At 43.2% G+C, this 69,571-nt stretch overlaps 7 protein-coding genes across 13 annotated transcripts in view; 2 read left to right on the forward strand and 5 right to left on the reverse strand.

Annotated features, from left to right (window-relative positions):
* Positions 1 to 2,226: 2,226 nt before the first annotated feature.
* On the reverse strand, positions 2,227 to 8,183 carry hic2 (hypermethylated in cancer 2). The gene is made up of 2 exons (XM_084694227.1): positions 7,946 to 8,183; positions 2,227 to 7,838 (listed from the first exon to the last, which is right to left on the reverse strand). Exons 1-2 carry the CDS (start codon positions 8,162 to 8,164, stop codon positions 6,330 to 6,332), a joined length of 1,728 nt encoding a protein of 575 aa, XP_084550353.1. The 5' UTR covers positions 8,165 to 8,183; the 3' UTR covers positions 2,227 to 6,329.
* A 5,236-nt stretch (positions 8,184 to 13,419) lies between these two features.
* Positions 13,420 to 19,499, forward strand: LOC146220876 (ubiquitin-conjugating enzyme E2 L3). The gene is made up of 4 exons (XM_084693979.1): positions 13,420 to 13,525; positions 14,952 to 15,047; positions 15,240 to 15,426; positions 17,593 to 19,499. The coding sequence occupies exons 1-4, from the start codon at positions 13,499 to 13,501 to the stop codon at positions 17,745 to 17,747; spliced, it is 465 nt and encodes a 154-aa protein (XP_084550105.1). The 5' UTR covers positions 13,420 to 13,498; the 3' UTR covers positions 17,748 to 19,499.
* Positions 19,500 to 21,000: 1,501 nt separating this feature from the next.
* On the reverse strand, positions 21,001 to 26,665 carry ckmt2a (creatine kinase, mitochondrial 2a (sarcomeric)). 4 transcript variants are annotated; one of them, XM_084693355.1, is made up of 11 exons: positions 26,582 to 26,665; positions 25,734 to 25,773; positions 24,665 to 24,851; positions 24,061 to 24,259; positions 23,716 to 23,811; positions 23,343 to 23,564; positions 22,397 to 22,482; positions 22,036 to 22,159; positions 21,790 to 21,924; positions 21,517 to 21,642; positions 21,001 to 21,417 (listed from the first exon to the last, which is right to left on the reverse strand). In XM_084693355.1, the coding sequence occupies exons 3-11, from the start codon at positions 24,811 to 24,813 to the stop codon at positions 21,301 to 21,303; spliced, it is 1,254 nt and encodes a 417-aa protein (XP_084549481.1). In that variant the 5' UTR covers positions 24,814 to 24,851; positions 25,734 to 25,773; positions 26,582 to 26,665; the 3' UTR covers positions 21,001 to 21,300. The 4 variants fall into 4 exon arrangements, with proteins under 4 accessions (XP_084549481.1, XP_084549483.1, XP_084549480.1 ...); XM_084693357.1 differs by lacking the exon at positions 25,734 to 25,773 and having other exon boundaries at positions 24,665 to 24,813; positions 26,582 to 26,662; XM_084693354.1 differs by lacking the exon at positions 25,734 to 25,773 and having other exon boundaries at positions 26,582 to 26,657.
* A 345-nt stretch (positions 26,666 to 27,010) lies between these two features.
* Positions 27,011 to 51,955, reverse strand: rasgrf2a (Ras protein-specific guanine nucleotide-releasing factor 2a). The gene is made up of 28 exons (XM_084693611.1): positions 51,677 to 51,955; positions 43,334 to 43,440; positions 42,399 to 42,546; positions 42,201 to 42,290; positions 41,732 to 41,985; positions 41,540 to 41,619; positions 41,186 to 41,379; positions 40,894 to 41,003; positions 40,659 to 40,777; positions 40,372 to 40,535; positions 40,143 to 40,209; positions 39,869 to 40,005; positions 39,642 to 39,724; positions 39,205 to 39,453; positions 38,733 to 38,825; positions 37,999 to 38,507; positions 36,925 to 37,050; positions 36,674 to 36,763; positions 36,171 to 36,277; positions 34,093 to 34,205; positions 33,875 to 33,935; positions 33,309 to 33,412; positions 32,957 to 33,041; positions 32,528 to 32,725; positions 29,308 to 29,387; positions 29,079 to 29,196; positions 28,823 to 28,891; positions 27,011 to 28,651 (listed from the first exon to the last, which is right to left on the reverse strand). The coding sequence occupies exons 1-28, from the start codon at positions 51,953 to 51,955 to the stop codon at positions 28,556 to 28,558; spliced, it is 3,930 nt and encodes a 1,309-aa protein (XP_084549737.1). The 3' UTR covers positions 27,011 to 28,555.
* A 7,380-nt stretch (positions 51,956 to 59,335) lies between these two features.
* LOC146220879 (ankyrin repeat domain-containing protein 34B-like) lies at positions 59,336 to 61,024 on the forward strand. Its single transcript, XM_084694035.1, has one exon. The coding sequence runs from the start codon at positions 59,336 to 59,338 to the stop codon at positions 61,022 to 61,024; it is 1,689 nt and encodes a 562-aa protein (XP_084550161.1).
* A 412-nt stretch (positions 61,025 to 61,436) lies between these two features.
* On the reverse strand, positions 61,437 to 67,955 carry oclna (occludin a). The gene is made up of 9 exons (XM_084693746.1): positions 67,802 to 67,955; positions 67,248 to 67,327; positions 66,243 to 66,897; positions 65,963 to 66,130; positions 64,819 to 64,943; positions 63,178 to 63,363; positions 62,820 to 62,991; positions 62,545 to 62,586; positions 61,437 to 62,262 (listed from the first exon to the last, which is right to left on the reverse strand). The coding sequence occupies exons 2-9, from the start codon at positions 67,298 to 67,300 to the stop codon at positions 62,164 to 62,166; spliced, it is 1,500 nt and encodes a 499-aa protein (XP_084549872.1). The 5' UTR covers positions 67,301 to 67,327; positions 67,802 to 67,955; the 3' UTR covers positions 61,437 to 62,163.
* A 175-nt stretch (positions 67,956 to 68,130) lies between these two features.
* Positions 68,131 to 69,571, reverse strand: part of marveld2a (MARVEL domain containing 2a) — a 6,962-nt gene continuing 5,521 nt past the window's right edge. For all 4 annotated transcript variants that reach the window (XM_084693745.1, XM_084693743.1, XM_084693744.1 and 1 more), the window contains one exon: positions 68,131 to 69,391. In XM_084693745.1, the coding sequence (XP_084549871.1) occupies positions 69,272 to 69,391 (120 nt within the window). In that variant the 3' untranslated portion in view covers positions 68,131 to 69,271. The remainder of the gene's footprint in view (positions 69,392 to 69,571) is intronic.

Here is a 69,571-nt window from a genome sequence, read left to right on the forward strand (position 1 = left end):
GACCCTGCCTTTCCTGACCACGTTTTTTGGATCATCCCTTTTAGTTCCTTCTACGGCTTGTTTTCCGTTTTGGTACCAGAGCTTTGCTCGTGAGTTTTCTGTTCTCCTCTAATAAACCTTCCGTTCCGCACTCCGTTTTTGGGTCCTCCCTGCAGCCAGCCCTGACAATAGGTATTGCTATGTAGTCAATGCATCCTTAATGTAGAAAGTTTCCAGACTTTTTAAAGACCAATTTCGAAGTTATTTATCCAGACCTTGTTCAAAAGAAAGACCAAATTACAAGTGTACAGTAACACCAATATTATGCATTGTAGAATGCTGAGTCTGGTGAATATGGAATCCTCACAACTAAGCTACAATAATGACATTATACTGTAGGCTTACCAAACACTCATGCTGTGAGTAGATTATACATAAAAAAAGTGTTATGTTTCTAAAAATAAAACAAATCCAAGTTTCTTTTCCTCCCTAAAATGGTACCTCAGGCTCCTACAGTTGCTAGGTAATTTATTAAACCCAAGGGGAAATTGCAGAAATTACTGTTAGTGGTATCATGGTCCAGGGACATTTTGTTTTATGGGTACCACATGCATGCCAATACAATATAGCAACAAACTCTGTGTCAGCACCAGCATAGCAACAGACACATTGTATCTTTCAAAGGCAATTATTATATAACCTAGATGCTATGTTGCACCCAGACACTATCTGGCACTAGCTACATCCCCATCCTGAGAAGGAATATTGAAAAAGTAATTTCTTGGGGGGGTCTTCATAATTCAACCTCATCCGGTCAATGAAGCATGTTTGTGTGTGACATAGAAGCCATTTGTATATTAGCATGATATATGTTTTAGAACAGCAGATGTCCAGGGTTCTCATCTGGTCCCTCTCTTTCCTTCCTATTGTTGCCCAGTAAGTCCCTCCACCACTCTACCCACCCTACATGCCCGACCCCCTTTGTCCTTTTGTAGTGGGCCCCGACCGGGGCACTGGGTAGAGAGGAGGGGGGTGTTCAGAGGAGCAGCAAAAACCTACTTTACGTAGGCCAGCTGTAGGGTTCAGGGGTACAATCACCCTCCCCTTTGTGCCCACTGTTTTCTTTTGCAACAGACCCAAATGAGTATTATCAGCACAAACAAATTCAAAAGTTTAGCAACAACATAATCTTTCTAATGATGGAAAGAGGCTTCCCCACCAAACAAAACAATCCAATATAATGTAGGTAGCCTTCTCCAGAACAATAATCCTAACCATTATGCTCCTGGGGCAAGCTCAAGCAAGCCCTCAACTGCTCACTTAGGGAGTTTAGCAGGTTTTGCCACCTCCTTCTGTATGCAAATCCACTCCTGAGGAACAGTTACAATGAAATGCATCTCATTACGGTTTCCTTTGCCATATATGGGCATGATTGCCCTCCGCAGATGTGTTCTCAGACAGGCATCTGTGGGCTGCGGCTTGCAGACGGCTGACTGAAAAGAAGGCTGGGAGGGAGGGTACAAATCAAAATGCAGCCCATTGTGCTGAACTCTAACCTTTTCAAGGGTCAAGTGGCATGTGACACCGCAGGATGAGGGCCTATATGGGCCGCACATTATCAATAGCCTAGGAGCCCAGAGTGGCAACCGGCTGGATGTGTGTCCCTTGTATGCGTGATTGAGTTACCCTCTTACCCAACAGCACACAAATACACTAGATAGTATTGAGTTTATCTAGCCTATTTGATTGGGCATAACATCTGAATAGTGAATACACCACAGATGAAACAATTGTCTTCTTGCTTTCTGTTCTACCTGAAGGACTGTGAGATAAAGACTACAAAAGAAATAGCGAAACTACTGAGTGAATCTCTCTTCAAACTTGGGCACAATAGATACTCCCACAGATGGCAGACGTTGCCCCTCACCCCCTTCATCTACTCACCCAAACCCACCCCACCCTGCTGTGAGTTGGAGCCCTAGGCTGAACACTTCCCTTCCCCCAATGCCTCTATCAGCCCCTGGGAGGGATATCCACAGATCACACAGATTACTCTCACACCTTTTATCATAGCATTGTGTAGTGACGTGTTTAGGTTCAGATGAGCTGGGCTTTAAGACACTGCTCAATTTAGGCAGTACAATTACATAAAATAGCTGCAACCACATTTGTATGCTTGATATTCATTCATTATAATGCACTATAAATATAATCCCAAACAAAACAGCACACACGTTTGACAAAGAATTAAATCATATTTCTGAGATTTTTAATGAAAAGATCTGAGGACAAACAAGTTTTCTGCTATTTTTGTACATTAAGACAGTGTCTATAGATGAAATCACATGGCACAAGTCACAGGCAAGCCTTGTGTTTACCAATGCTGGACAGACCCTCTAACCCATTGAGTTGTGAGAAAGCATTGTTCCAAGGTTATCAGGGGGAAAAAATATTATCGTCAAGAAGACAGACTTAAATGGAACAAGTAGATGTGGTCTTGAGAATAATACAATCATACTATAGAGTATATGTTGTTTACTATTAAAATGGGGTCAGAAATCCTAAAAAACATTTGGCTTGAGTTTTGTGGCTTTTATATCGGAAAACTCATGTTTAGGTGACAAAAAGAGGATTGCCAATCATATGAAAAGTCTTCCTTCATACATTGTACCAACCTCCTTGTCTGGAAATGGTCACCTTCTCTAAAACAATCAACTATCTACTCTAGTTTGTAATATTGCACAAAAGGAATTGATGGCATCACAAATGCTGTTCTGAAACATTAACTGAGAATGGTAATGTTTTTTCCCCCAAGATGTAGGCCTATACAATGCAACATCTTCCTAAATGGCATTAATAGCCAGAACAGCTTTACATTTTTTTCCTTTTAAAATGACATGCTTGAACCAGGTTGCTTTGGCAACACCACCTCTTTCAGTGGATGAAACACAAAATTCTTCAGTGGTTCTGCATAGTGGATCTGGACATGTGACAACGAGCACAGGTTTACTCAGAAACAAGACATACAAGAACCACAAAACAAATCAACTTTTTTCATCATATTTGTATTCCTCATGCTTTGGGCTAAGTTATTCGTCATAGAAAAAGATGTCACTGTGACCTGGATTATGGCTACATTTTTAAAAGGATAGTACACGCCAAATTCTTAAGTTGGTCCCTATCTATTCTGTAAAATGTTCATATGTCCACTGGCAAGAGCAGCCATCCATCAAATAACTTTTCAACATAATTAGACTTGAGGGCTGCTGATATGATCTAGTTTATTAATGTGTTGGATAGTAAGGGAGTAAAAAAAAAACTATACTAAATGAAAACATCTTTGGTGCATAGAAATACATTTTCAGACCACCTTTGATTTTGAAGTGTACTATGCCTTTAATGCTTTGTGTCATCTTTCTGTAAGATAAACAAGTAATTACACCCTATCCTGATATTGACCATATATGGTTCTCATCAAGAGGTAAAAACTGAGGGAAACTAATAAATACATTCTTCAAAAGACAGATATAAAAGTGACCACTGCCAATATTTGTAAAACTGTGTTTAAGGAGAGGTCAGTCTAAGCTTATTCTAAAAACCCAGACAAATATATATAAATTAGACAACAATAAGACAGAATAGTAACAAAATCCCTGACTTTTCATTTGAACAAATTGATCTTTTATCTGTAGGGGTTGTTTATTTCTAGTATACTTCTACACAACAAATCTTCATTGTCCTTTCTCTGTAAAACATTTGGTTGGTCACAATCAAAGAATGAATATTAAAGTATTTTTCTAAATACATCAGCAGAAAATGCCATAGAAAAACATGCAGTTACTTTCATTGTTAAAGGTGTAACAACACAGAAATGGATTCTACAAATTAAGTACCCGCTTCAACTGACCTCTCCTTGCCTGAGGTATGACATAAGAGTTTATGTAAACAATGGAAACAAACATTTCATATACACTATTTGTTTTATCATCACATCTATTCATCATTCAATATGTGCTTTGGTTTAGAAACTAAACTGGAAATTTGGAACAAGCTTTTAACTTTCATACTAAGCATGCGGTTTCTCATACATATTCAAAAAGCTAATCTTTAAAATCATTAACATTAAAATACCTCTACCTTTAAACAAGAAGTATCTGAAACTGAATTTCCCCCCTTTCACCACTACAAAAATCTTGGGTAGGAAACTGGTGTTTTGCATTTAGCATAGAGAAATCCACAATAGTACCAACAGGTTATAAACTATCCCTGAAGTTTTATGGTGGGTGAATTACTGTCACAGTTGAAAGATGAAAAAGAAAGAAAAAAAAACACTGCAACCTTTTAATTTACATTCTAAATGCTTATATCAAGTCACCAGAGTCAGCTCTGAAATCAAACTGAGAAGAAGCTTCTACTGAAATGCAAGTATGCAATATGACTGCCACTTTAACATTGGAATCCCTCTTGATGAAAATGTTCCTGAATTGAGAGGGGGTCTATACATTTGGACTTGGAACAAGGATTTACAGCAGGTGATCACTAGTCTGAGGGTAATTACTGATCACATTCCTTATTCCACTTTACCTCAATCCTGGTTAGACCTATGCAATCGTTGTTCTGTGATGCATGTACTAGGCTGCAGAGAGCTAGCTGGAATGTTTTTGATTAGCCTCTTCCCCAACTAAACCACATATGGCCCCTGACACTCATAAAGCAGTACAGGAACTCATGTGACAGAGTTTAAGGTAAAACAATGGACTTGGAAAACAAAAGTCTAATGAGCAAAGGATTTTGTGGTTAAATTGCCTGTACTCGATATTTACAAACTCAAAAGACAAAACAACCACATAAATGCTCAAACTGTAAAACACTTAAAATTAAAACGAGTCAGATTTGCCATAAAGAATGATTGACAAGCTGAACTTGGTGTATATTTAGCCTTTGTTTTGGTCAGACAAAAAAATATATAAATGAATTGGAGTAAGTACAGTACAAGACTATGTAGGGACCATGGTTAACACCACACTACTAAATTGTTCAAAAAGTTTGAAGTGGAAGAAGTATTCCAGCAAATTAGGTAACTCCTAATGAAAAAACTTTGGTTATTATCTGGGGGTTTGTTAGTTTGTCATCTTGTTGTCATTTCTCTCTTTGGATTTAACTTTCACCAGTTACTACACTTCTCTGTAGCACTATAATACTTAAGCAGAAAGCTTTCAGTTCTTAATAATAAGCTGTTGTAATATCAAGATTTCCAAAGGAATTACATGCAAATATTATGAACATGATTAACAGGACTCAACTGAAAGAGGAATTATAAGGTAACTGTGCATGTGTATGTACTTTTTTTACTGCGCATAAAAAATGATAATTGTAAAGAAAACACGGAGAGTATCACAGACCTACATATGAGAACTTAAACACACATTAATACCACAAAAACCACAAACTAAAGAATCCCCTAACAATCTAATTTAGGTCAAATGATCCCATTTCACATTCACATTACAAAATACCATCTTCAAACCCAGAACCCCAAATTTGGCTTTTACATAAGACTTGAGGATAGACTAAAAACATTGAGAGGAAAAGACTTGCATTACAAACATCCCTGATAATGATGACGCCATGCATCCAGTGTCTTATGTCTGCATCTAAATGTAGGTCATCTCATCCAGCTGTAGAGTGGTACTACTTATATTGTCCAAATGACAAGCTTGTCTCATATCCAACCTACGTCTGAGGTACGAGGTAAAATATGCCCCAAAAGGTAGATACCCTGTTGCCTAGCCACAGCCATAAATATGCCATGGTGTCTGACCCTGGGGGCGGTTTGGTTGGATTCACAAAGCTATGATCATTTAAAAAGGTCCGGTTAATCTTTTGCTTCATTTAAAAAAGCAGTAAATGTGAAATCAATAAATTCTATCCCAAGGAGAAAATCTTCAGATGGGAGGAGTCTTTGGTTTACCTGAGGAGTGTTGTCCAGCCAGGGTGAGTCATATAGAGCAGTAATGTACCGTTTGGCTTAACATGTAGATGAGGTATATATATATATATGCAGAGGTCGATTGTGAGGTTGGTTTGGCAGTGGTGGTATACTGCCCTGGTCAAGTATAGAAAATATGCATAAACAGTTTGCCTGTGTGAGAGGTTGATATGAGATTGTTCTGCATGCATTGAGGTGGGCTTCTGAAAAAGTGAGGTAATGGCGAAACACTATGTCATGTAGGCCCATGTGATGCATGGCCAGACGGGCTTTAGAAAGATGGGTACATTCTTAGTGAGGTCACTCCAGAGTGAGGTTTCGAACAATGAGGTAATCGGTTGCTAATGGCCCAGCATGGTCTTTAACTGGGTGAGGAGTGCATCTTCAGGTGGCTGAGAAGGTTGCGTTGCTGGGTGAACTTCCCACCGCACAGCTTACATTCATAGGGCTTCTCTCCCGAGTGGACACGCATGTGCTCCGTCAGACGGTACTGGCGAGTGAAGCGCATGCCACACTCCTCGCAGGCAAAGGGCTTAAGGCCCAGGTGACTGCGCATGTGCCGCGTCATAGTGCCCCGCTGGGTGAACAGCTTGCCACAGATGTTACATGGGAAGGGCCGGCTCAGCCAATGGCTCTTCTCGTGTTGGCGTAGCGATGCTGGGTCCTTGTAGCTTTTGCTGCAAATGGTACAGTTGTGTGGTGATCCATCCATGTCTGGTTCTGTCTCCATTATTTGAGACCTCAGATCTTCAGGGTCGTCTTGGTCCTCTTCCTTTGGTGACACACCTTCATCTTCCTCCTCGTCCTCGTCCTCCTCTTTTTTGATATACAGCTCGTCCTCTGTATGCGTGTCCACATGGGCATTAAGCTGCTCGGAGCTGGGGAAGCCCTTGCCACAAGGGATACATACGTACAGGTTGTCCCCTAAGGGTGGCTCAAAGCCCTGCTGGGGCTGTCGGTATATGTAATTGGCGTTTCTTTTTTGGTTTCGTCTTCCCCCCTCACTCTCACTCTGGCCACTCTCCTCACTCTGTTCCAGACCATTCTCCTCGCCATCTCCCTCCCCCAGCTCTGGTGACATACTGTCGCCCCTGTGGCTCAGCTCTGCTCCATCTATGCCTCGGCTCTTTTCCAGACCATTTGGCAATGGTGTCTTAGGTTCCCCTACCATCGAGCCCACGCTCCTGGGTCTGGGTCTTTTGTGAGCAGCCCTTTGCAGGAGGTCTGTGGTGGTCTTTTGAGGGAGCCTTTTATCCTCTCCTGCTTCTTGACTTGGTTTGATACTGGTAGATGTGGGGTTTGTGGGTGTATACTCGAAGGAGGCACTGTTGGTTGTAGAAGGGGAGCCAGACGGCGGCGAGCCTTGGGGAAGGCTGCTCGGGCTCACCTCCTCTGTTGCTGTACTTCCTGAAGGACTCTTTTTGGATAGGTCCAGGCCCAGACCAAGCCCCATGTCTACACCATTGTTGACCCCATCACCAGCAGAAGGGCTGAGAGACATGCAACGCGAGCCTGAGATAAACACCTCCTCCTCTGACAGATCTTCCTTTAAACGCCCATCTTGTTTCTGGTTGTGGCTCTTTTCGACTTCCCTGGATCCTGAATGTTGGTATTGGTTGTTGTGGGGGACCCTGAGGGGGGTGGAGGACAGACGCTGCGGGTGAGAGAAACGTCCGTTGGAGATTGGGGAAGTCGTGGAAGTGGGAATCTTGTTGGAGCTTGTCCTGCCGTTACGTTTCAGTCTTCTGCGACACATAGCTGCCAGGTCCGTCAGCTGGAGATATGACGCCGCTGTTAGGAGGGCGGACGTACTATGGTCACTGACGGGGTCAGAGTTTGCCAAATTCCCTGTGTAGATAAAGTCCAACACCTGGAGGAAGAGATAGTATAGAGTCAGCTTAAGTTAACAATTTAGGAGAAAAAAATCTCAGTTTACTGAAATAGTGTTTATAGAGTGAGGTTATAAACTGGCTGGACCTGTCGGAACACGGCGGGGTTGACCATCTCTGTGTCGAGATTGATGAGGTTATCGTGTAGAACCAAGGACTTGAAGTAGCTGCTGCTGGCCGCCAGGACGTTCTTGTGGGCGCGGAACAGAGCATTCTCCACCACAATGATGACATCACATAGGTAACCTTTGGATCGCTGCTGGTTCATTTGCAGCAACAGCTGCTTGGCATAATTTGGATGTTCCATCACACACACTTTGGTTTAAACACCTGGATGGGCAGTGGAGAGAACAGGAAAGAGGGACAAAGTGTCATTCTGACAGCTCAACAAAGTGTAGAGAGCTGCGTAGAAGAAAGAGTGAGAGAACACCCTGGCCTAATGAGATAGAACTGGCTATGGTAGAACACAGAGTAACAAACTTACAATCATGTGCAGACATAATTCTGTCTGGCAGACCTGGCCCTTGCAGGTCCAGACATGTTGCTGAAATTCCAGCAATGCCCCGAGTGCACTTGCCTGAGAAAAGGCTATTTAAGGAAACTATTTTGAATCAATTCTTGAGTAGGATATAATTTCCAGAAACGCCAACAAATCCTTAAAAAAGGTCTACAGACAGACCATAGATACATGGTAAAAATAGAAAGTGGTGCCCCACCCTGCACACTAGTTCCTCTATCTCCTCTGCCACTGTTCAATTTTAGGGGAGCAGCACTACCCTGATAGCTATCCGTATAAGATTATCACTGCCGCAGCCACCTCTGCACAGTCCAAAGACAGTTCTACTGTATTATCTACACTGCCAGTAATGACTGTTGGAGTCTGGTCCACTATAAATAGAACTTAATAGAACAACTGAGATGGTGCAGAATGTCTCAGATTTCCATAAAAATAAAACAATCTTTTTTTAATATATTATATGTTGCCGTTATAGTACAAGGACTTTGGAAGCATTTGTATGCCTTTGACAACTGGTCAAATATATTATGCAGAAGCACACTGCTCAATGGTATTAATGTTTAGCTTTCGTGGTTTTTTTTTTCTTCTCTTTCTTTACAAGCACAAGCATTGGGTCCGTCTGCAGGATAGGGTGGACCTAAGATACACATGTTGTACATCCAAAGGCAGTAAACTACAACCGATTACAGCCTATTGTGTCATTAAATAACAGGCAAATTCTCTAGAGGCAGGGCCCCATAAAATCTTATATTAATGTTACCAAAACAAACATCTTCTTTAGACTAAACTGCAGTTGTTAACAGTATTCACTCACTTTCAAGATCATTTAAGGCTTAATGAATGAAACAACTCTATACCTTCATATCTACTTCATGCTCCCAAATATAGTGCATATGAGCAGCAAATGACACCACGCCTGTGTATTTTTAGCATTAGAATGGGATATTTTCCCTGATAAGAATGAGTAACATCTGTTTTGGCATAGATTGATAAAGGAACACGAAACCCACTTTCCTTCTAAAAATACATAAACGTTTGAGCACTGTGATGAAGGTTCTTACAGTGAGGTTGATAAGGTGATAGGCAGCCACCGGTCTATCCTCCTTTTTAATACAAACAAGGCAGAAAATGTATCTTACAAAGCAAATATGAAGGGATAACCAGATAAGGTTACATAATCATTCAGTTTACATTAATTTGTAATTGTACAATGATCATTTGAGTATCCATTCATAATGGCAAAGGAAACTGGTTACTGATTCAATTCCTCGTCAAAACAAGGCAAACCCATTGAAGATACTTTTTGCAAAGTTGGGGATAAGTCAAGTATGAGTAAACGGCTCAAAGTAAACAAGCTTAGGCCATACCATAGGAGTCATTTCACCCAACAGCAGTACTGACTGCTTTATGGTAAGCTGGAACACAAAGCCAAAGCACACAGAGCTGTGGAACTATGAGGAAATATTAATCTGGTAAACCAGCTGCATTAAAAGTGAACACTGTGTGGAATTCTGTGTTTTAAGGCAAAAGGCAGACAAGACAGTGTGTCCACTAACCCTGCTCTGGATAAGAGCGTCTGATAAATGACTAAATGTCCACAACTATGAATGAGTCATAATGCATCAATGTATGGCACCTCTTCAGATAATTCTTTAAATCGTATGACCAATGTCAAAATACTCAAGCAAGGTCCAATTTATAGCTTGAACCAAATGTTAATTTTCCTTAATTTCTTGCCTCCCATATACAGGCCTGTGGTTGCCTGTAAAGTCAGAATATCAAGCTTCTCCATGAATGTCCCATGCCCAGGGCATTAGCAAGATTCAATCATATGACTGTCGTTTGCAGACTGCTGTGTAAAAGCCTTCCAACATTACCTGATTTCACCAAATTGCATAAAGCATAGACAATAATAGTCATTTGAGTCAGTCCACTACCTCAAACAGATGTAGTAGTAGGACAAAAAGCCTCAAATCCAACTGATCTTTGCCTTGGTGTCAAAAAACCCTCTTTTGATCATGCTGGAGGTTTACCAGAGAAAGGCTACCTCATGTAAGGAAAGGGAAATGGTTGCCTTTAAAGAGTATTCATACAGGACCTGATCAACCACATGACTCTTCTTCACTCAGTCCCTCTCATTACAAAAACAATGCTTTCTTTCATACAGCACCACTAGACTTTTCTTTACACACATTGCAAGCAAGACATTTTCAATATTCTCTTCTCATCTATAATTACTTGTATTACTCTTCAAAATATATATGTTTCCAGTTGGAACTGTATCTGTTATGAACATAAACATATGTCCACAGATGGGGCCAAACACAGCCTGAAATAACTTTCAACTACCATGAGTTTGACTACATTTAGGCTAATCTCTAGCTTCCCTGTCTTAGAGATATAGATTATGTATTAAAAGGAACAAGAGACCTTACGCTGCTTCACATGTACACAGCGAAAACAACTGCATAAAAGGTTTAACTAAAAATAAGTATACTTAAATTCACATTTCCTTCGGTACGATTCTAAACAGAATGCTACCTTCAGGGAGGCTATTTGTTATGTTTGCGGCATGTTTGTGCAAAATAAATTATTTTGGGATCTGCCTGAGTATATTAAAGATCCATAGAAGCAGAGGGTGAGGAATAAAAACATTTAGTAATTGGTGTAAAACCATTCAATTAAGGTAATTCGATTTTTACTTTAGCCTATGAGTTGCAAGGCTACAGTGTCTCAAATTTAGTGACGTGTAGTATTATTAGGCACTGTTGATACCACAAACGCAGTCAACAACACACATAATAAACTAAATCTAGACTATCACATTGTATATAATAATTCATCTGTATAGTTGGCATACGCATGTTTGGCCGTCAAACTGAATATGATCCTCCATACAGCTATGATACCGTCTTTGAATTAAAGAGACAGATTTTTCCTTGTACTGCGGTAAGTCACTGCATGGCCGCATAGCCAAAAGCTTTCGCAGGCTGTTTTGAATGACAAACACATTGGGTTTACGCTTCCACATAAAACCCCTGTGCATTAACGCAAAATTATAACGTCGGCTTTATCTGTTTTAAAGTACGGTGAGATCACAGTGTACGTAAGTGGACAAAAAAAATACACCTTGAACAGCTCCTAAATGATGCGACAAGAAAAAAAAAAACAAGGCAAGAGATCCATCGCCGAAAATGTTTAGACTGTCTTCCATCAAAAGCTTTTTTAGTAGGCTACACAAAAAGCAGTGATTATATATAATATGTAGGCCTATTGATAATACTTGTAACATAGAAGCATACAATTCACACTGAAGAGCAACGTAGAACAATTTGCTATTGGTAGCCTACAGATACGGGCAATGGTAACTCGAGTTGCGAACAACCTGAAATGAAATTCTCCAGGCTCACGGAGCACGGTAGGCTGTTCGCAGTCCGACACTTATAAAAAAAAAAAAAATAACACCAAAAAGAACATCCATGGAACACGAACAAGGATTAGCAAGATTTACATATACCAAACAAGTTGAAGGAGAGAAAACGGATATTACCTTAATTCATCAATGAAAGCGTTATAATATAGGTTACCATCCAGTCTTTCCACCTCATCGCCCCTCATACCCCTTCGCACGCCATCTTGCAGAATGCAGATGCAGGGGCTTGATACGCTGGAAGGCCTATCCTAACCCTTGACCTAATTTAAATAAAAGTCCTCCGAAAAGGCAGGGAGGCAACAGAGAATACAAAGCTTCACACACGCCAGACTACAAATATGTGCCAAAGGGATATTCAACTGTCATTCCATCCCTGACAGCAGAATAAATATAGCCAGCTCTGGGTCTTATTAAGGTTTATCGTCGTCGACTTTAGGATTATGATTGATTTGTTATTGGCATCATTAGGTTAAGATAGGCCGCTGGAAACTGTCAAGAGCCTAAAAACATTTCGTAGCCGACCTGTAGGCTACCTGCACTTGTCATAAATGGCACTGAACCTTAAATTTAGGCTAAGTGATTAAAAAAACCTTACTCACATTTATGCCTAAGCCTATAGGCCTACTACAAGAATAGGGCCTATCCTGCATGTTTTTTCTAATGTTGAGATAAAGCACACGTCTAACAGGTCCAATTAATTTGGAAGTTATAGGCTATGTTTAGGCCTACTTTCACCAATCACATACATTTATGTATAGCCTATAAGAAGTGTGAAACTCTATCTTTTTATTGTAATCTCAAACTAGATAATAGCCTATATTGTTACAAGTAGGCCTACAACAATTCTGTTCATTCACTGAAAGTTTTTCGTATTTGTGTGGATGGAAGTATAAAAGTTTTAGGACAAAATAGAGTAGTCAAGAGTGTACCAAAGTAGTATGGTAAAATGTGTAAAATGTCCCATTACAGAGTAAGAAAATGCCAGTAAACAAACCATTTCACAGGGATTATCTCAAATAAGAATACCATTTGTGAATCTCCTACCGCTTCAAATGCATCCTCCTCTCTTTACCAACCTGTCATTGATAGGTAAGGCAGTGAATAGGCCTACCTCCTCCTTCTTAGTTCAAATGATGGATGATGACTGGGCCGCAAACTGTATGTGAATGGGAACCATGCACAGCCTACTTCATGCCCTTAGACACTGATGCCTCCCATGGGGCTAATTCAATAGACGATATGAGGATAACAAATATTAGGATAACGATTAATAAGAAATGTAGGCCTACATTAAAACTATTAGATCATCTTTGTTGTAATTAGATGAAACTTCATTTACGCAATGGGGCACATATCCTACACAAAAAAACTGCCACAGGGATGTTAAAGTCGGGGTCATCATCAACATTAGATGTAGCCGTTTATCAAACACTCAGTTTCATGAAAACTCTAGTTGACTTGGTAAGTCACTAACACTATTATTTAATAGGCTACAATTGCCATATTTTATTTAATACAATTGGTATTGAAGTTTATCATCCACTTGCTATTATTTGTTTTGCATGGCCATGGCTTGTAATATAACCAATGATGTCAAAGGGCCTTAAAAAAAACTCAACTGGAATGCAAGATTCCGTTCCAGAGATGCCGCCTCTTCGCTGTGTATTCTGGGTAGAGACGGTAATTCCACGATGGCGGCGAGCAGGAGGCTACATAAGGTACATTTGCTTGGAAATCAAATAATATTTTTTAGTCAAATTACTTTAAATCAGTATTGTATTTAAGGCATGAATCCACGACTATATAAATAAGTGCCGTTTACTGTGAGTATGTCGTCGTGCGATGTAGGCCTAGTCACAAAGTGAAAGAAGAACTGCAGACAGAATCAGGGCTAGCCAGACACAGTACTAGCTAGCTACTTTAATGGTGCTAGCTAGCTAGCTAGCTCTATCGGGAACGAGTGACGAAGCACCGGCTCATGACATTATTTCCAAATAGCCAATGCTTACTACACTACCTAACGTTTTGGTCATAACCAAAACCGTCTGTCAAAATGTTATTGCCATTTATAAAAGTTTTTTTTTTATACATTTACTAGGTTTCGATTTAGCTTGCTAACGCCTAGTTAGCCAGTCACAAGAGTGTTTGCTACAATGGGGAAGTTGCTAGTTAGCTACTAGCCAGTGGCTAGCTTTTTTGCGTACTCAGTCAATGTAGCTACACAAGCTAACTGCCTATAGTACAGTGAAGGCACAACAACCAATTGGTATACTAAGTGTCGTAGTTAACAGCGTTGAAAGCGAGCAGCTTAGCTACTAGTTAGCGACATGTAATAACTCGGCAGACTTTATTGACTTGCAACTATTCGATCTATCACATCAACGAATCTAATAACGTTAGCTAGGTCAAATCAAATGTATTTGTATACGCCCAATTTACACGCAAGCATGTCACAGAGGGCTTCACATACGCCCATAGAACTGCCCCTCAGCTAGGTAGGTCCTAGTACCGTGTTACTAACACTGTTAGAGAAATGATGATGGTTGCGGAATTAAGAAGCGTTTTCTCAATACATTAACTAACTGCAACAAACGTTAACATTACCTAGCTAGCTTGAAATCCCTACATATAGGCAAGGAAATGCACAAAAAAGATGTATGAATTGAACACTTCAATGTAACTTTTATCACATAGCTAGTTAACGTGAAAGCAGGTAACAGATTAATCACTTGTCCGGATTGAGTTTGTCTGGCGATAGCTCAAGTGAAGTACATTATAGCTGTGAAATACAAATGTATTCATGGTGTATTGGGTATTTTATGTTAACTTAATGTTATTAGGGGCGTGGCAGCCCCAGCAAGAGAGATAACAAATAAAAATAGGCCTACCCAAGGCTGTCTGATCCATTGCAATGTTCAGGGTCCAGCTTTTGTGGATAGGTATTAAAGGATTCTAGTAATACACAATTTGGTTTTGTTGAGGTGGAGATATTTTACAGTGAAAAACTGTAAATAGACTAACTGAATTAGATGCTCTTTTCTTCCATTGGATGTCATTGGCCTACACATCATCTTCCTGGTCAAGTGTTCCGAGTAGGTTTACTTAGTCGGTGTACTTCTGATGGTTTTCTTTTGTACTTCACAGGAACTTGATGAAATCCGCAAATCTGGAATGAAAAACTTCCGCAACATTCAAGTGGATGACTCAAATATTTTGACTTGGCAAGGCCTTATTGTTCCAGTAAGTGTCACAGTAGTTAATCTCACTAGTTTTGTTGACCTATGACAATTAAGCTGTGTTAATTTGCAAGGATACTCATTTGCCCTTGAACTGTGGATCAACTTGCCGTGGTAGTCATTTCTTACAAACCATCACTCCTTCTTTCCCTCACCTCCTCCCCTTTCCTTTCCCTCTCCTTTTCTGCTCAAATAGGACAACCCCCCATATGACAAAGGTGCATTTCGGATTGAGATCATCTTTCCTGCTGAGTACCCCTTCAAACCCCCCAAGATCACGTTCAAGACAAAGATCTACCACCCCAACATCGATGAGAAGGGCCAGGTGTGCCTGCCTGTGATCAGTGCAGAGAACTGGAAGCCAGCCACAAAAACTGACCAGGGTACAGTAAATGCATGCTCACCAGTGTTATACACGGGTATACATACATGTGTACAGACCAACACAGTCACACAAAGGACCACACACACACACACTTGAAAGACTTATTCCCTCAGTAGTTTTGCTCTGGTAGTCTATCTCACTGCTACCCCATAAATTAGATCTGAAAGCTCAGAATGTAAGGAGAGAATCTTCGCCTCCATCTGATGTGTATTCACAATTGAGATGTTATTCCCTGTGAAGGTAGGCTAGATACACACACACAGACACAGAACGCCATGCCTCTGCCTCCGTATTTGTGTGCTGTGGGGCATGGGGATTTCCACTTTCCAAGCCACTCTAAGCGTGTTTCCCCTCTAAGACAAGAGAATGAAATAGAGGGAAAGACCTGATGGGGCAGGTAGGGATTGAATCCAGTTTTTTCGAAAGTGCACGCAGGTGGTTTAGACTGCTAGACCTGGGGGGTGTTCCATCAACATCGTTAACAAAAGCCGCGCTTACACGAAAAAGCCTAGCTTAGGTAAACATTGGTAAACATTAGGTAAACTGAGACTTAAGCCTCAAGCCATTCCACTAACAAAAAGGGCAATATTGCTGCACGGTGAGGGAGACAACTTGTCAAACCATTATGACTGTTTAAATGCGTAAATTGTGGGCCTACGAAATCTACTTGACAAAACGTATGCATTTAGGCCTACTGGTAATTAGCATAATTTGATGAGCTGTCACATCTTGAACAAAAATAATAAATTACTTCAAAATAATGTTGCCACACACATTTATTAACTGATAACCTAAATGCTGATCTTTGAAATAAAAGGGAAAGATGACCATGACTAAAATGGGGATTCACTCAAATAAGTATTATTGCACAGATCCAGCAGACTTCCAGATCAGAAGGTGACCCAAACTATAGATTTTAGCATTTAAAATGGCTTTGCATGACTAAGAATATATAATTATGATATTACACATGCACATTTAATCCAATTATTACTATTCTGGCTGACAGTGTATGGACAGCTCCCCCATAACTTAAATGTACACATGTACACTTAGGCTGCAGAAAGATTTCCAATTAAGTCTGCCTCCACAGGTGCATGGGCTTTGGACAGTGGCAGACTGTGGCTGTTTGAAGGGCAGGGGCAGAACAATTAAAAAGGCTGCTACTGCACAACAGCAAGATGGGACACCCCAAGTGTCGTCCCAGCCTCACTTTGGGAAAGCATGCCCTTGTGGGCACATTGTAGGGGAGACTGTTGTGCCCAGCATCTCATGTTGTTTTTTGGAAAGGGCACCATTTGGGACACTCATGTAGGTGCAACATACAGGGCACTTCATAACAGCACTCTTTTCCATTGGAAGTAAGGGCATGGAAACGGTCAAGATTAGACCATTGTAAGGGCACCGTATAGGGTACTGTATCACATTTTCTCTAATATAAAGACACTCATTAAGAAATGTTTTTTATATTTTATTATAGAGGGCACACTCAATTATTGCGTTAAGGGGCATCCTGGGCACTCAAGCATATTTCCCAATGTGAATGGCAGACAGAAGGGCGTCTCATTTTTGCCACTAGAGGGCATTTTAGAAATGCTTTTTCAACCCTGGGGGAAACAGTCAGCCTGTTTATTTAGATTAATACATTCTTTGGAGATGAAGTAAACATGTAACTTAATTCATGCTGGGTCATATTGTGAGAAAAAAAGTCTGCACTTACGGGACGCACAGACGGAACAAAAGTGCTTTGCGGGTTGGAATTCACTCGACGGAACTGTCTTTTGAGATTCTGTTTCCACCTGTTTGAAATTATTTGCGACACATCTTAAATTAGCTCGAGTTTCAGCCTGACACAAAGCAGGCAAGTTCATAGGTATAAGTTACCTTGGTTACTTAGCTAGAACTAGAATAAGCCACCTTAATGGAACAGAACTCTCCCTGAAGTAAGCGAGACTTGTCTGGTTTTTCCTTAATCTACGTTGATGGAACACCCCCCAGATTAAGTAAGATTGTTGAGTCTTGGTGCTAAGCCAGTCTCTAGCTCACCTGGAGATGGTAACATAATGAGTTAACTAATGATTAGCATGCCCACATGACACTCCATTACATTTATGATGATGATTATTGTTGTGTTGAACTTTTTTTGTTTTGTTTTCCCTTCCAGTGATCCAGTCCCTTATTGCTCTGGTAAACGACCCCCAGCCAGAACACCCATTGAGGGCGGACCTAGCCGAGGAATACTCTAAGGACCGTAAAAAATTCTTTAAGAATGCAGAGGAGTTTACAAAGAAACACGGTGAAAAGCGACCAGTGGACTGAGAGAGTGACGGTGTGATTCCTGGCCTACTCTCTTCTCCCCACCGTTCTTATTCCAAGCTCCCCCCCCCTCCCCCATGCCATCCATCACGGCTCCTGCCCCCCAAAACCTCAAAAATGCCCATTACGTGCATACTTGTTCCCCTTCAGCTGCCCCAGAGCCTGCCCATCTGCAGATGAAGTGGTGTATCTCAGTTTCTCTTTTCCCTGGGCTGGCAGCAGGACTTGTTAGTGATCCGGCTCTCACCCTCTGGTGGCCACTTAAGGCTGTTACTAACTTTCTACTGATTTTCTTAAATTATACACATTTTGAATTGGTCTAAGAAGGCAACTCGTCACAGAAATGAAAGAAAGATGAGGACAAAAATGCTGTTCTGCTAGATTTGTTCATTTGATTTGTTCATAATTTATTGAAAGCCAAGGCAGAACCCTGTATTATTGATTGTTTTGGAGACTAAATGCAAGGCTCGACTCTTGTGGTATGATGGCTAATTATTTTTTCCCTTTCACTTCCCTCCCCCATCACCAAAATGCGTAACAAAACACACCACCCCAATGGCAACAAAATGATAGATAACACTTAAAACATGAAAGTTCAGGAGTTGTGTGGTGGAATGTTTCTTTTTTATATGTTTTTTGTTGCTAATGTTGCACTTTACTTTGTGGAACTAGCTTTTAAGTTCACTATAAAACTGCAGTTTATCACCAATACAATGTTTCAGATTATATAAAAAGTAAAACTGTATGTGTCCCTTCAGTTCAAAATTTATATTTTTAAGGTTATTAGTTTGGAATTTAGTTAACCTGTGGCACTTCAAAAGGACAAATTGCACTCTTTATGCCTTTACCCATATATTGCTTCAGGAAGCAGTTGGCCATCTTCAACATCTGTACGGTGGTCATGTGAATAGCTTGTTTGACCCCTTGAGTAGCACTGGTTGTTGTGGAAGTTTGTTTGACAAATAGTTTCTGTCTTTCACTGGCTTTAACTCAGTCACCACTATATGAGACCAGAAACTGTTGTTAGATGTGTATATGATTGTCCACCACAAGATGGGTTGTATGACCTTGGAGTTCAGAAAAGAAGGTGTAACAACTTTGGTAAAGTTGCATATGGATCAGAAAATATAACATAACACACCTAGTTACGATCTCCATCATTACTGTTCTGGAGTGATTGATCAACATTATTCCAACAGCCTCTTTTGAAGTGGCTTTTTCATCTCACACAGACCCTCCCAATCTGTTATTACTTAGTTATAGAGCATAAAATCCCAAGGTCATGTCAAGGATGGACGAGTGCAGCAGCCTAAAATTGAACAGGACCAAGAACGCAGATGAGGCAACATGCTGTCGGCGGGTATAGGTCTGTTATTGTGTGCGTAAACAGATGTCTAACTATATAGACACCTTTGATCCCTACATATTCTTCTCCCTGATGTCCTGCTTATTGTTAAGCTCTTTTTTTGAAACCCATTCTCATAGGCTGGTGTCAGTTGTTGAGGGTCAGTTATATCCTTGATAACATTAACGGGTTGAGGGTACAGTAGCCTTTTAATGCCCTCTTCCACTGTCTTCATCCTGTCTCTGACCAAACTGTAGAAATCAGTGTGTCAACAGTGTTTAATTTAGCTAAAGCAGAAACAAAACAACAAGCAGGCCGTACCGTACAAGATGACAGTAGAGGATCAGATATGCTTTCGGGTTGTCTAAGTAAGGGCCTTATCATGTATCAATAAAACACAAATGATACTATCACTTTGTCAACTAGTGTATTTATTGATTAATTACTCAACATTGAGTCCAAAGTCAAATTCATTATAAGGAACATCGATAAGATATTTTACTGTGGAAGTGCTGTGTTGTTTGTCACTATTTTGTCACAAAAAAAGGTATTTACAATAGAATGAGACAGATTGTGGACTGAATATGCTGAGCACTGACAAAGTAGTGCACTATTTTATAACAAGTTAAAAAAATATATTGGTATGAGAAGCTTACCCACCTACAAATAATGTTCAGACTTTCAGATGGATGCCAGAATATTGTTTAAAATACTATTTACAGTAAGGCTGAAACGATTCGTTGCCGTTATCGACTATCAATTAAGTAAAATATTTGTGTCGACAAATATTTCTGTTGTCGACAAGTCGTTATTTGATCAGTGAGAGCTGTATCTCTAGACTACGCTCCCGTAGAAGACGAGACGAAAGGGAAAGTTTAAAACCAAAAATGTTATCGTGTGCAATAATTAGTAACTAGATTAGTCAGGTGACTGAGCGGTTATGGAATCGGGCTAGTAATCAGAAGGTTGCCAGTTATATTCCTGGCAGTGCCAAAAAATTACGTTGTATCCTTGGGCAAAGCACTTCACCCTACTTGGCTTGAGGGAATGTCTCTGTACTTACTGTAAGTCGATCTGGATAAGAACGTCTGCTAAATGTAAAATGTAGTCGATTTATTTCGAATTCCTTTGCTGCAGCCCTAATGTACATAGAGGCTTGATGAGTACATGATCATAGATCTGCGTATATTGTGTTTGGTGAGCTGTGTTCAATTTGCTCTACAAACACTGCCATATATAGGCCTGGGTTGCCGGTATTTGCATTTGTTTTTATATTTGTTTAGCTTCAGGACCTCACCCCACCTTATGATTCAGGGACGACCTCTGATTAGGTCAGTTTACAGGTAGCTTTCTACCCTGCGCTGGAATAAGCTAACCAATCAGTATCCCGTCTCGTCATTCAATGGTGTATGAGTGTGTGTAAAGGGGTAGGAGGATTGGGGTGGAACTATTGTACTTCTTAGATATTTGGAGATCGTATGTCCCACACATTGTCTAATACTTCCCACCCCCACTAACCCACTAAGATTATTGTAAGTAAGTATAGTGCAGACATAAGCTTCATTAGCTACACGTCACTAAGAACTTTTGAAGAAGGTCAATTGGTCCCTGACTGACTAAGCTGTCTAACTGTGTGAGTCTACAGACAGATGAACATGAGCTTCTTTCATTTCAAACAGGTGCTTCTAACCCAGGACCTGTACTTCATTCAATGTTATTTTACCCAGTTTGTCAACCCAGGTGAGATACGCATAAGAGTGAGTCCAAATCTGTTGTGCAAATCTTTCCTCTCTCAGTTTTAGTTAGATTAAATTATGGAATTAAAGTGACCTTTTGGTGAGGTAGACACAGTAGTAAAAGAGAGGGAAAATCACAATTTAACTCCTTAAAAATGTGCAATAGTCGAATCAGTATGTTCAAGCATAGATTTTTATTCAGGTTAGTAATATAGATTAGACCTTGCTTGAGGTAGGTACCCCTAACCAAATATCAGGAATCAGACTATCCTATCCACAATATTCTTTAGTAGCACTAAGAAACATCAAGAGCACAACATCCAGCTCAGATGATAGTCTAGTACTTCAACTATTTCCGGAAATGCTGTTTGGGGATGAGTGGAGGGATTAGGGCTAGCCTCTCCCACCTAGTTCCTCACTTCCTGCCATTAGTCAAACAGTGGAGTGGGTCACTTCCTGTTTCAGAGAAGGGATGTTACTTTCTGAACTGGGTAATAGGGGGAGGGATCTTGATGTCCTGACCCTTCTCCAACCTCTTCTCACAGTCAATCAGGTAGTTGACTCCGTCAATCAGCAGCTGGACCAGCTCCACCTACACCACACACAAACGCAATTTAAAATGCATACGACAACCTTATGAGAATTAGCAACATATGGTCACAAAAGGTTTGAAGGCTAGATGTTTTCTGACCTCTGATTTGCCCAGACGGTCGTTGTTGGAAATATCAAAGGTGTCTCCGGTGGCGGCGGTGTCCACTCCTCCTGTACCTCTCTTCTGCAGCCGCAAGTTGTCCAGGATCTTAGAGAAGCGGAGATCCTACAGGCCAGGGCAATATTTGATTAATCCTTGTATTACGGTACCGTTCCTGTTGTTTCTTTCTGTATTTTATTTAAATTAATTTTAAAATGCCATAAGTTATATTCCTGTCATGTTTGTGTGTGTGTGTGTGAGAGAAGAAGGTACCTTGCTGAGTTTGGGCAGTCTGACATGGACACCAGCCCTGAGCCCAGTGCCCAGATTGGAGGGGCAGGTGAGGACGTAACCTAGACGCTCGTTCCACATGAACTCCCAGCCTCTCTCCTGAATCAGCTTCTCCACCTAGTGGACGGGAGAGCACAGTGCTGCTGAGGTCACAGGATAAAACACTACATGTAAGGTAGACAGGTCTCGATGAGTTGTAGAGACGGAAAGGACAAGTAGGAGTTGCACCTGTTTGAGTCCTCTGCAGAACCTCTCAAACACTCTCTTCATGTTGCCTCCCTTCTCCATGGAGATGACCCTGGTATGGTCCTCCTCATTGATCCAAATCAGGAAGGTCTTCTCATTGTTGTGCCTAGGAGAAACAGTACCGAGACAACAAGGAAACATGGTTCACTTGCTTTATTAGCATTCCTGAAACTGGCTAGTATGAAACACTCATGAAACTGTCAGTTATACTTGGAGACACCTCAGTATATTACGTGCCAATCATCCCGTCAATTCATGCGGGGAATACCAAATAAGTATCTATTGAATCACAGCACACATGCAGGGTAGAGACTTCTGTTTAAGAGAAGCCTATAGACCCTACCAGATGCCCCTGCCGTCTGGCCAATCACGGGCCATCCCTGCACATGTCAACAACGGTGAGACAGGCTTGTCAAAAAGAAAGTGGTCCTGACAGGAAAGGGGGGGGGGGGGGCGGGGTCAACAAGAAAAAAGGGAGGGAAAAGGGAAGTTTGAGGGAAGACTGAGCTGTGTAGGAGTGCAATTCGGCTTTGATTTCTGCAAATGTGATAATTCATAGTTAGTTACTAGAAAAGGAAGAGATGGAAAGATGGGTCACAGGTGAAGGTTGGGGAATTATTATTTAGTAAGAAATGGTGCTTTGGACAGGCAGTAGTTTTCCAGTATAATCTGGATCTCTTTGATCAAAGTTGAACAGGAGGCGTAGGAAGCACATTTACAGTAACTTTAAATTCATCTCAGTAGAAACCCTTGAGAAGTCATTTGAACACTTGAAAAATACTTCTCTTCTAGGCACATACAGGGCTAGGTGTCTACAGCTACAAGGAAATTAGTCTGTTTTCTACTGCTTTGGCCCATAAACTTGCTCCATCTAAACTATGAAGAAGAGAATGGTCTCTTTACTGCTTTGGCCTTACCAGATCCCCCTGGCATCGGGCCAGTCACGGGCCATGAAGGCCGATGTGAGCAGAGGTGAGACGGGTTTGTCAAACAGGAAGTGCTCCTACGGAGGGGCAGTATAATTGGGTTGGACAGAAAGAATTAGGAGAGTGAAATGACATCCACTGTGACTGAGACAAGGCCCAGTTCAAATTATATTTCGGATGGTTTTGCCTAACTGTGAGCTTCCCAAGTCTTTGGATTCAGGGGATGAATGTAAAATATTTCTGTGCACAGAATAATACAGATCAGTGTTCAATCATGGTACATGATCAAGTTGAAAGTAAAGGAACACTAGAGATTGCATATGGTGGATGGCTGGGTGGTGTTCGTGGGGATCAGGGACTCACGTCGATGAGCTGCTGCTGTTCCTTGTCGGTCATCTCTCCCAGGCTGTAGTAGCGTCCGGCCAGGTCTCCCTTTAGGCCGGCTAGGGCCTGCACACACACGCGCTCAACCTCGCGGCGCTCGGCTCGAGAGCAGGCAGGGGGCAGGCTCAGGCCGCGGATGCTGCGGCCGGTACGGACGCGGGACGACAGCACATAGTTCTCATCGAACATTCCAGACGTGATCTACAGAGGAGGGTGAGGGTGGAGAACCCAAATAATACATGATGGACATTGGCCAGGTGTTTACTGAATGCAGTATTTGAAAAAAAAATGACGTATGAAACAAAAAACTATGGATGGATGGATGGACAGACGGATGGATGGAGAGCTTCACCTTGGATGAGTCCAGGTCAGTGGGATGCTTCATGGTTTTGGGATCGTAGCCATTGTGTCTATCCTTGATGACTGGATCAAACAATTCAGCAAACACCTGTGAGGAAGAGGAGGAGGGAGAGGTTTCTGTCAGGAAAGACTGCTGCCATTTGTTCTGAAAATCTGAAAGTAAGTAGACAGAAACACATCCGGCCAGCCAGTGAAACAAAGAAAAATAAAGTAAACTGGATAACCAGATATCTGTTTGACAGACTAAATGACCTACAGGTAGGGACATGAACACAATGACGAACACAATGACCAATGTGATCACTGGTCTGCCAGAAAAACAGAAGCCCATACCAACCTCATAGCTCTCCTCGTCCCCTGCCACCATGCCCACAGTCTTGATGAATGGATGCCCGGGGTTGTCCACACCAGTCTGAATGCACTGGTCCAGGGTCCAGTGGTTAGGGGTCAATTTGTCCCTCAGCTGGCCATAGATAGCTGGGGTCAAGGCAGCTGCCATACAGTTGTTGTGCTTCCTCAAGTCAGGGAAGTCCGAGCTGTAAAGAAAAGTATATTTAGTCAACTCAACTCACTCTGTTTTTGTACAAAACCCCCCAAAAACTGATAATATCTACTTGAATTATTCATTGTAAATTCTTTGTTACAATATTCTTTAAAAAAAGTAGCAGTTGTCTGTTGACCTTTTTGGCTCCTGCCAAATACATGTGGGCACGTGTGTATGTGTGTGCGTGAGTCTGTCTGTGTATGTAAGAGAAGTGAGTGAAAGGGCACTAAAGGTGACGGAAAGGTCTAGCAGGCTGTCTGTGAGCCTCTAATATTTCATCCCTACCTTTGACTTTATGCTCTGACAAACAAACACACACACACACACCTCGTGGCCTGTGTAAACGACGTTCTCATTTTGGAGATGGTTCATTGACCTAGTGATCAAGTCAACTGACCTGGGAGGATACAGCTTCTTTCTCTCCTCAGCAATCAGAGAGCCAGACTCACTCATCAAGTATCCTGCTGCCACAGAACTCGCGCCCAGGCTAGCCAACAGCACAGCTGTGTTGCGGCCAGATATCATGCGAGTGAAGGAGTTAGCCATCTTTGGAAGTAAGGTGTTTTTTGTCAGATTCAGGTGAACTGGAGAGAAGAAAGAGAGAAGGAGAGCTTTGTTCCTGAAAAGTGGCAGAAAAGTTCAAGAAGTCAAGAGCCTAGGCATTCAACTCTGATGACTGCATACGGATGGTCATTCTTTAGTTAATCATAGGCTGTGTTGCTCATAGCGGGAACTCCCATATACTGACCCTAGGATCCAACTACCACATACAATGGTACAGAGATGTTTCCGCATTGAATATGAACTACGGTTTTTCAATGAACCCAAACAATAGATGCAGACCGACGCATACACAAACACACGCTCACTCGCACACACACACACACGCAATACTCACTTACACAGACACACACCCACACACCGTTTACAGTCAATTAACAGGCTTAGAGTATGAGAGGTAGTGGCAGATGGCAGCATAAGCTGGGGTCATGTAGCCTCTTCGTATACACCTCTTAGCACTCAGACTGGCTGACACAAAATGGAAGCTTCCAACAAACAAGCAAACAAACAAGGTAGAGGAAAGTTGTCCTTCTTCAGCGGGTATAGATGAGGTTTGTAAATGTTAACTCTTAGTAATCAATAAAGAATATAATGCTACAGAGCCTATTAAAACTGTATTGTGAACCTCATGAATCATGTAAAACCCCTGTGTTATAACCCTTGTCCTAGTGAGGTTTTTCCAATCTTACCTCTTGAGGCAGTCGTCTGAAGGTCATATCCACTGTCATTTAAAACCCAAAGAACAGATATAGACAGGAGCTCTGACCAGGAGACTAATCATTAAGTGATTGAGGGGTCTTCCTGGGTCAGTGGCATTATTTATAGACCTCTGGAGAAATCTTGAGCTTGGGCTCCTGTGCCAAAGCCCTGTCTGGCATAGATCCTTGCCCAGACCTTTTGCTTACCAGGGACATTCTGATACAGCCACAGTTCCTGAGACTAGTCCTTCCAGCCAAGATGTAGAACAGAGGGCAGGGGGGCACAGGTTCAAAGACATGACCAAAAAAAGATAGAAACGCCATACGGTAGGTGAAAGTGCAGAGAGGGTTGACCTACGAATCGCGAGCTTTGAAATGACACCAGCAGGTTGCCCAGGTGGTGTAGGAGTACTCTGTACACTGGCCTCAAAAGGCCTCTATTGGTTAGTGTCACTGTGGATTATACAGCTTTGTGGTTGAGATTACACCATTACCAGCTCACAACAGCAGATCCAAGGTCAGTTTAGTTTCCTTAAATCCTTACCTTTACCATAGGGGGAAGTAACAGAAAACTGAGCCAGGCTAGTGGCTGGGAACAACTTCATCCCATAGGCCATAAGGCAAGAGAGCTGAACTCAGAGTTAAAGTTGCACAATGGCTCCATGATAAAGGACAGCTGACAATTACTTGACATTGTGTCCTTGCATTTCCTACTGATAAAAAACTTGTTTAGAAAAATATTAATTGTTACTGTTTGCTATTTGTGAACAGACAACTCAATAAATCATCGTATTTCAAAACTTCTTTAACACTTTACTAATCAACTAAGCTACCAACCAGTATAATAAGCCTGCATCCACTCGCTTGTAAAACAGTCACACAACAATTGCATAAAATACAAAACAGTATAAAAGTGTTTTCTATTTTCCCAATACATTTCCCACTTAATATTAATACATATTATGAATTAAGCTATTGTTTAATGAGTTTTTAATGCTTTGGGAATTCGCTGGCCCCTGCTTGACAGAAAAAGAGTGGAAGAAAAGGTACAGTACCTGTGGATGAATCGCTATCCTTCCCTGTTTAAGATCTTACTCAGAAGTCTGCCTCCCCACTGTCTTTAAATGCTCCTCCCCCAATGTGGGATTACAACCTGTTCTTCAGACCAATCAGACATTATCTCACCAGTGAGCCAATGGGTGGAACAAGACCACATGCCAACCAATCATGTTTCTCCAAAGTTCACCGCCATTAAGGAGCAGGAGCCATATCCACTGTGTCCTTGAGCTTCCCACTATGTGTTTCTTGGGGGAGGGAAAAGGTCACATACACTCACAGGAGATCAACGCAGATGTTATTTGGTTTCCACAACTCTGTTAGTTAATGCTTGGTTAGTTCTCAGTAAGGGGAAAAACGAAGATTCTGACATTAAAAACGTTTATTTATTTACAAGCCAGAAGTGTAAATATCTGTACATTCTCTATAGAAGTGCATGAAAAAATACAACAACTGGGATCATAACCAAGTACATTTGTAATGTATAAAAGCAGGGGTTATATATACTGTCAGTGCATTTAATTGTCAACAAATTCCTGATATTTCAGGACTGTACAAAAAGGAAGCAATCAAACTAGGTGTGCTACAGTTCTCAGCCAATGCAATCACATGAAATAAAATTATGAGAATACATTAAGAGGAAGAAAAAAACATGCCCTAGTTTAATTATCAAAAATTTTGGACAAGTTACACCCCCCCCCCAAAAAAAAACAATGCACAAATTCTTACTAATACTGTAAAACAAGAAGTCTTTCAAATAATATTAATAAATTCATACATCAAACAGGAATTAATAACAATGAGTTAGACAGAAGACAAAAAAAGAAGTCCAGTTTTAAACAAACAATAGATTGGCAATTGTGTTCTAATTTCTTTAACTTTTCAACAGCATTTTTTACAGTAAGGTGTGGCTTTTGAATAGGATGTTTTAGTATTCCAGCTGGAAATGTTTGTTTAAATGCCATAATCTGCTATTGACCCAACTGGAAGTTATTTTCTGAACTTGCTGGGGCTCCTTTGTAACCCGACAAATGAATTTATCCCAAAATCCTGTGAGTTGTGTTTTTGTGACTTTGTAATACTTAACCGATGCTAAACAGAAATAACAGCAACCAATGTACACTGTGAATAAATAAACATCTTCAACAAAATGCTTGACAAGTACAGTAAATGAATAGCTAAATAAACATGCAAAATTACAGACCAAAGTCCAGTCCTATCTAATCAATGAGCATCAAAAGGAATAAGGGGCTAATCAGAATATAACTGATACCATACCAGTAACTAACCAAAATACCCAACTCAGCATCTGAATAAATATAGGTATATGTTACAAAGACAGAAATATGTGAGTCATCCCATAAGAGAGGCTGGCCCGTTACCATCCACAATGAGAAGACTGTAACTCCCCTAGTAACCTGATGACTCATCCTGAATTGGATGTCACAACCATAACGCATTCTCTAAAACCACACAAAACTATGATAGTGAGTTGGCAGGTTCAAAGATGCTAAGGTTTGGCCTGTTGAAGGACGGGTTGCCAGGCTTAGAAACAGCTAATAACTTCGGCCAGTGTCATCTTATGACTGTGGGGCCAACGGTGATGTACTGAATATTATCATTAGGAAATTAAATAAAAAATCTGAAAGAATACAGTTCATTAGATCTGGTTTTCATTGTACATTAAATATTAACAACAAAGGCACATCTTCACCTGAGATCTTTGAGCATGATAATTGGCAATGCTCTGTAATAAGCCCTACATCCCAAATATGGATTATTTCACTCAAAAGCAGGTGATTCTCAAGCTCCGTCATTCGACTGGTTTGAGCCTTACAAATGATACATAAGCATGGAACATGTAAAAACATTGATTATGTTTGTGTGTATTTGTGTGTGCATGCGTGCACATGCTAATATGTGTGCACATGCTTGTGTACGTGCATAGGTATTTCATGTGTGTGTGTTTGTGTTTAGCAAGGAGGTACGCGGGGTTCTATTTTCAGTGAGAGCTCATATAGAGTATCCTCATCCATCACCAGCGTCTTGTCCAGTAGAAACTGAGTCACCTGAAAAAGGGTGATGAGAGAAAACAGGAGAGGGAAGGAGATAGAGTCAGAGAGGGAGAGTGTGATGAAAGGTAATTAACGGATGAGCGCTACATGACTGGGTATCTGTCATGGTACTTTAAAAAGTGTAACCATGCTGTTTCTCTCAGGTGTCTAGGGCAGAGATCTCACCTTGGGTTGGTGCTCTATCCTGTAGGGAGCCTGCTGGAACTGACGGATCTCTCTAATGATGTGAGAAATCTGAAAAAGAGTGAGAGATGAAAGATATGTGAGAAAGAGAAAGACTATTATTGTTTTACCATTGCCACTTTGGGCACATTCATACCTCTAAATGGGTATCAACTTAACATGGATAAATGACTTTAAGAACTGATGTGCAGTGCGATAGGAACTTCAAAAGCCATTAAACCTCCTTTATTTTTATTACCATCCTCATCTTGGAGAAGTTGACCAGTCCTTCCTCAGTGAAGTTGGGTGTTCCCTCCTCTATGAAGGCCAGGTCTGTCAGATACATCCCCAGGTAGGGCACACATGGAGGATTACAACTGCACGCACAACCCATAAGCACTTGTTACCAATCAATGTTACAAGACAGATTTACAGATACAAAATGCCTGATTATCTTCATTTAAGTTTGTAAGGGGTCATATTCTCACTTCTTCAAAGTTTCTCTTAGGTTCTTGAATCTTCCTTCAGATGACACAGTTTTTTGCAGCCTATCCATCAGTGCCTTGGTCTAAAAATGACACACACAAATTGTGATGAAGAAAAGCGAATAAATACAAACCATAACATAAGTAAAATAAGTTTAAAGTGGTCATTGACAGTTTTTTTTTGTGTATTTCACAGAATAGAGTATGTAACATTGGTTGGGCAGAAAATGGCCCCAGTGCTGTTCTATGCCCCTGATGCATCCTGTAAAATAGCCCTAGCATGACAGGCTAGGTTTCCTCATTCTAAAACTGGTTGTTCCCATCCTTGATTGTGATTGGCTATATCGCATTCCATGCCGTTGTAAAATCCAGCATAACCTCACAGGTTGTCCTCATAACATTCTTAAACATTCCATATTACTGCGCATCGAATATTTCAAATTGAAAAAGACGGCAAAGATGTCCATCTGGCTGTTGCATGGCAACGATTTATGTAGGAACTATACTTTGTAGTAGCGGAAGAATGACGGTTTATTATTAAACTATTTCGTTTCTAATTGTTTTTATTGATGAAACCATATCAAATATTTATAGTGTAAGGTATTTTCTTGTGGGCTTTTATTGTGACAGGGGGGGTTGTGGTTTCTGACGGTTGGAAGAGTGAGAGAAAAAAATAAAGGAAGACGTGCCGTGCCGTCTTGGTCGAGGCATTGATGGGCTTGTGTCCTTGTTTATTGTCCACACGACCCCATCTCAAATGAACCCAAACAGTCTGCTACATTGGTGACAGCGGTGGGATGAATTTAATCTAATTTTTTTTCTAGTTGGGGCCTGGCATGGCTCTGCTAGCTACGTCGATGGGCTTGTCGGGTGCAGTCGGTTGGCGTTAGCTGTTGCTAACTCCGCTCTGGTTTATTTTTTTTTCCACAGTTATGGTAGAGTGTTGATTCCGCACGTTGTGCCTATGGAGTAGTCTCGTTTTAGTTCGAGTTATGGGGGAAATAAGGAGAAACGACACGGTGTGCAAATGGAGGAGAGCCAGATGCACGTGGAGGAGGGCCAGATGGGCGGCCCCACGCGGAGGGCATCGGCGAGCGCTGCTCCATCATCTCCTTCGCCACGCGGGCTAAACTCCAACACTTCCGCCGGGCCAAGATGCTGCGCCACCGCCAGCTGCAGTACAGGTTCTTCCCGGAGATCGATGAGAGGCTGGAGGAGGCCCTGCGGTGGTGCGAGGACGCATGGGAACGCCTCGATCCTCCACGCGTCGGCCCTGGGTCTGGTGTACCTGCCCCTGTCGGTGACCGAGCGCCTCTCATGTTCCTGCCTCTTCAGCTGAGGCATCTGCTTCGCCTACAAGACGTCTGCCTCACCTGCGTTCACCAGACTTTGTGTTTACTGTGTCCATTTCATTTTTTTCTCACTTGCTCTCTGATACATGTGTCAGTCATATCTGGTATATTTGGGGGAGTATGTGTGTTTTCTGTTTGTGGGTCACTTGCTCTCTGATACATGTATTAGTCTGTCTAGTATATTTGGGGGAGTATGTGTGTTTTCTGTTTGTGGGCCACTTGCTCTCTGATACATGTGTCAGTCAATCTGATATATTTGGGGGAGTTTGTGTGTTTTCTGTCTGTGGGCTTCCTGCCCTTTGTTTGTTGTGTCGGTGATCTCTGGTGTATTTGGGGGAGCATGGGTTGTCCTTTGTGTGCATTGGGGTGGCCTTGGTCTGGTTCGGTTAAAGTCGAAGGTTCTCAGCATGGTGTTGCCTATGTTCCTGGGTTTTGTGCCGTGTCTGTCTGTCTGTCCTTTTGAAACGGGGACGTTTCTTTTCGGAGGAGGGGAGGTATGTAAGGTATTTTCTTGTGGGCTTTTATTGTGACAGGGGGGGTTGTGGTTTCTGACGGTTGGAAGAGTGAGAGAAAAAAATAAAGGAAGACGTGCCGTGCCGTCTTGGTCGAGGCATTGATGGGCTTGTGTCCTTGTTTATTGTCCACACGACCCCATCTCAAATGAACCCAAACAGTCGGCTACAATAGTAACAGTTTTAGAAAAGCAATAAACCCCGCGAGTCCGTGGTTTACGCTGATTTTAGAACAGGTAAGGGGGTTTTCGAACAACTCCCCTGACCTGTTCTAAAATCAGCGTAAACCACGGCCTCTTGGGGCTTATTGCTTAATTTTATGGCATGCTCATGAATATATAGATGAGCTGCGCGCTGATTGGTTGGTTTACAACGAGCGAAGCTGCAGAGCCAAGATGCAACACCGCCAACAGCACTCACTGAAACATCGAAGGTGGAGACTTGAAATAAAAACGTACAAATAAATCTATTATTGTGTCTACACAACACTGTTTTCAAAAGATTGACTAGATATCATTTGAAATGATAACGTTAGTTGTTTTCACTTCTGTTGTTGAAGCAAACGGGATCGACTTAAGTAGGTAACGTTAGCACTACAGCTTGGCAAACAAACTATCGTGATTCAACTCAGCTTAAGTTAGCTCTAGCTATCTTGCTGAAAAATAGATCTAGACAAACATGCATCTTGAATTGTAGATTTACATGACAACACAGGTTATTTATTTGAATGAAACACAGTCGGCAGGATACGTTATCATTACTAACAATTCTTAGCGACAACGTCATACTACAGTTTGCGGTTGTGATGAACGTCATAAGGTCAGATCAGCACCTCTTTTTAGCAACAGCTTCATAGCAAATCCTGCTTCATATAGTCCCAGGTTTTCAAAACGGTCCTCTGTGAAATGGTTTGAGTAAATGTGTAATTGAGGTTCGAACTGCACAGGGTTCTTATCATTGACATCACAGCTAGTCGAGTGTTTAGTTCCTTAGGAGGGTATCTGAAAAGTGCCAGCATTCCCTGTACAGCCTGGAACACTGCATTTACGATGGTCCATTTTCAATATCCTTTAAAAACTTCCAAACTTTCTCCTTTGTAATTTCCGTCGAAGTACACAGAGCAGCGCGCAGCTAAACTAGAGTCTGAGATCTTGGGCCAGAACACCAGAGGGCTGGTTTGTATGTATATGTTGGGGCGTGACAAAGGTGATGCCACATTTGTGAAGAAAGTTTCAAGTTGTGAGATTTAGATAAGTTTGAGGTTCACTGTATGTCCATTTTACCCACTGAACTGTTGTTATTCAACTTTGACAAGGTCGGTTTTGCAATCGATGACTCCTTTAAGGATATGTCCCCTACCTGTTTGCAGACCTTGGCCCATGTCTTCTTTAGCCTGTAGATGGCGCTGCGGTTGAGAGCAGAGGTGATCTCCAGGACTCCATTGTAGTTGTTGAGGCAGCGGCAGATATCGGCCACAGCCAGCCACTTTTCTATGGAGCTGGCTCTGGAACCAACGTCTGTGTGAGTCATGATCTGAGATGCTACAAGGTTACTCATCTAAAGCAGAGAAAGAGGAGAGAGGGAGACAAAGAAAGAGCGGGAGGGAGAAAGACATAGAGGGAGAAAAGAGAGTGAGAGAATGAGGAAAGGGAGAGCGAAAAGAGAGAAAGTGTGTGAGAGAGAGAGACAGTGAGAGGGTTTAGAGGTTAAAAAACATTCTGGGATGAGGTTTTGTTGATAATTTTTGCATGTTGACTCAGACAACTATTTCCTGAAAGTGGAGCTTACATCATTGAAGTGCTGGCTGGTCTTCATAATGTAGGGAGTCCTCTCGGTCTTATCCACCTTCATCCAGCCCTGGCCCAAGAATTCCCTGGTGGACAGGGCGCACACAGTGCCACAAATCAGGATGTTATGTGGCCTTAGGAACACATGCACTTGCTACCAATGACTTGTAACACTCAACACAATGACGTGGAAATGAGCGGATTGTGGGGACATGTCCTAAAGGAGGGATGGAGAGATGGATATAGAGAAGGAGAAAGGAATCGAGGAAGGGAGTGACTGACGGAGGGAGAGATGGCTCTAGGGAGTGAGGGGTGAAAGAAGGGAGAGAGGGGTGGAGGGAGTTGGTCCTCACTCGTAGGGGATACTCCTGAAAACGATGTGGTCCAGAAGGGTGATCTGTTCAGCCAGCTCCATGGCTGACAGAGACTCAAAACACTCTGCCTTAGGACATTCCGCCTTCAAACACACACACACACACATGTACACACACACACAGTGACCACAAAAATTCAGTGTTGATACATACTCCACACAAATAGGTATAGCTGTTGAGAGCTGATATGCAAGGACCAAAACATGGACTGACTCAGTATTCTACTCTGTCTAGAAAGGAGTGGGGTAGAGACTGTACCACAATACAGAGTGAGCAACTTTGTAAGACTGGTGTTACTGTCTAGGGAGAGTCCGTCATCATAGACGGCTAACATCTTACCAAGATGAAGTGGAGCAGAGGACAGCTTTTCTGTGTCCGTCAGGAGACAAATAATATCAGAGTTGAGAAACTCCTTTTACACATGATGTCACTGTCAGTCTTGAGCCTTCTAGTAGTGTATGTCATTGAATGTCTTAAAGGTTCAGAGAGTAGTTCTATGAGGGGCTCGGCCATTGAAACTAGAAAGTGAGGACATGAATACTAACCATCTGTAGAATGTCCTCTATCTTTAGCTGTGCATCATCTTGTTCATCTTGAGAAAGAGCGCTGGGAAGAAAAACAAATACCAATAAATGTTTTTTTACAGAATCCATGTAAATCCAGATATCCATGTGTGAGTGTGTGCCTGTGAGTATTTGTGTGAGTGTAAACGTGTGTCCGTGTCTGTGTCTCTGCATGTGTGTGTCCATGTTTGTCTGTGTACTTTAATATGTTGCCAGTGGCTTTCCTCTCCTGTGGCAGCAGGTCAGGATCTCGTAGCACCTCCTCCAGCAGACCGACCACACCCATCTTCAGCTCTCCATTCATCTCAAAGTCCTGAACAGGGTGCCATGCACACACACATCACCCACACACACGTGCACCACCCAAATGCGCACAACACCCAAACACACAGAAACACGCACATGAAGGAAAATGTTATCTGTGGTTTTGACCTCTGTAAAAAAGCACAACCATCTCTGATTCTCTGTCTCCAATCTCTTTCAGCACACAGTAAAGTACCCAGCAGGGGACAACAGCCAGGGATGGAGGGCTTTCACCAACCTCAGGAACCCAGACTTCCTCCCACAGGGACACTTTCACTATGCTATGCAGACAAGGAGAGGTTTTCCATCTGTGGTATTAGCAAAAAGCACTGAGCAACATTGTTACATGCCATCCTGCTGTGAACACTGTCTCCTTGCGAGGTACCTCGAGGCATGTTCTGTGTTCTGTATGTGCTGCAGGTGTTTTGCTAAATAGCACGTCCGTGTCTGTGATATGTCTTGGCTGCCCTACACATAACCCACACACACACGTACACACACAAACGTATGTAGGGAGCTAAAAAGATCAGGGGTCTCATTTATAAAGCTTGCGTGCGCACAAAACGGGACTAAAAATGTGCGTATGCCACTTTCCACGCAAAGGTTGTGATTAATAAAAAACAAACTTGACGGGAGAATGTGCGGTCCTCCACGCAAACTCTGACCCTCCCGTAGGCCTACGCACATTTTGAAAACAGTTGGAATTGGCGACGCAGATGACCGTACTGTAGTCAGACTGCAGAAATTGAATGTGGGAAGAACATAACTCGTAATATTTATATATTTTGTTTTCCTCACACACGTTTTTTTCATTCAATTTCATGATTATCATGAAGATTACATACAGCAGTGTTATTTGCGCTTGTACTGAGTTGCGCTTGTTCTTGTTCCATAAACACCTTGTACAATCCAACTCAAATTTTAAATAAAAATTCAGCGCTTCCTCACCATCAGATTGTCCACTACGGGAGTTCAGGAGGGGGAGATTCCTCGACTGCATGGAATACAGGATAACATCACATATCCTACCTTTAGATAACTGCAGAACACAGTGTATAACTAAATATATTGATTTAATACTGTGCAAATATCCTCATATGTCAAAAACTGGAAATACAGTCGTTAAACTCCCGCAATCGCTACACTCTACGTCCTCGTTATCAGTCCAGACTTTAATAGATTACTGTTCATAACAAAACGCTTTTGTTTTCAAATTGAATCTCGACTCGCAGTATCACTGCCACAGTTAACGCCACTCGCACAGTTTTTTTAAATTGGTGATCTACCGGCCACCACATTTTCTGAGTTTTCGGGCTCCACCAACAAACAGGCTAACAGTGTCTGAGGAGTTGTCATGCGCAATGATTCACCGTAAAGAACAATCGTATGCCAGGGTCATGATGAGATACTAAATTAGCATTCATGAGGTGCTTTGCATTGACTATATATGGTTAAAAATGGGCGTGTTCAGGGCAGGGTACAATGCTGATTCACGTATGCACACTTGTGGGTAATCTGTGATTTATAAAGGGAACATTGCGTACAGGTGTGCGTAGGCACGGTTTTATAAATCTGAATTTTAGTGTGCGTACGCCATTTTAGGTTTTTGGGCGTAGTACACTTTTAGTAAGAATCCTACGCACAGTTTTATAAATGAGACCCCTGGTCCCAAACACACAAACTTGCTCTGACAGAAGAGTTGAAGCGGGCAGGAGCCCCTGGCTGGGTGACATTTCAGCAGACATCAAAGCTGGGAGCAGACACAGGCCAAGCACAGAGCAGGTCTGACAGGAGGAAGGGGGAAGGAGACAGGCTAGGGGGGTGGGGGGGCAGACAGAGAAGAAAAGTAGATTAAGAGGAAGGAAGAGGGATACTGGGGGAGTGTCAAACACTATAAGCCCATGAATGCAGCAGGGATACTGGCTGTCTGGGTTTACACACACGCGCGCACACACACACACGCGCACACACACACCTGCGAGTGCTTGGAGACCCAATGACGCAGCACGTTTAGGACACGGTTAGTTGCGGCCCTGCGAATGATGAACTCTTTGTCGCAGGTCTTCTCATTGTTGGTGAAACCTAGAGGAGAGATATAGGGGAAAGAGGATGATTCATCGCCTCTCTGTAAGATCACTACTGATGACACTGCTCTCCATTCCCCTGCATTATACTTGGACACTAGCTACAGTAACGGAGTGATGTAAACCTGTATGTAAACAGTTCTACTGTATGAACTGGCACTGGGTGACGAGTGGGTCACTCCTGGTTAGTAATCAGGGAGTCAGGTAGCTGAGCGATTAGGGAATCAGGCTAGTAATCAGAAGGTTGTTGGTTCAATTCCCGGCCGTGCAAAATGACATTGTGTCCTTGGGCAAAGCACTTCAGGGGAATGTCCCTGTACTTACTGGAAGTCACTTTGGAAAAGAGCGTCTGCTAAATGACTAAATGTAATGTAAATGTACTAGGGTTGGTTACCCTGAGAGCTGCTGTGGCCCGCTGCTGCTGTGGCGATGGCGAAGGCTGAGGCCGGTGACATTGTGCAGCGTGGGTTCTCCCCGGATTGCACTGCAGACGCACACAGACAGGTAGGTTAGTGAGTGATTGACTGGGTGTGGTTTATGAGTGAGTATGCTTGGGTGAGTGAGAGTGAGTGAGTAAGTAAATGAGTGAGGGGGTGTGGTGTTTGTGTGAACGTGCTTCTGTGCGAGCACGTGTGTCATGCCCACCTCCTGCCTGTCGGTAGCGGAGATGTCTGGGCGTGGAGGGCGAGCGACAGGGAGACATGTCTCCTGGTTCACTGGTGGGTGGAGTCTCAGGGATGAACTTGTCCAGAGACACAGTCTCCAGAACCGCTGATAGAAACAACAGAGAAAGTTAGTTCCACATTCCAATGATAGGGAACTAATGTGAACTAGTGCACGTTGAATAATCATGGTAGAATAGCCACTAGCCTATAATGATTGAATCCTGGTGTGACACCAAGTGCCTGGTGTTAGCCAATAGGAAGCCACAATAGATGTGAGAGCCGAGTGAGAGCTCTCCACATTTTGAAAGACGTAATTTCCCTCTAATTTCCCTCTTAGGAAATGGAAGAGCTCTATTTATCTCTCCATCTCTCTCCTCTCCACTCATCTCCCCTTTTCCTCTATCCCTCTCCTCTGTACTCCTCTCATCTCCCTTTCCCCTTTCTTTCCCCTCGCCTGTCCTCTCCTCTAGTCTCCCAGATGTTGATGTAGAAGGCAAACACTGTTTACCAGTGTGCAGGCTGTTAGACTGGCCAGATGGTGACGGTGGCCCTAAAGGGTCAAGCAGAGCATCTGATCTGAGAGAGAGGTTATTTTCCTAGAGGGTAATAATGACCCAATTATGTCTCTGTCTCACTGGTCTTGTTCAGATGACGGGCCAATGTGAGCTTATTCTGTCACACTGGACTCTAACACTCATAAATAAATGCAGGAACACTGTCTGCTTTAGCAACAAGACAGTATATAGAGGGGACTCGATGGCACATTTCAACTTTGCTTGTAGAATTATCTAAATGATTATGTTGTACAGTATATTGTCCACATTTAATTTGATTTATACTGAAAATACAAAATTGATAGCTGCTGACGCTATACAGACAGATGTCTGAATTATACATAGGACATCAACCAAATGAACATAAATATGCTATTTAAATACAAGTGAATGGGTGGGATTGCACATGCGTACACACAGCTGTGTGGTTGACTGTGTGAATCATATGTGTGTGTGTATCTGTGTGTGTGTGTGTGTGTGCGCATGAGCACCAGCTTTACCCCTGCGAATGCTGCGTCTCAGCTTCCCACAGAAGGCGTCAATACGCGGAAGTTCTCCCCCTCCGTCCTCCCCGCTTGCAGGGCTGGGCTCTGGGGAGCTTGGACCACGGCTGAGGTCCATGGGGGCTTTGGTGGATGTGGGGGGTGGAGATGACATCCCCTGGGTCTGGGGGAGGCTGGGGGAGCGGGTGGTGGTGGGAGGAGGGGAGGACAAGCCAGACGGTGGCTTGGTGGAGGTTGGCGGCGGGGAAGAGATAGAGGGGCAGTGAGTGGAGGTGGGGGAGTTGGCGGCAGAGGAGGATGGGGTGGTTGATAGGTCCAGGGCCCCCACCTTAGTGCCAACTGGGGAGCTGAGTGAGAGTTTGCGGGAGTGGACGGGTGAGGAGGTGCGAGAGGGGATGGAGAGAGGAGGAGGAGAGGAGAACTTGCGACACAGACGAGGGGATTTGTTGTTGAGGTGGTCGCCCCCCCACGTTCCCTGGTTGGTGGCGAAGAACAGTTCCAAGGATCTGAAAGAAGGGAGAAAAGGAGGTGAGGGATGGAGAAAAGAGAGAAAAGAGAGATTTAATATTCCCGAGACTAAAAGACAAGTACAAACAACTTCCAAACAAATCCAACAAAATGTGTCTATAAAATCTCATTTAGGAAAATGGTTTGGGTGGGTTTATGAGGGGTATAGATGCTTAAGAAATATCAGAGGGAGGTGAAGAGGTGGACTTTGGGAGAGTGGTTACTTGGACTGATCCATGGCAAGCCGTGTGATCTTCAAGCTGTAGTCAGGACAGAGGGCTGTGATGGAAAGACGGTCGGATGAGTGGTACTGAACCCTGAGAGTGAGGAGGACAGGAGGATGGGGGAGGCAGATGAATGAAGGATGACGATGAGGGTTGGGGAAGAAAGGAGGTTGTGATGAAGGGAGAATATATATATATATATGGAAGGTGGAATTAGCGAAAGACTGTAGTCATGCATGTGTCTGTTTCATGAGAAAGGAGAAAAAAAGTTTGGATGGAAATAATGATAAATGAGTGGGCCCACAAATCGAACACTGACAAGTTGTTTCAGACAAGTAGAAAGCATGTCTATGTGTGAAGGAATATGTATGTACGGTATTTTATGTGCACCTTGTGTGTTTGCGTTTGTGTAGTAGTTAGGAGTGTGGAATATTTGCCTTTGTGACTGTGTGCATGTGCGAAGCACCCATACCTAACGGGTATGGAGGTGAAGGGCTTCTTGTAGATGTCGGCCAGCTTGTCCATGACCCTGGCGGCCGTGGTGAAGATCCGGTAGGTGTGCAGGAAGGTGTTAAGGAAGTCGATGGACAGAAAGCGCAGGTCAGTCAGCCTCTCCAGAAGGCGCTCGACGCTGGCGTAGCGTATCTGGGGGACCTTGCAGGAGTTGAGGGTCTTGCTGAAGCAAATGTCGACGTCGTCTTTGTGAAGCCTGGCATCCGACCTGGAGAGGTGGCAGGTTAGACATGGGGAGGACCAGGTGAGTAAAGACCATACGTGATTGGCTCATTGAAAATCAAAAGTCTGGGGACCCAATGATGGATATCATTGGTGTGAAAGTTGCCGAGAATCGGTGTAAACTGTGTGCAATCGTGTGCTTTGGCATTCTCCACCCCCAATATTGTCTCTTACTTGATCATGTGTGGCACAGTGACTTTGGAGTTCTCCTCAAACACACTTGTCATCAGGCCATTGCAGCGAATATTGTCAATACACTACAGAGAGATGTAGGGATAGAGAGCGAGAGAGGTAGGCAGAGAAAACGAGATGTGCAGAGTGAGAGGCTGACCGTGTTTCCTTTTCTAATTTTGGTTCACCAAGTGGTTCATGTAGTTCACAAAGTCCAAGGAAAGGCCCACCTGGCTGATGTCACTGGTCCATGCAGCTTTTTCCTGCCGGGAGGGGGCCAATAGGACAACGGAGAAGGCGGGACTATCAGGGGGCTCCACTACTATCTTGAACTCCAGGTGGTTGAAGCCCTGTCCAGCAGCATTGTCTACAGGTAGCAGGAGATGCCAGAGACAGGGTTCAATTGCAGTTTGGTTTACCTGAGGTCCAGTAAAAGAAAGACTACAAGCCAGATCCCAACTTAACCATGACACTTTAAATATTCAAGTATCTACTGATACTCACAGTCCTCATCGTTGGCGTCCAGCTCCTCGATGAGAGTGCACTCTATCAGAGATAATGCACCGCCCTGCTACAGGGGGTGGACGTTGAACATCGGAGGTTAGAAACGATGCCATGTGCTTTATTGAGCTCTTCGTTTCGTAATCAAAACGCTTTGATGTTTGTCAAATGTGAGTGTGTATGTCACTGTGTCTGTGTGTTTGTATGTGTTTGCATGTCCTGCATGACTGACCTTGAGCAGGTGGAGCTTTCCCCCAGAGGTGCGGGTGCAAATGAGGAAGTGTTTGGTAAACAGGAAGCATTGTCGTTCCCCTTCCTTCCTGAGTGACAGGGAACCTAGGCGCACCTTACTGAGCATGCCTCGTTCACTGCTAGATGGCAACTGGATAAGAGAGCCTGCCGAAGCAGAGAGACAGACAGACAATATGAGAATTTTCTTGGTTGTTTGTTGAATGCATTTGTTTCTCTGTGTGTGTGACTGTTTGTCTATAAGTGTGTGTATGTGGGAGAACAGTTGACCTTGTCTGACGAAGGTTTGGCTGGTGTCCAATAGTATGTCACAGCCCTCTACAATCATCCTCTCTATGGCCAGGTTCTTGCGAATATTCTCTGTGTCGCTCACCTCATCATGCATCATCCTGACAACATGACAGCCCATGTCATCATCTTCATCATCATTGTTTTGCCTCTTGCTTATCCCTCGTTACCAATGAATATGCTTAACTGTACCCCAAATCCTGGGAAACACACTCACTTTGATAACTCCTCCAGTTTAGATTTGGCAAACTCCAGACTCTTGCGCTCCACGTGCTCGTGGGGTGTGTGTGCCATTAGCTCATGAAGGGTGATGATATAGCGAGGGATCTGAAATGGAAATAAACACACACACACAAATAGAAACATTTGACACACTCAAAGTCCAACCAAACTTACAGCACAATTATTTTTTTAAGATGTTCAATAGGGTCTGAAGTCAGAGTTTGCATTGTGGGTGTGTGACACAGAATGCATGTGCACATGTTGGTGTGTGTAAATGTGTACGTCACCTGGAACATGGGGTAGGTAAGGAAAGTCTCCAGCATGCGGCCCTCACAGGCAGCATTGGCCTCATACTGCTTCAGGAGCTTGTCAAAGTCCCGGTTCTGCTTACAGTTGGCCAGCACCTGTAGGCTATACTGGTGGTTTCTCACAAACTCCTGGTAGATGTTCAGCATAGGGAGCAGGATGTCGAAGAGGTCCGCTGAAAACGTAACAGCCAGAGACACCTATCAGCCAGAGACACCCCGACCGGACACTATACATACATTGAATTGACCATGATACAAGGATAAAAGTGTAGTTTAGGTACAAAAGGTAGCCTACACAATCTTGGTACAAAGATTCCAAATGTAATTGCCTACCTAACACAAGAGTGGGCCAGTTGGCTATCCGTGCCTTGAGACCCTGGTGAAAGATCTCATGCAGAAACATGATGGTCTCACTGGGGAAAGACAATAAGGCACCAGGAATGATTGATGGAAATAATAGCCTCAAAATAACCACTTAATTGTCATCCCAGAGTATGTGTGAGTGTGTGTGCGTATATGTTGTACCTGTTGAGGAATATGCTGCTGACGTCATCATGGCTAATGGGGGGTTTCTTTGAGCTGGCCGCCATACGTAGTGGCCGCAGGAAGCAGTTGACCAGGATGGACAGCTGGTGGACGTACTCCGTCTCTGCCTCCACCATGTTAAAGACGATCTGGTTCCTCTTTCTCATGCTCTCGGCGTGGGGCGAGGAGATGTAGTCCTGGACAATGATCTTCCACTTCCTCCGGCACAGCCATCCACGCATGAAGCTCTGGACCTGCAGGTTCAGAAGACACACACACACACACACAAAACATAGATACACAAATTAGGTAAGAGCTTAACACATACATGACTTTAGCTGGTGGCAATAGAGAGACGTGAATTGGCAATAGACGGTTACAGGTAGGTTGTTGTAAAACATCCTGGGGATTGGTTTGTGGCTAGCTACATTACCCTGTGTCCTGCCTGTGCCCCATTAGATTCAAATACCTTTTTGATCTTCTTAATATCTGGGTCCTCTTCCTCCTGGTTTAGCTGGAAAGGCAACATCCTCTCCTTGGCCTTGTTTAACACGACAATCTGGGAAAATAGTAGTCAGTGTGTTGACAGTCTACATTGAACTGACGGGATGGAAGACCTTTGAAAGCATGAAAACAAGTGTGTGAGTGTAAGTGTTTGCAAGTGTACCTCCGCTTTCAGCCTCTCTATCTCTGTGTCTTGGTCCTCAAGCTGGGTGCGTAGCTGATTGGCTGCTACCTTTTCTGTCTCCATGATCTGGACCAGGTGGATGTACTTCTGCATCAGCACCTCACGCTCAATGATGATGTCAGAGTAACTGGGGGGGGGGAGAAGGTGTGTATACTGGCATTCAAATCAATCATGAAGCAAAAAGAACACAGTGTTATTACAACGCCAGGTTACAGTCTGCCTCCGTGACCCATAGAAAACACCAGAGATCATCATCAAAGCGATGCTTTTTTTAGGTCAAAGTAAATGATCTATGGCAAATTAGTACAGTACAGAGATAAAAGGAGGGAGAAATAAAGGGGAGAGGGCAGCGCGAGAGGAGGAGTGTGTAGGACAGGAGAAAGGGAAAAAAATACAAATAGGCTCTGAGTGGCAAGACCAGGGTTGTGATGTAATCACTGTAGCTGTACAGCACCAGTGTGACCTAAATGTGAAACGCTCCAAGCAGAGTGCACGCACGCAGACAAATGCACGCACCCTCTCCTTCCAACACCACACACACATACCAAAAACAGATGGTGTACATGTGTAACAACGGTGGTGGGTGGGGGGGAGGTGGTACAGTGAGGACACTGCATCTTAGACTGCAGCACACTGAAAGATAGACCATATGTACAACAGCCCAGAATCCCAAACACACACCACCTTCTCATCCCATTTCCCAATCCACCCTTGCTTGGCGACAGAGAGAAAACTAGCGGGGCAAACAGAGGGAGAGGCGAGGCTGGGAGAAAGAGAGGGAAACTGCACTAAAAAGATCATTAGGAGAGGCGTGGGGGATGGAAAGAGAGGTAAAGAGAGGGAAAGCGAGGGAAAGCGAGGGGGATGGAGAGTGATGGAGAGAGAAAGAACAGTCCACTGACTGAAGCGCTCACCTTGCCTGTTGGATACACTCCACCCACTCGGTGCAGTCAGACTCCTCCTCCGTCCGCAGCTCCAGCGGCTTCTGTCCATCATGGCCAAAGACGACCAGGAAGTAGTGCTGCTAGACGGGAAACGGAAATTACAATCACGATTACAGGCAACCCACAGCGTTCAATGACTCGACAAACCTCAACAGCTACCTGGGTGTCTTGCACTATGTGCCTCAATCCCACTGCCGAAGGTGCGCTCGCCAGTATGACATTCCAGGCTGTAGTGACCCCTTCAACTTAACTCAAACACTTCTAAATGATGTAATAAAGGGGCTTCCATGTTCTGCTTCAGTGTGCATGGAGAACACAAACACAATATATTTATATACTGTACATCAATGAAGCATTCATCAAGGTTCAATGTACAAATGGAACACAGACACTTCCAAACAGACACACCCCACACCACATCATATGTGGAGGATGTCCACACACAGGTCTTCTTTGAGGGGGTTAGTTTAAGGGCAGTTCTAAGGGCATATGTGAAGTGCTCTGTTACATTGCTTGTAAAAAGCATTTACAGCTCAACCTTCACATTAAATACGGAGTGTAACTGTCTTTAAGAGAGAACGGATATATAACTTTCCTGGATGTTTTGCATCTGTGCAGGATGGCCCCTGAGGACTGTTTCACATAAATTACTCTTTTGGTTTTTGATGACCTAGACAAAAATCTGCAACAGAGAGAAAACAGCTTATGGGCCATGAAATGACCATGGTATTTATGGGGTCTGTGAACGATGTGCAACAGTAATGTGATTTATGAGTTTAGGATCGCTTCTTCATATAGCCCGACTAGTGCAGAAAAAAATATTTTTGTGATCTGTCAAACTGTGTAGGCCTTGGGTGGGGAGTCTCGAAAGAACGCCACAGTTTCCATGATTTAGAGCAGCTTATAAAATGTCAACAAAAGCGTTTATATTTATTTATTGCGAACCCCAAACAATTTCACGTCCTTGGGTCCTGAGCACCTGCCAAATTGTTGTGCCTACAACAGAAACAATGTTCTTATGAATTTAGCCTCCTTGGGCAGTTGTCAGTGTCTAATTTATGTGAATGCAATCCAGAAAATACAAGACAATTTTTCAGCACAAAGGTAAAAAATCCATATGCTTAGAAATTGCTTTTATAATGTGCACAAGTGACTAGATAATATGGAGACTAGATGATGTGGATGTTGAATAAGTATTCTCTTTTATTTCAATTGTGATCTGAAGAAGTACTTAAAAAAAATGTTTATTGTGATCTGAGAAATGTAGGTACCAAAGCCACTGAGAATAACTGTTGTCACCAGCTGCATCATAGCCACTGCACTAACTATAATTCCAGTAATTTGTGTGTGTCACCAACATCTTACTCACTGACATCTTAATCAGGTTAACTTATGAATAGAGCCTGCCGTTCTCCAGTAAGACATAGTAAAACATCAATTCAACAATTGAAACCAAGAGGAAGAGAGATTAGGATAATGAATAAGTTAGATTTTGGACAAATCCCTCCCATAATTTCACCTTTTCTGACTGTGTGCACAATTATTCAACCCTCAATCTGTCCTGATTCATGCAACAACATCAAAATTACTATACGGCTTGTAGAGAATAAATTGACAATTGACTATACTGGTAATACTGGACCTTTTCCCTTTGAGGGTAACACAGGGAGATAGGTCTATGTGAGGACGCTGATGCAGCAACGATAAGCGGTTGAGAGACACTAGCTTGCGTGTGCAGGACGAAGACCAGAGAGAGGCTTAAAGGCTTGTTCGTGTTTTCATTTTTTGTGTGTCTCCGTTTGTGCATGCCACATACATGTACAAGAACGTATCCATTCTCTGTGTGGATGTGAATGTGCATGCTTGTGGATATGTATGTGTACTTTAAAAGTGTGTGTGCTTGTGCATGACTGTGTGTGTGTGTGTGTGCGTGTGTGTGTGTGTGTGTGTGTGTGGAGGACTGGGAGGAGGGGGAGCTTACATAACCATCAGGGCTGTGGAGTTCCTTGTAGCTGCTAATGCGGCTTGCCCGGCCGCAGGCCTGTTTTAAGCTGAGGGATAACAATGAGAGAGAGAGACAGAGAGACAGAAGGAGGGAGAGAGAGAGAGAGAGAGAGAGAGAGAGAGAGAGAGAGAGAGAGAGAGAGAGAGAGAAAGAGAGAGACAGAGAGAGACAGAGACAGTGAGAGACAGAAAGACAGAAGAGAGACACAGAGAGACAGAAAGACAGAGAGAGAGACACAGAGAGAGAGACAGTGAAAGACAGAAAGACAGAGAGAGACAGAGAGAGAGAGAGAGTGAGAGAGAGCGAGAAAGAGAGAGAGAGACCTTCCAGCCCTGGCTTACCCAAAACACACTGGTTTATATCTCCGGTATATAAACAAAATTATATCCTATGAGTCTTGAACAGCATTCTCGAGGTTAAAATGAGACCCCCAAAACAACACAACAGGTGTTCCTGTCACACACAGCATCAAGCAAACACTATCTAGACATTTGACTCCCTTAAAAAATAATTGGTGCCTTATGACGAAGGATCTGAGAGGAATTTCAGTATTAGTGTTGCCAACATATACGGTTGATTAGGCTCCCCCCTCTGTTCCTCTGCTCAGCGTTTGAAGATAGAACAACAAATTCAGCTCACTGCCAGCTGAGCTGGTGCTTCTCACAGTGGCACCAAAGTCTAATTGGATGACTGACCCTCTGGCGGAGCTAAGACTCTAACTCTCTCTACAATTTTCACTTTTTGAAATAGTGTAATTGTCTTTTATTTTTTCCTGTACAGTGTATATGAACACACACACACTCACATCCCCCCTCCACACACACACACACACACTCACATACCCCCCGTCCACACGCACACACACACACCCCCCTTACACCCCCTACACACACACACCACCCACCCTGCCCCACCACACACACACGCACACTCAAAGTGTTGCTCAGGTCAGTAATACTGTGGAAGGGACAGCTCTGTAGACTTGATATTCAGACAGGGTCCTGGGGCAAAAAGAACCAGTCAAGGCTGCTATTCTTAGACAAGCAAAAAAGCATCTAAGAGCACTGACAACCTTATACAGTCAGTCAGACAAACACGCACACACATAGACACCACACACACACACAGCATCCCACCCACACACTTCAAGAAATTGGACTATCTCCTGATAAAGGCCCTTGAAATTTCGAGCATTGATATCCTTGCATGATTTACGTGTCCCTGTTTGCACTGACCCATCTCCTGACAGAGTTCATCTTTAAAGCTCAGATATTGGTTTTCTCCCTGTTTCACTCGTGCTCTCTACCTTTCTGTTTCCTACGTACAAGATTCACATACACTCACATTCCTCTGCCCGTCTCCTTTTTTCGCTGGCTCTGTCGACTTCAAATTCTAAAACAGCCCCCTGTGCAGTTCCACTGCCCCCCCCCCCCACACACACACACACCACACACACTGTCCTTTCCTTGCCTTCTCCATCTCCAAGGCCGAAGATATTTGTGAACATGTGAGAGGAAGAAAAACGGAGAGACATGAGAGAAGATTGGAAGGTGGTCTGTAATAGCTTGTGGATTGCTGCGAGGCTGGAGAGATCTCCTGTTGCTAGGCACCGAGTGTGTTCTGTGATGCCATCACAGTGGCTCTGAAAAGTGCAATGAACCAAACGTGCACAGGAGCAGACACCGTAGCTTTTAAAGGCCACCCCCGACCTTTAGAAACATCCCCCTCCATCCTCACCGCACTATCTACTACTGTCAATCAGGTCCCCAGCCTCCACGAGTACACATCATCAGCTCTCATAGCTAGAGTCAGCACCTCTCCCCTTGCCCCCCACCACAACACAAACAAACACACACATACACACACTCTCAGCAATAGCCTTTACAGTGGTGGATTTAGTGATTTGGGGGCCCCAGGCGAAGACAGGCATGGGGCCCCCTTAACTCCTATTCTTACTCTTTTCAATCCATATAATAATTATTAATATACATAATATTGATAAGCCATAGCAGCCTCAGTTGAAAAGTTGGATCAAATAAAGATATTGGGCAATCCGGTGAAAATGTTCCTAACCTCTATGACTTTGTCAACTTTTTCCCTTCCAGTGATATTTTCAAGGATTTAGCTTACTCATATTGCATAAATTCATTAAGAACCTCCTTTGAAACAAGCTATTGTAACAACATTGTCACCTGCAGTATTTCAGATGGAATCGCAATTCAAAGAGTACAGTACCATCTGTTTACTGAAAATATGCCCCCAAAAACGTAAATAAGCTTGACAATTATTTAGGGGGAAATGGCTAATTCAAAAAAAGTTTGCAGGAGGCGATCATTGTCAGTAACAATGCCAAATCTGGTCTCAGTCTAGAGCCCTGCGTGGAGAAGCTGACCCCGGTAAATTGTGCTACGAGCAAGCTAGCCTAGCTGCTGTTGCTAGCCAAACTTCACTGAGCAGCACTGCTAGCTTCCGCATCATTGGATACCAGTGGAGAAAAATTACGTTTTCCTTCTGTAGTTTCAGTTTGGCAATTACTTGTTTACTCTTCTTTTTTGTCTTTCTCTTTTGTGCTCTGCTAGGGGAGTTTCGTTACATTTAGCAAATTGGTTTTTGCATTCACTTCCCTCTCCTACTGTCTCACATTAACCAACTAAAATGACGTGCTTTGTTGCGCAGTTGCTGCAATCATGGAATAGTCCATAGTAGTATCGGGTGGGAGGGGAAGCCCGCTGACACAAATAGAATAAACGCTCTGTTGGTATCTTTGTTGATACTTTTGCGGAAGGTTATGACTTTTAATCGATTTGTATTATTATTATAGTTATTAGGGATCATATAGTAATTTTATGTAGACACCCCTGGCATCTGGGGGCCCCCTGGTAGCTGGGGGCCCCAAGCAGTTGCCTACCTTGCCTAATGGGCAAGTCCGCCCCTGAGCCTTTATGCGCCTACCTTCTCACTCCCACTGTCATCTTCCTCTTTTTCTTCTTTCTTTCTTTCTTTCTTTCTTTCTTTCTTTCTTTCTTTCTTTCTTTCTTTCTTTCTCTCTCTCTCTCTCTCTCTCTCTCTCTCTCTCTCTCTCTCTCTCTCTCTCTCTCTCTCTCTCTCTCTCTCTCTCTCCCTCCCTCCCTCCCTCCCTCTCTCTCTCTCTCTCTCTCTCTCTCTCTGTCCCTCTCTCTGTCTCTCCCTCTCTTCTGACTGAACTTGTGGACTGCCTTGCATAACATTTCTTGACAAGGGCTGCTGTGTGTGTTTTAAAACTGCACCACTTCAGCCAACAACCCCACCGTCTCCATGGAAACAGATCAATCGGTGTTCCTGCCACACGGTTAAGTAGCCTATAGCAGGCAGGTGCATTAGCATAAATAACTTTTCTTTATCAGAGACCAACCAAAAGTAGGTTATCTAAGAAACGGCAATGCCTAGGTACAGCAGTGTTTCACTCATATCTACTGGAGTAGCATGCGCAAGATCCCCCTTGATTCTCACCTCGAGTCCTCATGCCGCCTCTCTCCTGTTAACCCTTTCCCACTTCTGCCTTCTACACCAAATGGTTCATAATTTGTATTTGTGTTAAGCTCTCGACAACAGTTTGGGATCCTTTTGAGGACACACACACGTGCACCACAATGCAAAATTGTATGTGAAACACTGCATCCCAAATTGCAGTTGTATGCAGATCAATCTCTTCTCCCTTGAGGATCACACAAGAGCTTTCGCACGGAACCTTCTGTGCCGGTCGGCCCCCAAATAGGCAGCGCAGACCGAACGAGGCGACATGTCTCAGTTGTCATCAGCACCGGTGGTGAGGCCCGGCACACATGAACACAGCCCCCACCTCAAAAAATCAGGAGGAGTTGTGTTAAGCATCACGTGACAGTTGGATCCTCTGAGGAGATAGGGTTCTTGACTAACTCCCTGGTTAAACGTTGGCTGAAGAAGTGAAAACAGCAGCAAATGAGAACGGATTGCTGCTTTTTGCTTCAGGAGCGATTGTTTTATTTAGCATGCTTATCATTATGCATGTATCGGCCAAACACAATGAAAAATAGATGGAGTTTTAATATTCATTAAAAGTAGTTAAGTCTTCTGAATTTCAACCTGCAATTTTCAATCTGCAATTGTTCATCAATAAGGAATAGGTTTTGGGAGAAGCTCTGTGAGCAGAGAGGCTATTTGAGGACATCAGTAGAACACTGATCAATCAATTCAGAACCATTGTCCCTGAGTGCTTTTAGGTTCTCTGATGTTTTGTTTTGTTAATTCCCATCTGCCTTTTAACTGTGTGTTTGAAGCACATGAATCCTCTTTTTTCCTGGACTACTGACAGTGTACCACTGTCACACGACTGCATAGTCATATAAGCTGAACCTTCCATGTGAAGTTACCATGTTACCATCACTGCAGTATACTAGGGGGCAACTTATTGCTACACTTTGCAGTAGTTCAGGACTTAGCAGCATGGCATCTGTGCGGGTTACAAATCCTCCAACTGAAACCTTCCACTTTTATAGCACGTATCACTTTGTTGTCTTGATAACTCCGTGACTGGCTACAAGAACTTCGGCAGCCCAGCCAAAGGTAAATACAGCCGTCTGGGGAGCTAGCGAGAAAGACAAGCCCCTGGGCCTCTAATATCATGTTGTCAGACGGCATGGGCAATGGCACTGGGCCTCTGTCATAGGCGTGTGAGTCTATGACTGTGTCTGCATGAGACGGAGAAACAGAAAGTGTGTCGAGGGCGGGAGACAGTAATGAAAGTGGGAGAAAAAGAGAACAGAAAAAAAAAGAGGTGATTTGCAGTGACTTTACTTGAGTAGTGGGGGTTGTCATGCACACTTAATAGGGTAACACCATATAGTAAAGGCCTACTGCGTACATTCAACCTATTCAGCAGGGTACATCTCTTCAGCTGGTTGTGGTAGTGCAACACCAAAAACAACTACGTCCATTCTCCATGCTATGTTGTTCAAGATTCAAGATTATTTATTGCCCTTGCAGAACAAGGAAACCTGGCGTGTGAGTCACAAACAACCCCCCCTCCCTCCCAACAATTAGTAGGGACACAGTCACGTTAACACCATTGGCTGTGGGAGCCTCATACCCTTGTGGTCTGGGTGTTGATTGGACACGAAGACATGAAGCCAGGGGTCAATCACAGCCTCACAATCTGATCGAATGTGGCAACACATACCCCTGGTAATCTCTCATAGAGTTGATGTGCAGGAAAAATAACAAACTTGAACTTGAACATGTTGAGGCGACTTCGTTATAACAACAACAAAAAACGTGCATACATACATGTGCTATACTACCCCAGACAATTGACATGTCTACAGAAATAGGGCCTTAAAGCAACCCAAACTCCAAAACATTGAACTGTTTCAGCACTAGTTGGTACCATGGGCATTTCTAGGCTTCAAAGAAAGGGGGGGCTTAGCCCCAAGGGGAGTGGCGTGTTGGGTTTGGTGTAGCTTGCCGCTATTTTTTGAGGGTCCCATTTGGGGCCGTGGATATCCATTGATTCAGACAATCCGTAGGTTCAATCAGAAAGAGTGTGATTTTTCTCTGTAGTTTTATATTAGAAAAAACTGTCAAAAATCTGTATAAGAAAGGGGGGGGGGGGGCTAAACGGATCCCCCTGGTACCCAGATCCACTGTGATTTCAGACACCACAGTTGAATGCTGCCTTAGTCAATCCTGGGGTAGGTTAGTTTTACACAATGAAGTAGAGAGGAAGAAAACAATTTTGAACCACACTACTGGTATATTACATAAAATTGCTTTCAACCCAACACTGCTAGTATTCAAATACCTTTTTTAAGGGGGGGGGCGCTGATCAAGGCCATAATAAATGTAAAAATAACTTTTAGCTGTAAGTTGTCATGAGATGGAAAATTAGCGTTGGTTCAAGTTCCACTCGATTTGCAGGGTTGATGCATAAGTAACACTGTATCTTATTTGTGGAAATGACTGGCCTGCCAGCCTTCCTGTCAAGGTTCACTGCCACAAGTGTCAACAATATGTCTGAGGAGCCACTCAAATCTAATTTAAGATAATATCACTTTCACTTTTGTAGATGAATATAATACAATATTCCCCCGATAGAGTAAAGAAGATGGTATTATGCACCGGCCGCTTAAAGTACCCACGGCCTTCCACCCAAAATTGCACTTTCTGTGCGTAATAATCCCCTTTCTGTGTGAGTAATCGCTTTAACACAAGATAACGGGGTACCGTGCCAAAATGTGTCAAATACTTTTCACGTAACCTATCCAAACCCTTTAATTTCTTGAACTTCAATTTACCTGCTGCTTATCCGACGACTCCTTCCCGACTGATGATACTTTCGGCGCAGGGATCCTTTCACACGTGCACCCCTCGAGGAGGTATATTCCTGACGGCCGCGCGCTTTGATCGTTTTCAAAGTAGAAGAGAACATTCTGATAAAGAGCGAAGTATTTTTCGTTCCACCGACTGTTCTCCGTCGTCTTCTTGCTCAAGGAGCCACGCTTTGTGCCTTCTTTACGCGCGACCACGGACAGATACAGAGCGTGCCCCTCATTGTACCGCACGCTCTTCTGCATCTTCGGCCTATTATTAATAGTTACAAAAAGTGACGAAAGGCATCACATCTGTAAGATTTAGTCATATTTTGAAGAAGACTGTGTAGCACGATAGATAGCAGGAGCTTTGTATACGAGCGAGGTAATCCAAGCTTATCACAGACGCGCAAGGAGAAGTTGGAGTGTCCTAGCACGCTGCGCAGCGCACATCAGACTCTCCGATCCGCTGTCAGTAGAATGAGGTCTCCATGACCATAACTTAATATCCAAATGCGTATCCCGTCGAAAATCTTAATTCGAAATTAAACAGGCCTACGTCAAATATTGAAACACACATTTTAAAGCGCAAAACTAAAATAGATTCAGGGAACAGACGGTAAAAACAGAATCACGACCGAGATCAGCGTTAATCGGCTTTGACACCAACTTAAAGAGACAGGTCCCTCAGCACTGGTCTAGCCTACTGTCTGAATGCCCTCTCGCTGTGATGTGGATCTCTAGGCTCAGTACAAAAACGCCGTGCGCGCTTCAACGGCGCGTATACGTGGTGAAAGGGTAGAACGTAGTACTTATCGTTTTTGCAAGCCAACTGTAACACTCACGTAAATATCCTGCTCTATGTAGTGGACGAGACTTTAACTGTTTCTACCAGCCCCCCCCCCCCCCCCCCTACACACACATCCACCACAAATGTCCCTTTCTCTCTTTCTTACACACGTCTTATGGTTTAGCCAACTCATAAGACGACTATCAGGCCAACGTGGTTTGGCAAAGATTGCTAAAAGCATATATGGACCATATTATTGAATTTGACATGCGTAGCCCGAGTCAATTAAAATGTAAAAATTGGTAGATTTCCCAAACACGTTTTTGATTGAAATTTGACAAAAGCAGAAGTTGTAGGTTATACAATGCGCAAACAGTTTCTGGTTGAATTCAAAATGTTGTTTGTTTTAAACTACGTGGCTGCTTGACAGCGCAAACAGATGTCACTGTGTGTGTACTTAAGTGTTTACGCGCGTGTCAGCATGCAGATGTCTGTGTGTGCATGTGTGCTGTCAGCGTGTCCTCTTCGATGGACAGATGCCTGTGAGTGCATTTAGATATTGTAAATACTTGTGGGGTGGGGCTGGGGGGGGGGGGGGCAGGACGAGGGGGGTGATAACAAATTATTTTGGCCACATTACCAACTTCACAGCTTGCTCCACTTTCTGAACTAAGCTGCCAGAGGTGTGTGTTTAGTGGGGTGTACTGGGGAGGCTGGGGCAGGAGGGGGTTTGGCTGATAAACCCTGAGTGATCCTGCGGGAGAGTGTTAAGGCCAAGGCCCTGAGGTCAGGATTAGGTCTGAAGGCTGGGAGAGATCAGGAGGACCCACGGTCACATCAGCTGCTGTGGTGCTACAGACACATACAAAACACAGCCCACGCCATGACACATACTACAAGTCTGATTGGAATGCAGCATCTAATAAAGAACTTGTACACAGGACAATGTGGCAGTCTCTAGATATTTTTGAATGGTTGTAAGTAAGCACATTTTCTTACAATTATCAGCTAGTATTAAAACATACCCAGTGAAAGCACAATTTTGAAATGCTTATACACAAAGCGTATAGGTGATTTGTGTTGCATTAGTATCAAAGAAAGCAGTGCCAAAAAAGAAAAATAGAACGAAAAAATAATAAGCTAGAAGCCCATTGTTTTGAGAAAAGTTCTGGAGCAGGTAGCTACACAGCAGCACTCCGGTCCAGATACAGCCCCGCTCCCAGCAGAGGGGTCGGTTCAGAATAACCTGCCCTCAGCGGTTCTGTTCTTCTGCTCTGCACCCAACCGTGGGTAGAAACACAGCAGGTTCTGAGAGGGGCCCAGGCGCCCACTCCTCACCCACTTACGCTCAGGAAATTGAAACACAAAAGCAACCAAACCTTCCTCTTTCTGGCGGCTTGCCCTGAGCTAGGTTCAGAAAAGCTCAAACATGCTGACTAATGCATTGGTGAGCACACAAAGAGGGGGAAAAGTGATGCATGAAGGAAAAAAGATGGTACAGAACTATCACATACTACTGCAAGACAAGTATTTGGAATAGCATTGGGAAAACCCTATCAGATTTTGTTTACAGGGAACATTGTAACTGTAGTGTGAATGGAAATGATCAATGTCTTGTTCTGAAACATAACACATCCAGGTGAGTGTCTCAAACTTGGGTACTATAAACACACAAGTTTACACCTTAATAGTAAGCTTGACCTGTGGGATCTGTGAAAGATTTGTGATGTGTAGATGAAAAAACAGTATAATGACAACCTCTCTCCTGACAAAGATTCGCTTGATCCTACTTACTGTAGTCTACTCTCCTGAAGGATACTCTCCTGACCTGACCTCTCCATCTACCAATATATCAACATACAACACAGCCAAATGAAAGAAAACATGTTTAGAGGCTTAAACATTGTGCTATAACAGTGGATGGAGACAGGGAGAGGGGAGGGGGAGAGGGAGCGTGTGGGTATGATGAGGAAGGAGAGAGCAAGGACACACTTGTGTTACATCACAGCTGGCCACAAAGTTACTGCTACTGACCTCCTAAGTCAAAGCTGGGTCTAAATCATTCCAATTGCTATTGTTAAATCAATCTTGTGTGTATGTGTGTGTGTCAGAAATTAGGCCAGGGCTTGTGTGCCTGGTCCCCTAGCAGGGGTCAGATACGTACTAGCTTGTCACCTCTGCAGGGTTATCAGAGTTATCTCACCTGGCACATAGAGCCTTAAGCAGGCTTTTTTGTTGTTGTTATCAAGTCAAAAGAAGGTTTGACCTGGCATCTCTTCTCAAAAACTATGTTCCATTTAGTCTATTTCCTTATATTGGCCTGCATCACTTTCAAGTACATTGGTTTGAATTGTTTTATTGTTATAATGGTTTTTAGCATATTCGTTCTGACAAGGGTGTTTGCACTGTGGCCAACGCTGCACGGTAACACCAGTTTGTGATGACACATTCCTAAGATGAGTAAGATACTTGAGTGGGTCTGCAGTGTCAGGGGCTTTGATAACTGCCCTCTGCTTGATGGGACAAGCACTGAAGGATTATGGAGGATTACCAATACTGTATGTCTGTCACTCCCAAAATAACTGCCACCCATAAGTCCCTAAAATGAACCACCACAAACTGTTTTATTGATATTTGGAGCATAAACATATGGTCAAAGGCAACAAGAGCACAGTTTGAAAAGAAACATTATCGGTACAAGTTGATTTTTTGAAAGTATTTAATGCAAGGATGTGACTGATGGTGAATTAAAATATGTTTCCATCCAATTGATGTAGGGTTTGAATTACGGGGGGGATTGGGGTTTTTTACCCCCCATAATTAAGACTTGGACGCCCCAAAAGAGGTAAACACAACAGGTCGGGGGTTCAAATACATTTATATATTGTTCTTACTAGTAATCGTAAATATTACTTTACGCCCTGGAGAAGAAGTTGACCCCCGATTGTCAGGGGCGCCGTATAGGGGGGAAAAGTTAAGACAGGGGCCCCAAAAAATAGAAAAACTAATAGAAATTACAAATCAAAAAAAATGGGGCCCAAAATTCCTGGCGGCGGCCCTGCCGATTGTCATTGTAAAATTTGCACTCTGAATTGATGCCTTTGTAATTAGCGAATGATTATCAGAGCTAATAAAATAAGAAATCCTAATCATTTTTGTCAAATACCAGTAGTGTAATGTGAGTCTATCTCTCCAAAACTCAACTCAAAACTTACTATACAGCAGAACCTAGCACATTTCAACCAATACTTCTTGTCTTCATTTTTCTCTGCAACGTCTGAGTCTGAGGATAGGTGAGATGTCTCCATCTGGTGGTAAAAATCTCATCCATCCTTTCAAACAAGACTGCTCTGTTCCTATGGCAACGGCTAACCGAGGACATGAAGCAGTTGTGCCAAAGCCTTATATTGGGCCTTCTGTTGTACTTTTCAAAGCAAGCATTATTTGAACATGTGTACCCTACAAGTAAATAGTACTTTTGTGCACTGGGCACATCAACATAACAAAGATAAAAGTTTTTAAGCAATAAGGTTTGATGTCGAGGTAGACAGAATCTAATATAAGGCTTTCTATGCCTGATTTATGTTCTAATGTAGGTTTCTGAGTGTTAGAATATATTTCTGACATGTCTTGGTTTTGGCATGTTAGAGCCTCAGCCTGCACCTGCAAAGAGCACGGCAGGCAAGCAGGTGGGTGATTTTCATTCAGATGTGCTCACGATGGATAATTCATTCATTAGTGATTTGGTATGTTTTTCAGTGTGGATGGGAGCCCAGGTTTATTCAGCTCCTCCTCTATTCAGACCTTAGAAATGGAAGGTGTCATGCTTTTAGCAGTGGCATAACATTATTTCCTCTGCATGACCACCAAGACAAAGGGACAGCCTTAGTCCTGTTGGAAAGATTGCTGTCAACAAAGGAAAGAAAACATGTCCTCCAATTTATTTGTGTCTGTCTGTTTGTGTACGTCCCATCAACTGTTCATGTGCCACCATTTGTCTGTTTTCCCATCCTTTCCCCATGTCTCATCTCATGTCTCTCTCTGACAGTCTGTTGAGAAAGCTTTGCTTGATGTAATTATTAAAGGATTAGAAATACTGCTAATGAAAATAATTACATTGAACCATGACATATAAGATGATGATCATAACCTCATAAATCTGAATAGGACACATACACAGGCATGGACACACACACACGCACGCCTCCTCCTCATCCCTCTGACTGTTGTCATGGAGATGTCATTGATGAACTAAACAAATAGATTTCTCTAGCTCTGCCCTTGACCCCTCAGCAATCATTTCAACAGTTTAGTGTACTTAGTTCACTCCTTAAAAGACAAGCCAGACGAGAAAAAACAATGCATTTTTGGTAAGGTGTTGATGTGTGGTTATGAGCATTGTAAAGTGATGAACAATGCATCGTGAACCATCCTAAAAATATATGAAATGTATCAAGATTATTCAGCCCTCTCCTTCTCTTCAATGTGATTTTTTCTCTTTCAAAATCTCCCTCACCTTTCTTTTCTTTCAACATCTTGCTCTCTCTCTTCACATCAACTGCCCCCTCCACCTCTCCTCGCTGCTGCGCTGCACTACTTGGTTAGGGATAATTGTTTCTCGGAGCTGACAAACGTCACACCTACTGTAGTCTATATCACTCTCTCTCTCTCTCTCTCTCTCTCTCTATATCACTCTCTCTCTCTCTCTCTCTCTCTCACTTTTCCCATAGGAGTGTACATACACACTCTCTCACATCCTTGGCTGAATGTTCTGCTTTCCCCAGTACAGCACTCACACGCAACACCACCCGTGCTGAATGGAGATTTGGTTTTCAGCGCTCTTGTAGGTAAAGGAGGGCTGAGCAGAGCACAAGGACTGGTGAGTAACTCGATTTTTTTGTTGGGATTGTCCGTGGATGTGCTTCATATAATTCAAGTAGCTGATTTTAAGTCACAGGTTTAATCACAATCTTGATGAGAAGAGTGACAATTGTAATGTCTGTAGTAGTCTTTGGAGTCCACATTATCCATCATAATGTCCAGAAAACCCTGTGTGCTTTGATTACAAGAAAGCTTTTTCCTCTATGTACACAAAAATCTAAGATAGGATACTCTGTGGGGAAACGGACCATAGGATTAAACGGAATTAACCTAAACTGATGATTATAGAGAATATCTCTCCGAGTCTAGATTTGTGGCTTAGAATGTGGCAACAACAAAGAATTTGGCTAGGAAGAGCTGACTGGCATCCAGAAGTGAATCTCTCTCTCTTTCCATCCATCTCCCCCTGTCGATTTCTACCAGTTCTCACCTCTGTGTATGTTCGGCATGAGCTTCAGGAGTGGGATCCAGGGGACTCTTCACTCCTCTGTTTGGTGGGCCCTTCATACATACATACACACATGCTATCTCTTCTAACTGAGCCTGAGTGTTAGAGTTGGGCTCTTCACTCTCAAGTGTAGCCTCTGTGGATCCCCCACAGACAGGAGGAGCGTGACAGCACTCTGCTGACAGGACAGAGAGTCAAAGACACACGGCACAGTTGCCTCACTCCTCCATGGAAACCGGAACAATGCTAATGGCAACACGTTATAAATACACACAGTTTAGCGTGACCTGTCAGCTACTGTATTTTTCATATCGAGGCATGGTAAGGCCAAGGCGAAATAGAACAACGAAAGAGAACAATGTTCAGGATTAAGGGTTTGATCCAACAGAACGCAGGCAGCAATTGTGTATACAGTATTTACAAGCTACCTATTTGAATGGGTTGAATCCTTTTGATTTAAATACTCATTCCCCTCTTGATCAATATTATGCATGTTCTGTTAGTAAAAGCGCCTTTGTTGTAAAGATTCACCCTTGCTACTATTTAACATTCAATATCTAGTATTTGGAAATGTAAACTGTTCATAGATATAATATTGGAACAGAAGGAAACTGTGGTTGGCGTTTGTGTTAGACAGTAACCACCCCACTGATCCTCAGGCTCGAACAACAGAAAGCCTGAGATTAAGAGTGATTCACAGGTTTGAACTGAATGACAAAACACGTATTTTAAACAGCACAATATTCACATTTCAGTAAAAAATGAAAAAACATCTTTGGAGAAAATATTTTTTTCCCTCTGCCCTGAAAAGAGACAAAGGTGCTTTTCCCTCCTTTCCTGCCGCCCACACACCACACTGTGCTCCTGAGTGTCCTCTGCACTGTTTGTCATATATTCTCAACAGGAAATAAGAGTAATTACTGCTTCTCTATGGTTAAAGTAGACTTGAAGCGACTGAGAGGGGAAGATGTAAAGACACACAAAAATATTTGGATCATACTTGTCGAACACAATTCTATATGTACTGGGATTCACAGCTTTTAGTGTATGCACTGAAGCTTATCAACACAAATACATCAAATGTACTTTCACAGTATTTTACGGATTTCAATGGTTTTATTCCACTGTGGTACAGTACATGTTTCCATCAGTCTCTGATCGAAAGGGGAGGCAAAGATTAACAGCACAAAGGTTTATAGAAACCCAGTAGAGAAGACAGGCACAGCTTTAAATGGGTATGTGATACTGTAAAAAGAAACATTTATTCAAAATTATCCCGATTATAGATACAGGCAAACAGCCCACCTAAGACATTTCGATCTCTTCAATCAGATGTAGTTATCTACTGTAAACTTGTGGACAAAGACTAGATTTCAACGACACAAAGTTATTATTTGTTGCCGTTTCTATGGTTGAACTGGATAGCTGTTTTTTATGGAACAACTCCAGTTAAAAAGACAATCCTCTCCTTCTCACAGACACCTGTCCAGCGGCAAGCAGGGTTCCAAAGCCAGAGAGTGGGGCCATGGAGGGGGAGGACAGTGTGTCAGGGGCCCCTCACGAGCCAGGTAACCCCCTGCTGCGAGCCGTGTTCCTACGCCGCCTGCGTCTCACGCGCCTTCTCCTGGAGGGAGGGGCTTACATCAATGAGAGTGATCGGCAGGGCCAGACCCCCCTGATGGTGGCCTGCAGGACCCAGCATGTCGATGCACAGAGTGCCAGCAGGGACAAGTTGGTTCAGTATCTGCTTGAAAGAGGAGCCGACCTCAACATTCAGGACAAATCAGGTCGGACGGCCCTCATGCATGCCTGCATGGGGCAGGCCGGGGCCGCGGTGGTGTCCTTGCTCCTGGCCAGTGGTGCAGACCCAGGCCTGGAGGATCACTCTGGAAGCTCAGCACTGCTCTATGCAGTTACTGCTGGGGACCAGGAGGTTCTGAAGCTGTTGCTGGACACCTGCAAGGCCAAGGGAAAGGAGGTGATCATCATCACCACGGACACGTTCCCCTGTGGGAAGCCAAGGGCCAGGCAGTACCTCAACGTACCCCCTCTTGCTCCCCTGGATCAGGGGGATGGGCTGCATCCCTCTTCAGCTGCACCTCCCTGTGCATCTCCCTCAGAGATCCAGCTCCTCACCTCCCCTCCATGTTCCTCTTCTTCCTCCTCCACTGGTGGCCCTCGCCAAATGTTCTCTTTCAAGCAGAGTATGTGCTCTGGGTCAGGGGGCATGAGTTCCCAACCTTCCTCCCCTTCCAGTGCAAGAGGCCTGGGCAGGTTGGACAGACTGCAACAGCCACTCCAGAGGCTGAACTCAGAGCCCTGGCTAAGGATCCCTGCCTCCCTTCTGGTCCGTCAGCCCAACTTAGCCCCTTCATCAACAGAAGACCTCCGGGATGTGGAAGAGGATCTCTCAGTCAGGATCAACTGGCTGGGTTTGAACACTGAAGAATATGACAAAAGAATCCCCCACAGGTGTAGCTGCAGTACTGACCAGAACAAGATCATCAACACTAACACTGAGGACACAGTGGGGGAAACTGGGGGGCCACTGCGCCGAAAGTTATCCATCTCAAGTCTTTTCTCCTCTCACTCTGTTTCCCACCCAAACCTCCACTCACAAAGTCTCCACTCAGGCCAGGGATCCCCATCCTCCTCCACCTCCATTGGGGGAAGAGACTCTGGCTGCCCCCTCCCCAGTCTGGCTGTATCCAGCTTGCGAAACATCATCCAGAGACGACACCTTGGGGCTGATCACTATAGCTCCGACCCTCAGCTGGCCAGTGGCTTTCCTGAGGAGGGCAAAGCCCCTCTGGAGAGCAGGAAGCTGGTCATGTCACGTTCCTCAACTTTGCTGGGCTCCAGGGAATCTCTAGAAGCCCCAGTCCTTACCAGAAGAGCCCTTTCTGGGCTGGAGCGCAGGGGCTCTGGGGCCCTTCAACTTGACCCCATCTCCCAGACGAGACCCGGCTGCCTACCCCCACTGTTCCCTCATCACCACTCTCCAATCCCCAACATCTCTGGGTCGGTCTCCAACCCCAGCCCAGGAAGCAGGGCGGTCTGCGGAGCAGTAGCAAGCCTGAAGACCCTGCTACCTTCGGCTCCTCCTGGCCTCCCAAAAGAGCTGAAGACCAGGAGAATGCTGCTGAGGAGACACTCGATGCAGACAGAGCAGATCAAGCACCTGGGAGACTTTGACGGGATCTTTGGTCATTGAGGGGCTGTTGTGGACAGACTTGTATGAAGTGCATTCATCCATCTGTCGTGTTCAGTCACTCGTCAGTTACGCCAACGCTAATGATCGCGAGCCAGCTTTTTAGTGAAGGCACGTATGTGCCTATCGACACAAGGATGGCAATTTCCATCTCATATGGGTGGTAAAATTGTTAGTAACCGACTAGAAAAATGTATTGAAGAGAGGTCTTATGCTTAACTTGTAAGTATATTGTATGAAAAATATAAATCCTAAGATTTGAATGAGACACCTTATTCCAGGTACACTAGATAATTACCTGTGGCTGTAATACCCTTCCTGTTTTTGCTAGAGATTTACTCTAGTCGTGTCCTGTGTGAATTTGCAGCTTCTGCTTTGCCATTGTTTGTTAAAGGATTAGATATTAAGAAGGAACTGGTGTTCAATTTTTAATTTGATTGAAAATTCAATAAAAATCTAGAGAGTAATATTCTCTCAATTCTATAAAAGAAATAACATTACAGGCATACAATCAAATTCATTTAAAAACATATGATGGACTATTTTGTATTGTAGAATTCGCCAGAATTTATAAGCGACGACAAAACTTACAAACAGACCAACTTGGAGACCTTGACAAACATCACAGCATATTCACATATTTACAACTGTCAATCCATTCTGCTTAAAAGTAAAAAAGTATCGTAGAATACAAACAAGTAACAAGGACTTATTCCTTATCCGTAAGATTTGTTGGTGATAGTTAAAACAACTCAGGATCCAAGTCATACTGAGTCTGGAACTTACGATTCACTAAAAAAGATTCAGACAAATTACAGAGGAAGAGACTAAATAAATACAGTTAGTATGCATAAAAGAAAAGGGTCAACTATTACCTAATGTCTGAGTTTTAAAAAAGAATACAAAAACAGTGGCATATCACACAAAACATACAATTATTTCCATTCCTAAAACCATCATGCAGAAATCTCACCAGTCATGGCTTCAGAAGGACAGGGATAGCTTTTCAGAATGGAATAGCTTATCCAGAATTCGTTTAGCATACAGTGCTTGATTGGCAGACTCTCTTGCTGCAAATGAATCCTCCAAGATGATTCAACAGGGAGTGTGGCAAGGGATGACCTTGAATGAAGCGATGTCTTTCAGGCCCCACGACTGTAGTCGCTCACCATCCTCTTGATGTGGGAGAGCTTGGCCTTCAGGTACTTACATCGACGCTTCTTCATTTGGTAATCTGCCGACTGGGCGAGAGGAGGAACATTAGCCTTCTGCACTTGTCTGAAGCAGCTGAGATACGGTTTGGTACATGACAACGGTGGTTTAGGGTAAACACAAGGATAGAGAGGATTTAATGATCAGTCATTAGCAGCATGCATGAGAGGATAACTTAAATGCCTGCTTTGCAATTCTGTCTCTAAGAGGTAATGGTGCGAAACTGTAAACAAACGAGGGAGTGAAATACATTGATGACTTGAAAAGGGCTTGTCTGCTGCACAACAGTGGGCACAATTGTGGATACATACCCTTTTTAGGTCTTTCAGTCTGTTGTACTCATCCATGGCATCCTGTAGATATGGATAAATTACATCATAACATTTAAAAAGTAGCTGAAAGTTTGGGAGCCAAACTTTTCTGGCTTCTCCAGCTATTTTTATTAGCTTTTTCATCCATTAGGAGGAGACCCTGCACTAACACTCCACCCCTAACCCCAAAGCATTCCTTGTACATAGAGAATTACTTGTAGAATCTCTAATAGATATTCATGAATGTTTTAAGAGAGTCATGTCATTCTGCTCACCAGGAACTGGGGGCTGCCTTCCTGCATGTCATCCAGTTCTCGGTCCACGTCTGACAGGTTCTTATTGATGACGTCCAGGTCTGCTTGCAGGTCCTTGTACTCCTGGTGGTCCCGGTCAAACTCGTGCTTGTAGTTGATGCGTTCCTGCTCATTGGTTATGGGTGGGAACTCACTAACAGTGGCACCCAGGGAAGAAAAATGACACAGAAAAGGTAGTTGTGAGTATAGGAAGAAGAAGGGGAGAGAAGCCAGTTCAGCATCGGAGCAAATGCATTTTCTGCGACGGCATTCTCAAGCACAATGCAGATAAATGTGATCCGAGGTGAGAGAATGTCTGGGACTCAGGGATTCAGTGTACCTGTCGAAGTCATTGTCATCCAGCTCATCTCCGGATGAGGCATAGTCTGTGTCGGGCTCCTGTCCATTGGCGCGGCGAGGTCGTCTAGCCCGCTTCTTTTTGGGCCTCCCCGCTGAGCTGGCCAATTCTGAGCTACTGCTGTAGGGGGCGCTGCTGCGTGAAGGCATGAGATATTCTACAGGGGGCCTGTGGAAAGAGAGAGAGCGAGAGACTTGTAAAAGGCTCCATTTATCACTATAGCCTTCTAGGCTTGTATAAGGCTATAATGTTGTGTAGTGGTCACAAATGTAACTAGTACTTGACTATCAATAATGAATGTAGACAAAGTAGTTCATAGATAAACTAGTCAAAACCACTCGACTTAAGGAAGTTGTTTTGCTTCGAGTTTCTGTGACGAGATAAGCCATGACTCATCACATATTTGTGACAATGACAAGATTGTGCAAGAGGAAGGAACATTTGAAGAGTCAATATAACTGAGTCTTTGTGACAAATCAATTGTGACTACTTAATAACAGGGATCTCCACCTGCTCCTCTCTCCCAAAACAGTGATCTTACTCCTCACTGAACAAAAACAAGCACAGCCAAAACCCTCTCTGAAGATCTCACAGTCAGATAATCTATGAAATATGTGAACATCCCCATTCCTAAACAAATCTGCATATCAAGTTTCCTGTTTCACTGGCATTGGAGTCCCTTTACAATGGGAGGGCATTTAAAAAGATGGCTTTTAGACTTTCGGGAATTTGGCAGCATTTGTAGAATGGTCTTCTTTCACTGGAAGATAGTAACAAAACACCCTATCCCCTCCTTCTCATCTCTTCTTAACCAAGGCTTATATGGTAGAACTGGAATGGGGAATACTTAATTTCCAACATGTTTAGTTTCCACAGTAAGTATACAAAATAAAAAAAATAGGTCATCGAATAATTCAATTAACCCACTATCTTCACAAGACAATTCCGGACACTTAATCAGGTTCTCAATCCCATTTAATTAATTGCTACTTTGGGGACCAAGGCACTGAGACGCAATTAAAATGAAGGGATGCTCCAAGGCACCGACAACATCTCAAATTCACAGACATAGATTTAGCTTAATGCACAACTCATGAAGGGAGTTGGGCTTAGCCTTTTAGCTAATTACCAGGTGATGAAATACATCTGTCAGTTGTACAACTGCAGTCATGTGGCAAGTTACTCATTTGCGGAGCCGCCTAATATATCTGGGGGTGTCTTTGTGGGACTGATCTGCCCAAACTGCTTCTGAGCGGACAAACGTCTCAGAGAACCATCTCTCTTTATGGAACACTCAGTTCTGCACAGCAGCAAGCTCTGGCATGCTCACTCAAACTGCAGCGCTGCAGATCAGCTAGAGACTTCCTTTTCTTAGCACTGCTATGTACTGTACAATGCACTGTACAGGCTAGTACAGATTTTTGTATGTAACAACTGAAGGCTGCCCAGTTCTGTTGTTAATCCACCTGACATACCTTGGTCTTAATAATACAGTATAGACCAGTGTTTCTCAACTGGTGGGTAGTGACCCAAAAGTGAGTCAAGAGCTGGTGTGTAGTGCGTCGCGGACTTAGCCAACAAGCAAACTTCTTTCTATAATGCCATGTCTGTCTGTGTACTCACTCAGGACTGATGGGTGGTTTGTCGTAGTCTGTGCTGTTGTCATCCAGGTGGCTCCTGGAACCCCCAAACTTCATAGGGAAGTCAGCGACTATGCCCTCATCAGGAACACCTGACACATTGTTCACCTGTGGAAAGACCAAAACAGAAGGGTTGTTTATGGTTAGGGTTGCTTATGTCTACAGTTTTTAATGAAAATACATTTTACAAAAAGGGGTTCCCACATGAATGTACCTTTGAAGGAAACTTTGAGCTTGAAATCACAGGAATCTTTCTGTTAAAATGATTATTACTACCATTTTGGCCACACCACTATTGGTGAGATAGTCAACATAGTAACACTGTAACTTGGACTTGTGGGGAAAAAAAGTAAAACGAAAGGACATTTGTTAAATTCTCCCACCCAGGGATGTCTTTATAGGACTGACATTTCAGAACATTTGTTTCCACAACATAACAATAATCTAATGAATCGTGGGAGGCAACAAGTCTTGCAGTAACCCTGTTTCAGCAGTTCCCAGAGTGTTTCATAGCTAACAGTCTGTATACTTTTAATACTGGTCCAACCAGTTACTTTTTTTCAGGGAACTTAAGTACTAGAATGAGCATACCAAAACAAAGCTTTGAATCACTCCTAGTTTTTGACAAAATACAGTATCCATGTCCAACTTTTGTCAATCATGACGTTGGTACTTTCCCAAAGGGAAGAGGGTCCTAACAATAGTTCAGACACACACACCGATTCCTTGTTTATAAATATTTCCAGTTAAATGCATTGTCCTGTGTAAGGTTATGCAGTATGGAAAAAGATAATTAACCTTATACTTTAGTGCTCTTTTGGATGTCCACCCGCCATTTGACAGATTGAGTAGAAGTGAAACCACATGACCCCCACCCGCCACAGCAACACACACACATTCTAAACCACACCCAGAAACTGAGAGCACAACTCCAGTTATCCTCCCCCACTGCTATAGACCAGAGACTGGCTAAACGAGTTCAACCACTTCAGCTATGACCTGCTTCTACTGCACTTCACAAGCAGAAAAATGGTCCAACCTAACCTTAGCAGGAGGCTGCCCTGATTGCACCTTACACGGAACACTGTCACAGGATACTGTCCCTACACCCATCCCCACTCACTCACCCAAGCCTCCACGTCCTGGGGCGGGGCTTCCTCATTGATGACCTTAACTCTCTTCCATAGGATGTTCTCTTTGCCAAAGTTTCGGATCTTCTGACGAGTCTTCAGACCAAACACCATCATGATGATCAGAGCGGCTGTAATTAGGAACCCAAACACCACAGCAATCGCCTGCAGGAGGACGTGGAGATGGGCCAAGGAGTTACACGCCATATACAATTACTCACCACATAAATAAAAAGACTTATCAATTCGGCCATTAATGGGGGCCCATCCCACTCACCTCTTGTGGTTCCACAACACAGTAGTGGTAGAGGTACTGGTTCACAAACATTGCGTTTGACTGTGGTTGCTGGTACTGGGCACACAGGCCAGCAATTTGGGCCCCGTAGACAGAGTTAGACGACTGGGCCATGGGGTTCACGGCCACCAGGTACACTATAGTGGCTATGAACATCAGCAGAGCCAGGATGGCACACACAATCACCACAGACAGGTAGAACCTTCTGGACTCTGACAGGTTCTGCCGGGACACTATGATGATGAAGAAGGCCAATGCTGCGATGAATGTGAAGGCCGCTATGGCGATCATGAAGCCCTTGCCTGACCGTGGGTCATTATAGTTCCCTCCGAGAGAACCATACCCATAACCGTTGTTAGCTCCATATCCTCCACCGCCAAAGCTGCTGTAACCTCCTCCCCCATAACCACCTCCTCCCCCATAACCACCACCTCCCCCGATACCACCCCCAAACCCGCCAAGCGCTCCCTGGGAGTCATAGGCGAGTGTAGAGGCCACGCATGCGAAAACACCCACACTCAGCACTACAACAATGATGGCCATGATCTTGATGATTCCAGGAGGAGACGCCCAGCGGTAGAAGTGCTGGAACTCATCGTCTGCGTAGAAGGAGTAGGCCGGCTGAGGTTGCTCTTCACTACGCAGACGCACATGGAAGACAAATTCCTTTCATGTTTATGTTTATGTACAAATTATACTTAAAACTGACATTTAGGTCAAACAAAGGCTTAGGGTTATGCTTTAACATCGGTGTGGACAAAAAAATAGTAGCACCATGTACGCCAACACTACTCCTGCTCTGTGGTGAATAAATGGATGAGTTTCAATGGTCTATTGACATTCACTCTAACCCTAACTAACCCAATTGACATGTCACTATTTACCCCTAAACCTATGTATGAGGCCAAAAGCTGATATATGTTACAAGAACAGAATCATGCAGGACGCACCAAGAAAAGTATGCTAGGTTAAGGTAAACAAACTCACAATTCATGCTCTGACTGGTAGGGAGGTGGACTCCCATAGGGCTTTGAAGACATTTTCAGTCCTCAGAGGCTCTTGAATTTCTGCTGGAAGACAGAATAGTGTTAAGAAAATACAGAGGCCTAATCAGTGGGCATAGTGACTCACAAGATAGTTGCTCACTAACCATACATTTTCTCCTGTAAAATATTTCAACCAATTGTAGGTGAGCGTCAAAAAACTAGATTACATTGAATCAATGACGTAGCCCACGGCTGTGTTAAACTATGCCCCGCTGTATACTAATGCTTTTGGTTTGTTTAGAAAGTAAAAAGCACTCTCCAATGCCATACACCATTTAAATATTTGATTAGAATGGCCTCCTAATTAAAAATAATAATTCAACGGGAAATATACAACGACAGTTGCTTTATCAACAAACAAATGTTTTATGTTGGTACAGGTGTACAAAGCACACTATTGAAAGGAACACAAAATGCAATACAATCACAGTTTGAATCAAATTGCACGCCAGGAAAATAACGAAGTATTTTACAATGGAGAAACAAAACACTCACCTGTTTGAGAAACGTCGCAGGCAAAGAAACTTCGACGTTCATAAATACAAGCAACACCACACCTAGTTTAGGTGAGCGCGTCGTCATAGCTTTACCCCGCCCACTTTAAAAAAATGCTTTAATTGGTTGGTTGGTTTGGTTTCTAATTTCAACATCTCCAACCTGACCAGTCCTCTGCCGTCTACAATGCGCATTGCAAAACACACATTTTAAGCAATTTTATGCATGCTAGAAAAATCTAATTCTACCATGCGGCAGCTTGACATCACTCACACACACACTCACACGCGCACGCACGCACGCACACAATGACAACATCAGACACAAGGTACAATCAAAGAACTGTAATTTGAAGCACCAATGCAATACAACACAGATTAGCATTTCTCAAAAATATATCTGCATCCAAATGTTTACAGCACAAGAAGGCAACATGGGAATGCCATAGAACAGAGGACAAACCATCAAGGTATAGGATATGTTTACACCTTTCACACATTTTTACTGAATGAATACATAAACATATACACATACTACTGAACAACTCAAAAAGATGCTAAAGCTACAATGGGTTTTAATGGGAAAAGTGCCCTAACACTACATAGGCAATGTGGTAAACATAAAAAGGTGCCACTAAAACACATACTGTAATATTTCATCATCCATATCTGTTAATTAAGAAATATGATTTGACGAAAAAAGTAGAAGTGAAGAATCAGAAATGTAAACAAACCAGAATCTGATGGATTAGGTAATTATATAGGGCATGCACAACAATGGAATGGACATCACAAAACAGAGAACTCGGACTTTCAGAAGGTGAAGTTGACAGCGAATTTAACGGTGGGGGTAAAGGTTCTACAGTGCTTAAAACATGAATATATCCAGTGCTCATTGATCGAGTGACAATGAAAAACATTTAACTAATAACAGTTTCATAATAATTATTTACATAACCCATCATTTGGAATGTAGCAAAAACGTTTTCTCCCTTTACACTTCCCTAACACTTTAGGAGGTACAAATCCACTGAAGATCCCACTGAAGTTGAAATGAATGAGTGAAATGAAGGCCATAGCTACAGAATGTTTACGGTACCTCTTTGACTTGCATAGATCATTTCAGTAAAATGAAGCATTGCTTAAGTGGTCCCTTCAGTCAGATATCTATCCAACCACTTAGTTACTCAACATACAAACATGCTTTCACACACACACGCACACTCTTTTCTCAACATTATTTATCTGCGTTTACATATTTGTTAGCATATTTAGATGCTTATGTTATATATATATATATATAACATAATATGCTTGTGTTATATATATATATAACACAAGCATCTAAATATGCTAACAAATATGTAAACGCAGATAAATAATGTTGAGAAAAGAGTGTGTGTGTATATATATATATATATATATATATACACACACACACACACGTTTCTCTTCAAGAGGCTTTAGATGTTTAGTTATAACCGTCGTTCCATTCCATGATCTTGTCGTATTCATGAATCTTCTGCTTGATGTGGGAGAGTTTGCTCTTCAGGTACTCACAACGCTCTCTCTTCTCCAAAAAAGTAGGGTCCTAGGGTTGAGGGGTACATTGCTTATTCATAATGAATTCCAAATAAGAGAAGTACTAGAGATCAAATCTGATGATCAAATAGCATCAGATCAGTTTGGTATAGAGAATACATACGCCGTTTAAAAATTAAATACAACAGTCCTGTTACTGTAGGAGTGTTCCCTTTATAGTCTCTTTTTC

Source organism: Hypomesus nipponensis, chromosome 27 (genome assembly GCF_054491055.1).
Source record: "Hypomesus nipponensis isolate SF chromosome 27, ASM5449105v1, whole genome shotgun sequence".
Classification (NCBI taxonomy): Eukaryota; Metazoa; Chordata; class Actinopteri; order Osmeriformes; family Osmeridae; genus Hypomesus; species Hypomesus nipponensis.

What these genes read in the sequence shown, in the direction of transcription:
- hic2 (XM_084694227.1), bottom strand. Translation starts at nt 8,164, where the DNA reads ATGGAACATCCAAATTATGCCAAGCAGCTGTTGCTGCAAATGAACCAG. An exon ending in ACCCCGCCGTGTTCCGACAG is followed by an intron (nt 7,839 to 7,945) that starts GTCCAGCCAGTT and finishes CTCTTCCTCCAG; the next exon opens with GTGTTGGACTTTATCTACAC.
- LOC146220876 (XM_084693979.1), top strand. Translation starts at nt 13,499, where the DNA reads ATGGCGGCGAGCAGGAGGCTACATAAG. An exon ending in CGAGCAGGAGGCTACATAAG is followed by an intron (nt 13,526 to 14,951) that starts GTACATTTGCTT and finishes TGTACTTCACAG; the next exon opens with GAACTTGATGAAATCCGCAA. An exon ending in GGCAAGGCCTTATTGTTCCA is followed by an intron (nt 15,048 to 15,239) that starts GTAAGTGTCACA and finishes CTGCTCAAATAG; the next exon opens with GACAACCCCCCATATGACAA.
- ckmt2a (XM_084693355.1), bottom strand. Translation starts at nt 24,813, where the DNA reads ATGGCTAACTCCTTCACTCGCATGATATCTGGCCGCAACACAGCTGTG. An exon ending in CTGACCTGGACTCATCCAAG is followed by an intron (nt 23,565 to 23,715) that starts GTGAAGCTCTCC and finishes CCTCCTCTGTAG; the next exon opens with ATCACGTCTGGAATGTTCGA. An exon ending in ACCGTCTGGGCAAATCAGAG is followed by an intron (nt 21,418 to 21,516) that starts GTCAGAAAACAT and finishes TGTGTGGTGTAG; the next exon opens with GTGGAGCTGGTCCAGCTGCT.
- rasgrf2a (XM_084693611.1), bottom strand. Translation starts at nt 51,955, where the DNA reads ATGCAGAAGAGCGTGCGGTACAATGAGGGGCACGCTCTGTATCTGTCC. An exon ending in GAAAGCTCCACCTGCTCAAG is followed by an intron (nt 40,210 to 40,371) that starts GTCAGTCATGCA and finishes CACCCCCTGTAG; the next exon opens with CAGGGCGGTGCATTATCTCT. An exon ending in CTAAGAGAAACTTTGAAGAA is followed by an intron (nt 29,197 to 29,307) that starts GTGAGAATATGA and finishes TTGTGCGTGCAG; the next exon opens with TTGTAATCCTCCATGTGTGC.
- LOC146220879 (XM_084694035.1), top strand. Translation starts at nt 59,336, where the DNA reads ATGGAGGGGGAGGACAGTGTGTCAGGGGCCCCTCACGAGCCAGGTAAC.
- oclna (XM_084693746.1), bottom strand. Translation starts at nt 67,300, where the DNA reads ATGTCTTCAAAGCCCTATGGGAGTCCACCTCCCTACCAGTCAGAGCAT. An exon ending in TACCAGTCAGAGCATGAATT is followed by an intron (nt 66,898 to 67,247) that starts GTGAGTTTGTTT and finishes GCGTCTGCGTAG; the next exon opens with TGAAGAGCAACCTCAGCCGG. An exon ending in AAACCACCCATCAGTCCTGA is followed by an intron (nt 63,364 to 64,818) that starts GTGAGTACACAG and finishes CTCTTTCCACAG; the next exon opens with GCCCCCTGTAGAATATCTCA.